Here is a 70,582-nt window from a genome sequence, read left to right on the forward strand (position 1 = left end):
CGGAAGGCTGGAAGTCCAGTGGAGGAGACAGTTGCACAAAATCAATAAGAATGCATGAGTTTATTGCGGTACAAGTGAATGACCAAGGGCCCGAGCAGCCACACACGTGGCAAACCTGAGCCCCGCCCTCAGCAGCCCCCCAGTCCTGGCCCAAGATGTAAACTCGTGGAGGACAGAGAATCATCCAGCTGCCCGTAGAGCCATGCTCCCAGCTCAGGACCCTCCTCTGCCCGTTTCTGCCAACTGTCTGGAGCAAAAGGAAATAATCCAGTTGGGACAGAAATCACAGTTTCCCGAACCTTCTCCCTCAACTACTGGAGCCTGGAAAAAGCTTTTAGATTCTTCTTCAGAGGGTTTTAAAGGCCATTCTAGGCTTCCAATTAAGGGAGGTGGGCACTGAGGGGAGCCGGCTATCTTTGCCCGTGGTTTTGAACCCAGCTTGGAGTCACAGAACCAGTGGAAGCAAAAGACGGCACACCATTTCTAGTGCCTGGAGCCTACTGAACAGGCATGGATGGAACCCTTCTTGCCAGCGGCAGGGGTGAGATACTGAGTTCTGAGTTGCAGCCTGCCAGGGGCACAGAGAGGTCAGGTAGGACCAGAGAGGGTCTGAGTGGGGAAAGGAGCAAGGTCCTGGGCCAGAGGGATGGGGGTGGGGTGAGCTGGCCCTTGCAGGCTGAGTTTTCTAGGACAAGCAGAGGGGTTTTTAGGGAACAAGAATTTTTTGGAAACTTAAACACTAACTTCAAGTAGTCAATTTTGGTGCCTGTATGTAAACCTCACACACTCAGATACGCTCTCTGTCCTGACTTCTACCCCACCACACTCCCCACTACATTTACTGTCCCCGGTGTGTGCTCCTGCCAAGAGGGGTGTCTGCACTCTTGGGGGAGACGGGGGTCAAAGGCTCTTTGTCTGTCCCCTAGGTTCCTGAAGTTCCGGCTCCAGGGCTGTTTTCTGCCCTTGTCCTTCCCTTCCCATGAGCCATAGCCTAACAAGCTGCCCCTTCTCTGCCTTTGCTGAGGAGGCTGCCAGGACCACAGCTTACCGCAAGGCCAGGCTGGTCACACTTCTCTGCAGCAGCAGCAGGAGCCCACTGGGCAGTCCGGGCCAGTGTCCCCAGCAGCCACCTGGAGCTGACTCATTGTTGTGTCTTCCCCACTGTGCTGGGCTTCTTGGAGGCGCCATGTGGGTAGAAGAGTCTGGCCAAACTGGCTGTATGACCTTGGGCTAGTGACTACCCCTCTCTGGACCCTGACATCTCGCTTGTTCAGTTATCACCTGTGTCCTAGGGGCTGTCTGAGGTGAGGTGTGTGAACGTGCTTCCCGAGCTCTTCAGCACAACGCTGGTCTGAGAGGTTGTTTCTTTGAATTTGCTCTGGACCCGATTGTTTGGACAGGAGGCCATCACAGAATCTACTTTTCAAGCATCAGCTTATAGATGGGAACCTCTAACCTGGGTCCAGGGATGGTCTGCAGGAAGCCCTGGTGTCATTTGCGGAACTTTGAGCAGGTGCATTTTTCTAGGAAGAGGGCGGAGTCTTCCCTCAGATCCTGAAGGGAGTCCATGAGTGAACACCTGTTAAGAGGCACTGCCTGATCATTGGAGCTCCCTCCATGGGGTGTCCTCTACCAGAAAATCCCCACCAGGCAGGAGGAGGGGCCTGCAAGTCCTTGGAAGCAGCAGTGACACAGGCTGGGGTGACCCGTGCACACCTATTCACCACAGACACGGCGAAACAGCCGCCAGGGACGTGCTCACTGGCCCAGAGATCTGAGCGGGCCAGCGAGGCAGCGGGGCTCAGCGCACCAAGCTCAAGTCTCAGACGTGACCTCTGGGTATCACTCTCCACGCTGACCTGGCCTTGGTTGGCCGTCCTGCTCCATCTAGACACCATGTTACCGGGAAAATGTGGATAAGTGGAAATGTTTCCAGAGGCCAGCTGTCTCAAGGTCTTGAAACCAGTCTCCGGAGGAATGACCGGAAAAACTGATTTGGCTCAGAGCACAAAATTATAGAGCAGATGGGGACTGGGGGTGGACACTCGATTCTCGAAGTACTGGGAGTGGACTCTGCAGAGAGGCAGACTCAGCAAAAGGAAACACCTTTTTTTATTATATTTTTCCCATCACCATTTATCCCCCTTACGCCCGCCCCACCAGCGATCACCACACCGTTGCCCATGTTCATGAGCCTTTTTTCCTTTTTGTTTGATCCCTCCACCCCTGCCCCCCGCCCCCCGCCGTAAATACTTTCCTGCAGTGAGCCCTGTCCCACACGGAGTGGGAATGGACTGGCACTGCCCAGTGCCCCACATATTTGGTCTTTCAGAGGGAGTAAATTTGGGGTAGGGTCTGAGTTCCGCCATGGAAGGAGATGAAGAAATGACAATGGCCAGACCTCCCTGGGGCTCAGGGAGAGTGGGTGTTGCCTGCAGATGAGAGAAGGGAGGGCTGGTCTCCAGCCCCCTTGGGAGACAAGCTGGGCTGCCCTGGGCTGGCCAGAGGGGGTGGGATGAGAAGATGGCTCATCGGTGAGTCACCCGTGGCCATTGTCTGCTCCTTCTCCCTGTGGGGGAGGGCAGCTGAGGGAGACGAGGCACGTGGCCAGCTGGGCCTGTGAGCACAGGTTGCACACTCCTGTTCTCGCAGCTCTAGGGCCACCGGGGCTTGGCTCCCCGGCCCTGCTTGTCCACTGCCCAGCAAGGCAGGGATGGTGAGCTGGCATCGGGTGGGTGGCGAGGGCCAGGAGGTCCAGCGCCACTCACTCCTTGCTAAGAGCCCAGAGGCCCAGCCTATGGGAGAAGCTGCCCTGCCCTGTCTGGCTCAGCAGAGGAAGCTGGCAGGCGTGCCCCCTATAGTGATCACACCTGGGTCTGAGCGGCACACCCTCCCCACCACACCCTTCCTAAACCTCCTTGCGGACCTGTTCTTACCTAGCAGGCCTGTTGAGCACCCCACCCTTCCTCAGGGCCCCAGGGAGCCTGGGGAGAGTGAGGGTAACTGGAGGTCAGTGCCCGAAAATGCCTCTCCTGCCCCTCCCCGGGGTCTGGTCTGGTCTGAGGGACAGAGTCACCCTCAGACCCCTGTCAAGCCCTAGTCTGTGTTCCCGGTGCCTCTTTGGGCTGCAGCTCCCAGAAGCTCAGGCTGCCAGGGTTGTTGTACATGTGAGGGAACTGAGGTTCATGGAGCAAGACGTGTGCATCAGCGGGCACAATCTGCCCAGGGAGGAGGGCAGGCCCAGGAGGGTGGGCCCCTGGCGGGGGAAAGGCTGCGGCTTGGGGCCCACGTTCAGTTCTGCTGCTGCCTTCCTTGCTTCCTCCTTTCCCGGTGGACCTGAAGGAAGGTGTCCCAGAGCTTAGGGGCGAGGTTAGGAAAGGGGTTGCCCTGTGGGGGCAGCAGCACGGGCTTTGGAGCCCGACAGACACATGTTAGAGCCCTGGTTCCTGGCATGTCCTGCCAGTGGGGCCCTGAGAGGTGCCTGGAACTTGCTGTGCCTCAGTTTCCTCATCTGTAAAATGACAATAATAACTATCTCAGCATGCAAAATGTTTCATGTCTATCATCTCATTTAATTCTCTCAGTAACCCTTTGAGTTAGAAGTTAACTCCATTCTTCAGATGGGAAAATGGAGACCTAGAGAGGCTAGCTACTCGTGAGTGTCTGACTCAAGACCCCTGCCCTGGACCACCTTGCCCTTCTTGCCGCTGCCCCCAAGGAGGACGGCTGGGGAAAATGACGGGGCGAGTGAGATGAATGTACACGGGCGCCTTGCCTGGGCTGGATGTGGAGGAGGGAGCAGGGCTGATGCAGGAGAGGGGCAGAGGGGCTTCGAGGGCAGAGGGTGCTCGTGAGGGTGCAAAGCAGAGGCCACTGGGAGGGCAGCAGAGTCCAGGGACCCACCCAGAGGACTGTCAGCTGCCCCCGGGGCAGTCTGAGTTGGTGGAAGGAGAGGGACTGGAAGCTTCGAAGGCAGATGAGTACAAAGATAGTGCAAGGGAGATTCTGTAGTCCAAGCTGCCCTTGACTGAGGGTGAGTCAGACTGGGGGCAAGTACGTGCCACCCCACGGGGAGCGCTGTCCTCTGGGAGGTGTCTCGGACAACACCTTCACTCTCTGTGCCGCTATATTGCCTGTCTGCATTTCTCACAGCAATTGTGTGTTATCTGAATTTTTTTTTAAAAAAGAATGGCCCTGGTCTGTGGGGCTCAGTTGGTTGGAGTGTTGTCCCGTAACTGGAAGGTTGCAGGTTCAATCCCCCATCTGGGCACAAATGGGAGGCAACCATTCGATGCTTCTCTTTCTCATCCATATTTTCTCTCTTCCTTCCTCTCTCTCTCTCTAAAAAGAAGGAGGAGGAGAACCACTGAAAGGACACATTTTGTTTCGAATGCTGATAACAGGGGAGGAACCACCTGTGATTTGAGTTTCCGTCTTAAATTTTCTGCCACGGGTACTAATGACACTCAGAAAAACTATCTTTAAAGGAGATTACACACGCAACACGTCCGACCGGAAACTCCTGCCTGACGGGAAGTGCCTTGTCTGTGCTGCCCAGTATGGACGACAGTGGCCCCCATGGCCGCCGAGCACCGGGAGTGTGGCCGGTCCAGCCGAGGAGATAAAGTGTTAACCTTATGTGATTTTGACTAATTTATTCAGTTTTTACTTTTCAACTGTAGTTTACATTAAATAATATTCTGTATATCAGGTGTACAGCATAGTGGTTAGGCAATCACATACTTTACAAAGTGGTCCCCTGATAATTCCAGTCCCTACCTGCCCCCCCCACGGGCATCACACTATTACTGACCGTGTTCCCTGTGCTGCGCTTTACATCCCCGTGACTGTCCCGTGACTGCCAGTTAGTGCCTCGTACTCCCCTCACCTGTCCCGTCAGTTCCTCAACTCCCTTTGCCTCTAGCAACTATCAGTCTGTTCTCTGTGTCTTTGACTCAGCTTCAATTTTTTTGTTTATTTAGTTCTTTAAATTTCATATATAAGTGAAATCATATGGTATTTGTCTTTTTCTGGCTGACTTATTTCACTTTGCATAATACCCTCTAGGTCCATCTATGCTGTTGTAAATGTAAGATTTCATTCTTTTTATGAAAAGATATGAATATTCTATATTCACAGAATCATAGTCATAGGATATTCATAGGATAATATTCTATTGCATGTATGTAGCATAACTTTTTATCTGCTCATATACAGACAAGCACTGGGTTGCTTCCATATCTCAGCTATTGTAAATACTGCTGCAGTGAACACACGCTGCATATATTCTTTCAAGTTAGTGTCTTGGATCACTTTGAATATATACCCAGAAGTGGAATCGCTGGGTAATAAGGCAGATCCATTTTTAGTTGTTTTTTTTTTTTTTTTTTGAGAAAACTCCTACTGTTTTCCGCAGTGGCTGTGCCAATCTGCATTCTCACCAAGAGTGCACAAGGGTTCCCTTTCCTCCACATCCTTGCCAACACTTGTTTATTGGTTTATTGATGACGGCCATTCTGACAGGTGTGATATCTCATTGTGGTTCTAATTTGCATTTCTCTGATGATTAGTGAAGTTGAGCATTTTCTAATATGTCAATTGTTCATCTATATGTACTCTTTGAAGAAATGTTTATTCAAATCCTCTGCCCATTTTTAAAAAAATCCAGTCGTTCGTCGTTTAGTTGTATGAATGCCTTATGTATTTTGGATATTAACCCCTTAGTGGATATATCATTAGCAAATATCTTCTTCCACTCAGTAGGTTATTTTTTCACTTATTTTTAGAGTGAGGGGAAGGGAGGGAGAAATAGAGGGAGAGAAACATCAATGTTCAGCAACAAACATCCATCAGCTGCCTCTTGCGTGCCCCCAACCGGGGACCTGGACCACAACTCAGGCACGTGCCCTGACTGGGAATCGAACCACCAACCCTCTGGTCTGCAGGACAACACCCCACTGAGCCACGCCTGTCAGAGCTATTTTTTATCTTGTTGATGGTTTCCTTTGCTGTGCAAAAACTTTTTAGTTTGAGGTAGTCCCAATTGTTCTTTCATTTGTGTCTCTAGCTTAAGTAGATACATCAGAAAAAATATTGTTAAATATCAGAGATAATTTTGACTAATTTAAATTTAATTTTAAATAGCCCTGGTTTGCAAGCGTTCAATAAGACTGACTGTGAATGATGTCGCTGGGCCTTAGGGTGGGCTTTCTGCCCCGTCTCTACCTGAGCCTGTTCTGACAGGCACTTCCCCCACCACCCTCTCTCTCCTCCCTGGCTCCAGAGCTTTCCCTCCTCAGGGCAGAGTCCTGACCCCTCTGCCTCCCCCCATACCCCTTACCTTCCTTTTTTAACCATGTGCCCAGACCACGAGGGTCCCTCAGTTATACCCTGCCCCCCTCCAGGTCTGGTTGTCGTGGTGGCGGCATCTCCTACAGCACCACCTCACTGTGGCGACCTTGGGCAAGTCATCTCCCCTTTTTGGGCCTCAGTTTCCTCATCTGTATAATGGGAGCATTGGCCAGAGATTCCATGAATGCCCCACGGGTCCTCACCTAGCTGCTGAGGTTACAAGGTGACATCACTGGGTGTGGCCAGGTGTCCTGGGCACTGCTGGGCAAGAGAGACGTACGTGAGGTAACAACAAGGACTTTCTGTCTGGAAGGCTCATGAGGCACTGGGATGAAAAATGGGTGGAAAATGGGTGACAAGGGGTGTGTCCTGGAGCGAGGGCAGCGTTGCCGTCCAGACCCCTCCAGCAGTCAGTTGCGCTTCCTCAGATCACATGTGAACAGTTACCAACTTGCACTGTCATTTCCCCATGTTTGTCTCTGTCTCTTAGGATAGATTTCAAGAGGTTTGAAGAGAAAGGGTTTTTCAAGCTGACCTCAGCATCCTCCATGCAGCTCCCAAAACAGATGTTCCTACAGCTTTGATGGACAGGCAAATTGAAGGGCCCAGCCTTGGAAAAAGATAGAAAGTCAATGGAATTTGTGGAAGTGTTATCTTCCCTTTGTGATTCTTGGAAAGTGTGTTCACCTCATGCCCACAAACCCTAACCTTCTCCTCTGGCAGAATAGAGAAAAAGTGTTCAATGGGATCAGCTGATTCATACTAAGATGTGAATGGCTCCAGGTTTACCCCCACTAGGGGCACCTGCAGTTGTGCATTGCAGAAGCAGCAATGTTAACCTAACTGCAGGTATCAGGCTTCACTTCCAGGCAGCAGCATTGTCAGCAAGCTCAGCTTCTTCCCGTTCACCAACTGTGTCTAAGTTTTCCCCATCACTCTGAGACTCAGTTTGCTTGTCTGTAAAAATGGAGTCGAATGTCAACTCTTTAGCCACCCCCTGGTGTGGTTGTGAAGATAAAATAATCGGTATATGCAAAAAGCATTTGCTGGCTGGAAGACCCTGGGTAGGAAAAGGGTTTGATATTGCCACAACTCTTGCCGGGGTAGGGCCTGCCCGCACCTTCAAATCACACAGACAATGGCTGTGTGTGCCACTTCCTTTTTACTCTTCCAGCTGCCGACCAGAGAGGAGAGCCCTGGTGTCTCTTTCATCTTTGGCCTCACCACTGGGGGAAGGTGGGAGGGCGGCCAGGAATGTCCAGAGAACCAGCCTCCCTCCCCTCACACTCCTGGAGGCACTGGTGCTGCCCGTCCCCCCAGTGTCCAGCAGTGGGACCCCCCCCGCCGTTCCTCCCACTTTTCTGCCAGGCGTGTTCTTGCTCACAGACCACATCCGAGTCCCACCCTCCCACCACCACACTGGGAGCTGCAAGCAGAGTCACCTTCCTGGATCTTTCCAGAGACTCACTAGTCTCGCCAATCTCTCCATCCTGAATACCCCATTTGTGTGGAGAAGGGGACGTTGAGGCCCAGGGAGGGTGCCTGGCCTGCCCAGTGCTGTCTGCCACACAGCATGCCTGAGTGCCAGCCATGCTCTCCTTGCCCGCCTCTCTCCGCAGCTCCCCTCAGCCTCCCTTCTGCTCCCAAGCACAAACAGGCCCTCTGAAGCCCCCAAGGCCCAGGAGTTCTGGAGTGAGGGTCTTCTTCCCTCTCTGAAAGATGCCCTCATTCCCACTGCTTCTCCCTGGAGTGGACTTGGAAGCCCCTTCCCCTGAAATGGCCACATATCCCCTTACAGCGTTCTACGCCACCTGCAAAGCCAGGCCCTGACGAACACCATCCCCTACAAGGGGAGACTCTCCCTCCTGGCCTCCTAGCCACTCCCAGTGCTCAGAGAAACCTTCCCAAAGCTCCCCGTCAGAACAAAGTTCTCGCTCCTCGGACCTCCCACCCCGGCTTCTGTCGCAGCATTCATTTCTGCTCGTGTCTGCATCAGAGAGGTGTGTGTGTGTGTGTGTGTGTGTGTGTGTGTGTGTGTGTACCTGCTGCCGTGGTCTCGGTAAAACCATAGACCAGGTCTTGCTTCTCCTTGTGACCCCATTTCCTGGCGCAGAGCAAGTGCTATAAACTGTGTTTCCTGCATTCGTTTTTCTGGGTGGTTTGGGGGTCACACATCTGGACTCTAGGGTCCAACTGTGACAGGAGCTCCAAGACCAGCAGAGCAGGAAACAGAGAACAAGAGACGGGACCCCCGCCTTGACCCCGTCCCTGTCAGCAGCCACGTGGCCATCTCTCAGGTCTCCCGCCCTTGGCCTGGCCCCCCTTGTCTGAGAAGGTGAGGAGGGGCAGGGGTCAGAGACACATGCCAGGTCTGTCTGGGTGGCTTGTCTCTGGCATGAGTTCGTTTAATGCCCAGTTTCACAGGAAATTCTCTCCTCCTCTCCTCCACTCTTACTGGGGGGACTTGGGGCTGACCTCAACTAAAAACATTACAAGGGGACCCAGCCCCTTCTTGCCAGAGAGACTCAGCCTTCCTATAGGAGACCAGAGAAGAGAGCCTTCAACCCAGCCAGGGACTCAGCTCTCTCTAAAGTGTTTACTTTGGTCTTATTATCCACAGTGAGCTGAAAGTGCAAGAACAACCAAAGTAAAAGAACAAGAGAACCTCTAGGCGGGAGGTCGGCAGGCAGCAGAGCTCATGGGATCTTCTCTGGGTGCTTCTGGCAGTAGGGCCAACTGGGTGGGTGGCTGCCTGGAGGTAGTGGTGGAGGTGGAGGTGGCCTGCCCAGCGGAGGTGGCCTGCCCCGCACTTCTGGGCCCAGGATACCTCAACTGGACAGTTAGTTGGCCCTGGAAGGGTAAGGGACTAAAGACAGGGATAGGCTGCTGGGGAGGGAGAGATCTCCTGGGAGGACCCGAGTGTGAGAGCCACCAACCTGGACTGCCCTTCTGGTCGGCTCAGGTCCTGCCGGCAGGTCTGGATGTGCTAAGGCAAGCCCCAGGCTTCCCTCCCTCCCCACCGCTGCCCCAGCGTGCCTGGCAAGGCCAAGCTTGCTTCTTCTATCTCCATCCGGAGCTGGCTACCTCCCTTCAGGCAAGAGCAGGTCAGAACCCTCCCAGGCACCCCAGTCTAGCAGCATCCTGACAGGTATCTCCCCTAGGGAGAGATCTAGGTGTGTTGGCGGGGGCAAGCACCCACATCTGAGATCTCCTCTGAGCCTTAGGAATGGGCTGCCACGTGGGTAGCATGGGTATCATTATCATGTTTCAGATGAGGAAACTGAGCCTCAGGGCCTCACAGCCAGCAAGAGGCTGAGCCTCAGGGGCCCAAACCCAGGCCTCTTAATGCAGGTTGACACACCCACACTGGGGCCCGTGGTCTGGAGGAGGACACCGGGTGCTGACCTGCTCCAGGACCAGCGTGTGGGCAGCCAGGCAGGCCTCAGCAGCCCTCTGTCACACCAGCGCTGACCCCTTGGGACTGGGATGCCTTGCGTCTGAGGCCGAAGGGAAAGGCTCTCAGCTCCCACGGAAGGTGTCTGAGGCCGAGACTCCTGCAGTGACCCTCAGCCTGTGGAGCTCTGCGAGGTCCACCTCAGCCGCCCTTCTGCGAAGGTTCCTCAGTACCTGAAGAGGCTGAGTTCAGGAAGCAGGAGCAGTCGTGACTGCCTCCAGTTAGTCCCTCGTCGGGTTTCAGGCACCAGGCTCAAGTCCTGCAGAATGTCCTTCGAGTCCTGCAGAAGGTCCTCTCCCTTGCCCCCCAAACCTGTGAGGCACATGTCATTTGCTGTCCTATTGGCCGATGAGGTGACTGGTGTGAGAGCAGTTGGACCCTTGTCTGGGGAGAGGGGCAGCGCTGAGAGAACAAGTCTGCCAGCGCCAAAGCCCATGCCCTAAGTACTCTGGAGTCGAGTTTCCCGCTGCGGGGGAAGTTCAGCTGCCGGGAGGATCCTTGCAGTGCCCCGGTGATAGCTCCTCTCTTCTCCCACCCTGTGGCTCCAGATCTCTTCCCCTCCACCTCTCCCCATCCTGGAATCGGCCCGGAATAACCTGGATGGCAGGGTGAAATCGCCTCCCGTTGCCCGTGCTTTTGAGGAATTCAGTGTTTGCTCAGGCTGCACCTGCTGCAGCTCCAGTGTCCACACGGTTGGCAGGGAGTGCCAGCTCTGCACGGGCCCAGTAAATGTGCCAGCTCTTGGCCAGCCACCTGCCCAGGTGCTGCTGCAAAGGCAGAGCATCACGTCCAGGAAGAGGTGACTTCTAGGCTGCCCCCACCCTGGGCAGGTCGAGGCTGCAGGGTGTGCGGGCCTGGCTGAGCCCTCCGAACCCACAGTGTGGGGCCAGGACCAGCAGCCCAGATGCCCTGGGAGGAGCCTGCCTCTGGGCCCTGCAGTCTGAAGGAGGATGGTCCCCCACAGAGACCACCCTGTGAACACCTGGCAGGAGAAGGAGGCAGGTTGAGTGGGGACAACCCACCCCTTTTACAGAGGGTGGAGGCTCCAACACAAACAAGGAAGCATCAGGGGCCATTAGAGGAAAAACCCAACTTCCGATTAGGGGAGGGCTTTACTAGACACCACATTGTCCCGATGCAGCTGACATGGGCCTGTTCGTCCTTTTTGCAGAGATGCCTCTGGAGCTGAAGCTGATCTTAGCTCTCTTCTTGGATTCTTTGCTTTGCAGCCTCAGGATAGGCTGAGAATGACGTCTTCCCTCCCCCCCTCCCTCCTCCCACCTCCCTTTCAGTGTGGACTATGGCTGGCAGTGACATTAAGAGCCGGTGCGGTGAAGGCACCTGACCTTGGGGAAGAATGTAGAAAATGCCTGCAGCGTGGAGCAGCTCACCCCCACCCGGGGCCCAGGAATGTGGGCTTCTGGCCCAGCAGCACCCTCCTCCCAGCCCCTCCCAGGGAGACATGCATGCGGTTGGAAGAGAAGGGGGGTAACACTGTTGGAGGCCCTGTGAGGTCACCTGTAACTCCCCAGTTACAGCAGGCAGAGGCGGCTGTAAGCATTGCCTCCCTCATGGCACCAGCACAGTGCCCTTTCTGGTCTTGTCAGGGCCAGGCACATGACTCCCAGAGTCCCCTTAAGCCTGAGGTCATGGACATGGCTAAACTTTTGACTTCTCAGACCTACGGAACCACAGAATGTCAGAGTCCTTTGAAATTAGCAGCTACTGCATTTGGTCCCACTTTACAGATGTGGAAACTGAGTCTCAGCGAAGAATAGGGAGTTGGCCACAGGTATACACTAATTACAGGCCAGGACTTTGGTGTAGGTGCTTTCCCCACCTGCTCCTGCTTCCATAGTGCTGGAGGCCATCATTGCCTTCTCCCATTAGGGAGATTCAGGTGATCCCCTAAGCTCCCACAGGGTACTTGCTGGACATCCAGTGCCTTCTGTGGGTGCCCTTAATTGCCAAGGAATGGGAGATGCAGCCACATTGGGCCTGGCCTCTACATTCAAGGCAACGCTGTAGCTCCTGGTGATCTATGCTTTGCGCGGACAGCATTGGTAAGGCCAAACTAACTCCAATAGAAGCCACTTGGGGGCTGAACCCTAAGAAAGAATTAAGGACTCTGCTGCCCTCTCGTGGTCACCTCTGGGTATGACTGCTGCCATCCAAGCCTCTGGCATCTTACCTTCTCCAAGCTATGGAAACCTCCCTTCCCTTCCACTCCCTTCCTTCCAGAAAGCACTCCAAGACGGCTGGATGGGGTGAGTGTCATCTCACCTCCCTCTCACCTCGGCCAAAGCCTCGGCTGAACAAAGCAGATGGGAAGGGTAGAACAGCCCTTGTTCGGTGTCAGATCCTAGAGGAGGAAGACCTCAGGCCAGGTGAGATCCAGTTGGTTACCAGGAACACCTGAGTGTGGGGAGAGACGTGTTGTTTCCATGGAGACAGACTAATCATTCAACATGAGACAGGATGGTTGAAAATTCAGAGGATATTTATTTCTGGGGAAGGTCCCCCAACAGCTGGAAGCCACGCCCCTCCCCTGTCCCAGGGGATTTCTCTCTGCTTTTCCTAGAAATCCCCTCTCTTCGTGGAAGTGCTAATGGGGAGGCTGGGATGTGAACAGAAACCATACACAACACTCTAGAGCCTTAAAAAAATAAAGCAATAAACCACCTCTTCCACACAAATACACACATACAAAACAAATAGACATAAAAGAGAAGCTTCGCTCCTCCTATCCTGGCTCAAAGGCTGCTTGGGAGAGGGGACGCATGGCTTTGCCCTACTTCTCCCAGCCAGGATTATCCAGAAGCTGAATGGTAAGCAAGTGCTCGACAGCCCAGAACAAGCCCTGGCTTCAGAGAGAGGAAAGGGGCAGAGCTCTCCCTGCAGCTCAGCAGGGATTAGGTACAACTGAACAAATAAATAAATAAATAGAACCCAAGTGCTCCCAGAGGCCTAAGGCTGAGGCTCAGGGCCCCTGGGCCTGTTTCCCTGAAAAGAGCAGATCCAGTGACAGGCAGAAAGAATAACAGGGAAAACACAAGTCCAAAGCCACACCTACCTGGCCTCCAGAGCCTGCAACCTTTGGCTCCCAAAAGGGCCCAGCCCAGAACCCTGCATCAAACCAGCTCTGGAGGAAGGAGGGGTGGGCTGACTTCCCTCTGGCCCAGAGGATGCCCTCCCCTCTCTCTGGGGCCAGCAGAGCCTCCCATCACCCGCCCTCTTCGTCCTGACCATCTCCTCCGCGGGGAGCTGTGGCTGCCACCAGGTGGGCTCTTTGCTGGGAAAGCTGAGGCACGGCTCTCTCCTGCTCCTATTCTCACTGGCCTTCCCAACTGGCAGCATTCAAGTCAGCGGAGATTTCTTGTGTGACTATAATCAAAACAGTCCATCCTGGTGACCTCTGTTCCATTTGGCCACAAATATCCCCACTGCCTCCAGCCAGGGCTGCCTTCAAAGGCTCCCTTCAGGCCAACAGGTACAAGGTGTCAGACAAAAGCAAGAACAGAGAAGGGTCAGGAGCTGCTGGAATGGACAGTTTGGGCAGGAAGCCAAACCAGACATGTGAAAAATCCAGGGAGTCCCCAGCTGGGGGCCAGGGGAGCACAGTGTGGGGACCCGCTGGCCACTCAGCTGGGCAGCAGCACGTGCTCCAGGAGGTAGGTGAGGGAGTCCCAGTGCTTCCAGAGGAGGAAGAGCATGAGGACCAGGAGGGCGGTGCTGGTGATGCGCAGGCGCGTCTTCATGAGGGGCGTGATAAAGTTGGCAATGGTGGACACGAACACCAGAAGCACAGCCATGAGTGCCAGGATCACATTGATGAACTTGCCCAGCAGCGCCCTGGCGTTGGCGTTCTCCACACCCTCCAGCTGCACCACTTGCTGCTGCTGCTGCTGCAGCTCCAGCTTCGTGACCCGGGTCAGGCAGGACTCCACGGCCTCCTGCGGGGCAGAGGGGTGGGTCGTGGGAGGGGCCGTGCACAGCATGCCCCTGCCAAAGGCCAGGTGGGGATAGGCTGAGCAGCTGCAGCTGGGGGAAGAGCCCTTTACTCACGACTAGTTGGGGAGGCTAGTAGAAAAATGGAGTTCTGATTGCCATGGGAAGAGGAGGAGCCAACCCAACCCAACTTCCTCTGGAAGCACTTGGAAACTCCCACCATTCATTGGCAAGACTGCCATCAAATGTCTGGGTGCACAGCAGCCCTCACCAGTCAGTTCGCCTGTGCACAGGGCACACTCTCTGCCCTAGGCCTGCCTTGCTCCTCTCTCCACCCCACCATCTTCATCCATGGGTCCGTCTGCCCAAGCTGATGGAACTGTCTGCGCCCACCATCCCCCACTTGGTAAACCCTCCCGCTTTGGCTGCTGGCAGCTCTATCGGCACATCAGGGACCTCCCCGGGCTGGGGCCCTGGTTGCACCTGGATGTCCCGGGCCCTCTCGTAGGACTGGTAGGCCACCTTCTCCTCCATGCTGGCCAGCTCCTGCTTCAGGTTGGACATCTCGTTCTGGTGAAGCTCAGTCAAGTCGTTCAGTTGCTCCTCCAGCCGTTCGTGCCTGGCAGAGGGAGAAGGAGTGACACCGGGCCTGGCTCCTGAGCCCCCTCCTCCCCAGGATCAGTTCCGTTGGTTCTCAACAATGACGCCACCAGCCACGCATGTCGGCCCCACCCCAGACATAATACTACGACAGTGGAGAGCTCTGCTTCTGCAGCACGTCGTAGTGGGTGCTACACTGAGCACTCCACCCAGGTAATTTCGCAGGATCATTCCCACGGCCCCACAAGGTGAGCACTAGTCACCCCCATTTTACAGATGAGAAAACAGAGGCACGGAGAGGTTAAGGCATTTGCCCTGAGCTCAGATGCTCTCCCGGCTACCAGGCACACAGGGGTGTACAGTACGGCCCATGCTCTGAGAGCACAAGCATTGAAAGATGATGCTTAGGTGGGGGTGGGTAGTTTTCAGGGAGGGCTTCCCTGCAGTTTTCCAAACCTTCTTCACAGATATAAACGAGAAAAAGCACTAAGGACAGAACCCCTAAGAACTCAGGGAGCAAGTGCCAATGCCACACTAGAGGCATGGAGCAGGAGAGTGGGTGGGCAGAGGGGAGGAGGGACCGGCTGGAGACACACTGGCCATGACAGGTATTTACACCCTTTAGCTTCACAGGTTTGGTCTCATTTAATTCTCAGACGCTTCAGGTGGAGATTCATGTTATTCTCACCTCACAGACAAGGAAACCAGGTGCAGAGTGCACTGAGGACTTTGCTCAAGGTCGGAAGTAGATAGTAGAGCTGGGATTTAAACCCAGGTAGCCTGGCTCCACAGTCAGTGCTCGTAATCAGAGGAGAAGCTATGCAGCTGGTCCCTGCCTCAGTTTCCCCTTCTGCACACTGACTACATAAGCATCAAGTAGGGATGCTCTCAGCCCCTGAGACAGGCAGAGACTTCCTTCCACGGGGCCTGCACACCCAGCGCCCAGCTGCTCGGACCGGTCTGTAGGAAGGCTCCTCAGCGCCTCTCCCTGGTGCCTTCCAGCAGCCCAGGACCCTTCTGCTGCTCTTCCACCTGCCCCCACAGCCCTGCATCTGAAATCTGGCGCTCGTTGCTTGATGTCTGGGCTTACCGGGTGGCGGCAAGGGTGCAAGCAGCACCTACCTGTAGCGCTCCTCCTGCAGGCACTGGGTCATGCAGGTGTAGTCCCTTTGCAGCTGAGCCTTCAGGTCCTCCATCGAGTCCTCCAGGTGGGACTGTGCCTCCTTGATCTCTCGCAGCTCTTCCAGCAAAGCATCCAGGTTTCCAGGAGCCCCATACAGCGTGTTCGACTTGGGGCTCCCCAGCGCCCCAGCGGGCCCGGCCCCGGAGTTGCTGCCAGCCCCGGCGGAGCTGGCACTGGCGCTGGAGCACTCGTCATCGCTGCCGTACTTGGGGCTGGACACGAGCGTGGCACTGCCACTCAGCACCCGGGCTGCCTCCTCAGGGGGCCCATCCTCCAGAGGGTCCTTCAGGTGGGCAATGTTGTCAGCACTGCCAAACTTGTTGCGGATCAGGCTGGCGAACTCCCGGGGCTTGGACACCACGGCGGTGTGGGTGGCCTGCGAGAGGCCGGAGAGGCTGCCCTTGACGCCCTCCACCACACCGCCCCCAAAGCCACTGATGCCTGCACGCATGTTGGCGCCCACGTCCTTCAGCCCCTGCTGCATGTCCCGCAGCACGTCCTTGGGCTGCCGCGAGGGCCCGTTCTGCTCGATCTCCCGCAGGCGCCGGCGGTAATGCTCCAGCTTCTTGTGCAGCTGGGCGATGGTCTGGGCAGACTTCTGGTTCTTCTTCTCGAACACCTGCTTGATGCGCGACACCTGCTGCTTGTCCGCGTTGTTGGCCAGCTTCAGGTACTCTGCCACATTGTCATCCCGTGCCTCCTGCTCGATCTTGATCTGCTCCGTGATCTTCAGAATCTTCTGGTGCAGGTGGTCGATGGCGGCCTTGGTCCGCTGAGGGTCTGGGGTCCCGTCCGGCACATCTAGGCTGATGGGGATGTCAGTGTCACCATGGCCAGGGCCACCGGGGAGGCTCAGGGCCACCAGGTCCCCCTTGTCCACCTAAGGAAGAAGGCAGTAGAGGAAGCCTGGGTAAATCATGAAACCGTTCGAGGAAGCCAGGGTTCACTCAGGGGCCCCTGACACCTCTGGACTTGGTTTTTCTCCTAGGAAATGGAGGCAGATAAATAGAAAACTTCAGAAAGAGTGTTCAAAAGAACAACAACGATTATAACAGTATTCCCTTACAGCTGCCACCTGCCACCTCACTAGTCCCCACACACCCCCGAGAGGCTGTCCAGGCGGCTGTTCCTCCTGCAGGCCAGAGAGTTCAAGCAAGTTGCTCAGGGACACACAGCTGTGAGAGGACCGAACCCCAGCCCAGGTCTCCTGCTGCTCCGCCCCACGGACCAAGCAGGTCTGAGACTTCACCGGAGAGTCATGGAGCCGGTTTCTTAGGGATGAGACGACCTGTCCCTCCAAGCAGCCTCCCCACTGGCTGCTGCCTTGAGCAGGCCTCCCCCTCAGTACCAACCAACACCTGCACTCTGGCCCCAGGGCCGGCACAGAAAGCCCCCTCCATACCCCAGCTCCTCTGATACAACTCTGTGGGTCACCGCCTCTGCTGACACCCCTCGCTGCCCCCCTTACCTTCCAGCTCTCTGGAGTTGTCAGCAACCTCTTCCGCTTCATGATGGTGGGAGCACCCGCCCTGCCCGTCCGTCTCCCAGAACTGGGACAGGCGCACCCCACCCCACCCCGCCCCAATGGCCAGGGCCCTGAGACTCAGGTCCCAGAAGTAGCCTACAGGCTAAGGGCAACAGGCACAGATGTGGGGGCCCTGGGGTACTGGGGTACCAGCTTCCCAGCTGGGAAGGGGGTGAATGCGCAGGAGAGAGACGGCAGTCCCTTTTCCTTGCCGGAAGGCAAGCAGGCTTCCCAAGCGCATCGGGGTGGCAGGAAGAAAAAAGAGAGACTGATAAAGGAGGGGGGTGGGGAAAAGGGGAAGGTGTCAGAAGATGGGAAAGACAGAAAGGCAGGTCAGATGAGAGCAGGTGGGCTGGGAGCCCTGTCCTCCCAGGGCCGTGCCCCGTGGCTGACTGGAGGGTCTCGTTGCACAGCTGAGTCCCCAGTGTCTTATCGCCATGCAACAGCGGAAATGGCAGGAAATGGCTCAACCCCAAGTATTTTTACACACCGCACAGCCCAGTATGGCTGGGTCAGATCATCGCTCTTTGTGTGAGGGGCGTGGGAGCAGGGCAAGTGGCCAGGTCACGCACACCAGGACTGGAAACAGGCAAGGTCAAAGGTATCAGAAAATACTGTTAAGCAACAGCCCTGCCAAACTCCGGGTGGCTCCACGTGGGCTCCCTCGGGGGGGCCCTTGCAGGCCACAGCATCCTCCCCCGTGACACAGGGACAATCACAGCTACTCCCAAGTCCGTGGCAAGGTCGCCGATGAGCCTGAGCAGACCCTGTGCGGCGTGCAGGGCCTGCGGGAGGCACTCCCAGCTGCCTGGATCTAGGCCTCGAAAGTCTTTGTTGGGGGTAAAGTTTATTTGAGACATTACACCCACAAATTCACTCAGTACTGATGTGGTAATATAGATGTTGAACTACACAAAATTAAGTTCTCCGTGCAGCACACGGTTTTCCAATTAAGGAACTTGACCCTTTTTATAAGGCCACCGCGCTGTCCAAAGACTCGACTCTTTCCCTTTCCCCAGGCTCCGAGCGGGGCAAGGACACCAGGAAGATGAGTCTGGGTCAGCGGCATTGCCACCCGGCGCCCGGCACGCCGTCATATGCTCAGCTCCATCAGGCGAGGATGTAAAATGCTGTGGAAAGGGAGTGTGAGACGGCTCTGCACCGGCAGCCAGAAGCTGTCCCCGGGTCTGGAGTCCATCTAGCTTAGAAGCGGAAAAGCGGAGCTACAGCTGGCTGTGAAATCCCCGTGGACGAGAGGCAGACAGACACTAGGAAAACCAGCTGGGGCCCAATGGTGGACTGCAGGGGCCAGGGGCCTCCGCGGCACCCCGCCCGCCCCCTTCTCTGCCCTGGGTCCCGGTTCAAGCCTGGGGATCCTGCAGCAGGACACCAGCCCCTCACCGCCCACCCACTGAGGCCTGCCGTGCCCAAGTCTCGCCAGTCACAGAACACCCCCTTCACTGTCCTAGCCATGGAGGAAGGCAGCACGCAGGAGGGAGGGGTTCGCCCTGCCCTGCCCTCGGCAGGCACCCCCAGCAGCAGTGTTTTCTCAGGACCGCAAGGGGGTGGGGTGGCTGAGGGACAAAGAGCCAAGGAGCAGGCAGGAGACAGGCAGAGGCACTAGAGGGGAAGGGCCGAGGGAGGACAATGAGAACACAACAAGGAGGAGAAAGCCGAGCAGAAGGATGGAGCAAGCCGGGTGTAGAGGAGGAAGCCGAGACCCGCGGTGGCAGCAATGAAGCGCGGCCCCACTCTGGAAACGGAAGGGGCATTGAACCTGCAGTCGACGTGGAATCCTGGCTGTCACTCGCCAGCTGTGTGTCCTTGGACGTCAGTAACTTTTCTGGGGCCCAGTTTTCTCGTCTAGAAAAGGGGTGTGACTCTGCCTGCATCCAAGGGCTGTCCAGAGGGTGAAGCAGGACATGGCGTGTGAGGCAACGAGGACAGCACAACCTCAGGGCACGCAGAGGTGCTCACAACCAAGTAAGAATAAGTTAAGCGGTACTCCATATGCACTAGAATGGCCATCATTCTAAAAAGGAAGGCAACTGTTGGTGAGGCTGTGGAGAATCAGAACCTCATGGTGGGAATGTCAAGTGGAGCAGCCGCTGTGGAAAACAGCCTGGCGATTCCTCAAAAAGTTAAACGCAGAATCACCGCACGACCAGCCGTTCCACGCCCAGGTGCAGACCCGGAGAACTGGGAACAGGTGTTCAAGTCACCGCGCACATACACGTGCTCACAGCAGCAGTTACTCACAAGAGCCAGAGGGCAGACACGACTCAAACGCCCACTAGTGAGTGGGTGGGCGAACAGACCGGGCTGCCCACTCGAAGGGACATCACGGGCCATAAAAGAAGTGCACGCCGCAACATGGCAGGCCCCAGACCACCGCACTGTGTGACAGCACCAGACGCGGAAGGTCACATATTGAGTGACTCCATCTCTATGAAACATCCAGAACAGTTAAATCCACAGACACAGAAGGCAGAGTAGGGGTCGCCGGGGCGGGGGGAGGGAGACAGCAGAGTGACTGCTCAGTGGGCACAGGCTTCCTCTGGGGGTGACAGTGTCCCGGAACCCAAGGCGAGGGCTGCACACCCTGGGTACGGAGGGCCCGACCTGCCAGCCTGGGCCCAGCGTCCTACCATGGACTGGTCTGAGGGATGGCACCTGGCCTTCAACTCAGTCACGTTTTCGCCAGAGCAGAAGTTTTGGTCTAAAAAGTTCTGGGAGACTAACGAGAACAGCAATGCTGATCACTCAAACCCCGGTCACCAGCAGGCAAAACTCCCAGGGTCCCCCAGCCAAAGAGCATGGAAGTGGGTGGGCTGCAGGGGCAGCCCGTTCCCCTCTCAAACTGTCACGGCCCCACAGGGCCCAGCCACCTGGCCTTCCGTCCATGCCCAGCCACCAGCACCACACCTGGAGCTGTGGCCCCAGCACTGTGGCCCCACGCCCCACTCTCCTCCCTGAGAGGGGCTGGACTCTCCACAGGTACCTGGCCCCTGTGTTCAGGCTGGGCAACTTCTAAGAGGAGACTGTGGAGGGAGGGCCATGCCTCTTCCACCAGCCCCTCTCACGCCAGACACGTCACGCTCCCTGTGCAGCGTGCCCACCAGCCAGGGCTGGGATCAGAGACCTTGTTCTAATAGAGACTCAGCTCCAAGCTGATGAACGTTCTGGAAGGGCCAGAACTGGGACACTGTCTTAAGTGCCCAGGGCCCAACTTCCTCTCTTTGTCTCCCTGCCCCGGGGAGACCTGCCACAGCCCAGCGCCCCTCCATGTAGCCTCCCAGGTCCTGGACTCTCCTCCCCACCCTCTTCAGCAACTCAAAGCAAAGCCAGATTAGGCACCCAGCCAGATCAGAGGGCTTCCCCAGCCCTGACTCCCAGGCCTCCCGCCTGAGCTCATGTCTGCGTGTTAACCCCACCCAAGTGCAGGACAGCGCTCTTCCTCTGAACACTAGCCCAGCAGCCTGCATCCCTGAGGCCGGCAGGGCCCATACTGCAGACAGAAAGCGTCCAGGCCCCCACTCCACTGTGGGGAGAGGCCACCACTGTGTGAGAGAGGGAAAGGGCCCTAACTGGAGGTGTGCTCCACACCTGTGCTCCCTGGTGCCTGGGGGACTGTGGGGGGCTCCTAGACAGACGCCCCTCCCTCAGGAACAGGCAGCACCTCCCTGGATTTACACAGCGCTCCTGTTAGGGCTCCCAGAGCTGGCTGACAGACGGGGCCTTCCTGCCCTAGCCATCTGCTCCGGGGTTGCAAAGGCAGCATTAAAGCAGGTCCCCCTTACACATGCAAAAACAAAAGAGCTCTGGGACTCCTATGTCCCCCTTCAGGAGAGCAGGGCAGCCCTGTATTCAGGAACGGGTGGCCCTCAGGTCCCCTCCCAGGGCGGGGAACTAGGGGTCAGGTGACAATCCTGCCTTGCCCAAGGGTCTGGCCGAGCCAATTGAGATGGTCCACGCAGATACTGCCCTGAGCAGGCCGGGGCTTCTGGGGCCTAAAGGCCCAGCAGGTGAGCTGTGCTGAAAGCTGTCAGTCCCAGGTGACAGCACTTTGCTTGTGTCTGCTGACTTCTGGCCTGAGCTTCTAAGCACCCTTCTTAGGTGGAGAGCACCCAGACCCCCTTTTCTGTGAGTTTCAGAGGGAAAGAGGTCAGCCAGGCCAGATGGGGAGGAAAAGCCTCGGCCAGCTAAAATCCTTCTGCACAAAGAGGCAGCTGGGAGGGAGGGAGTCTGACATCTCCCATGCCAACCTGGCACTGCAGCCGGAGTAGGCAGGGAAATCACCCCAGCTCTCCATCCTGGCATCAGGGGCTGCCCACTCTCCCAAACTAGTGGCACAGCTGCTGGGTGGGCTGCTCTCTCTCTTTCTGGTGGAAACACTGGGGCAACACTGCTGACCCAAGCATGGCCGGCCGAGGAAGGTGTGGGGGAGGGCACCAGCCCACCCAGTTGTCCCACCGGTCCTGGGAACCTAAGTGGCTTTCCTGCAGAGGGCTGGGAGGCGAAGGCTTGGATAACAGTGTGCACGTGGGGCAGTGTGTGCAGACTCGGGTCTGCTCACGGGGTGAAGCGGGGTGAAAAACTGCAGGATGCCCTAGGCACCACAAGGGGGATCTGAGGGGCAGGTGCACAAGGTTCCTGGCTCTCCTGAGGCATAACAGGCCTCCAGCGGGTTACTAGCAATCACGCCCTTACCCAGATTTTGAGGCACAGAGTGGAGGGAACACATTCACGCATCCTTTTATGATCTCAGGGAGGCTGGGCACCAGCTGAGGCTTTAATCGGCCTCCCCCTGCAGCCAGCGAGCGTTCCCTCCCACCCTGACCCTGCGGGCTGCTCTTTCTTCTTAGGGAGTGACACTCCTCTCATCTGGCCCTCAGCTTCCAGACCTTCCACCAGAGGTCCACCAGGGGTCCACCCAAGGTTCTACGCAAAACCGCACCCTTCCCCCCGTTGTCTCATTTCTACCCTGCTGAGAACAGCACCCTTTTGTCCACACAAATGGCTTACAGTCCCCTCTGTCTCCTCACACCCACAGATCCCTCATCAAACCCCCAGATCGGCCCCCCAACCTCCTCTGAATTCTCCAAAAGCCCCAAGAACCCTGCACTTTGCTCCTTCTGGACTCTTCTGCTGCCCACCTGGGGTCTGTGTTCACTGGACCATCACACTCCCCTCTCCCTAAAAACTGCTTCTCTGGAGACAGAAACAACCATGACCAGGAACACCTCTTCTTCTGTTTAACATCCTGTCAGCTCCTCTGGCACCAGGTGGCACCAGTCATGGCTACTGGTTTCTGGAAACACCTGTGCCAGGATTCTCTCACCTCTTGCACAAGGCCCCCTTGCCTGACCTCAGAGGCCCTCCCAGCACTAGTCAACCTATGCCTCCTCCCTCCTCCCATCCAGAGTTCTCTACATCAGAGGAGAAAGTGCCACACCCTGAGGCCAGGGAGGGGGGAGCACAGCCCACCGGACACTTTGCAGAAGCAGCTCTCTCCCATCACCCAGGCCACACCTGTGAGCTTCTCTCCTTCCACCCCCAGGGGCCGCACCTGTGTGAGTACCATTTCCCGAAGCTGTCCAGGTGACGAGGTGCCAGGGGCTCTGGGGCCCCAGCTTTCTGCTGACTGTGCCAGGGCCCCAGGGTCACAGTCCCTGGGCAGCACTGGGCTTGCCGAGGGAAGCCGGGATCTGCGAGCGGGGGTGCCAGAGCTGCCAGACTCTGCTGCCGCCATCTCCAGCCTGAGGCCCAGCCTGGGATTAGGGCGGATTGCTCAGAGAGACTCCCTCCCACTCTGGGGCCTGTACTGCTCCTTCCCATCTGGGAGGAGGCAAAAGGGTTCACCAAGCGGATAGAACAAGCTCTGATGAGGTACTGCCCAGCCTGCCTTGCCTGTCCCTGAGTCTAGCTGTGAGTTCAGTGTACAGGAGGACATCCAGGTATGACAGGAAGCAGCTCTAGTACACATGCACCTGCACCATTCACCCTCCCAAACAGGTACTCTGCCTGTCCCCTCCTGGGGTGCAAGCCTAGAGATACCTCCCACCGTCACAGCCCCTCTGACAGAGGCACAGACCCACCACCTCCCTTCTTCAGCCTCTAATGGAACTAGGCCTCCTGGCCAGGCTCCCAGGACTGAGGGCTCTCCAGCGCCCCAAGGGCTGGAGCCTTACATAGCCAGCTCCCCCAGCCAGCTCAGGGGAGTCCTCTGCCTCTCTCCCCGCTGCCTTGCCCACTGGCCTGAGGCGCTGCCCCTCTGGAGGCACGCTCCCTCTGCGCAACCAGACCGCAGCCTGCCCCCTCCCTCTGCCCCGAGAGCCTCTCCTGGAAACCCACCCTTTGCCCTGGACTCCACTGCAGCTACTTCTCCGCGAGCTTCCGCTTCCCGTTCCCTGCCCCACCCCCACCCCACCTCCAGCAGCAGTGCCCTGGAAAAACACCCAAGATAAAGCTCAACTGTGAACTTACAGCAGCCTCTTCTTCCTTGGCCTTCATCTTGACAGTCCCAGCAGGAAATCCTGGGAGTGTCCAGCAGAGGGGGTCAGAGGTTCACAGTTGAGGAGAGCAAGCTGTGAGGAGGGTGGTGGGGAGGCCACAGACCTCAGGGCTCTGCTGAGTCTAAGGGCAGCTTCGCTCGGCAGTCACTAGCAGAAGAAGACATGGATTCTGCACCCACCTAAGCCTGGCGAGGGACTTGGTTAAATACTGAGGGTCAGCACAGATCACGCTGACAGGTGGCCCCAGGCTCAAGGAGGCGTGGGGAGATAAGACGGGCTGGTGCTATCTCGGGCCGGGAGCCAGGCCCTGCAGTCAGAACACGAGGAGTAGGAGTGCCCGCACCCGGGGCCTGTGGGGAACCTTACAAATATTTGTGGCGGTGGATGACTTGGGTCTGTGAGGACAGGAGCCTAGCAGAAGCAAAACACAGGCTCTGGTTTCTGGGCCAACTAACACGTGGGGTCAGGGGCGCTTCTGGCAGCCCCTCCGTCTAAAGAGATGATCTCCCTCAGTTTTCACTCGGGGCTTTGGCACTGGGCACGGGTCCTCTTACACTATGGTTATGTATAAATAGGTCTTGGGTCTCGCTGTTCCTAGGAAGGCGGGGATCAGATCTCAAACACGTCCTGACCCTTCACTGGGCCTAGCATAAGACTGACCCTCCCTCAACATCTGTGTCTGTGAAATGACTGCATGGTCATCTCACTGAGCGGCAACGGGAGACAGTCCCTCTCTGTAGTAGCAATGAGACAGCCAGACCTCTCACACTCATGACCATGCTCCCACCCCGTCCTCTCTGGGTGCCACCAAGCTAGGGGCTGTAACTTTTCCTTACAGCCCAAAAAAGAGAAGAGGGAGAAGGTGGTGGCCGCAGGAGACCGGGTGGGAGGGGCTGAAGGAGCTGAGCCCTGGGGTTCTCTCCCAAGACCTCGTAGGACTCACTCCCTAGGCTGCCGAGGATTCCGAAGGCTCAGAAGCACCCAAAGGAGCTTTCTACAAGACCACGTAGCGCGGCCATAGTCGGCTAAGAGGAAAAGAACAAACAGGAGCCAGCAGGAGAGAGATCCCTTTTCCTCTAAAGTCTGTTCTTGTCTGTGTGCGCAAGAAACGTCCCCAAGTCTGCTTCCTTCTCTGGGGTGGCGGTGGGAGGGGGCAGGAGCCCCAGGCCTCATGAAGGGAAGGTGCTGCCAGCCCAGCGTTCGGGTCCCAGTTCCAGACTTGCTACGGGACCTTGGTCAAGTCAGCACAGGCTCTGATGCTCAGTGCCCACAACAGTGGGAAGGAGTACCTGAGGACGGGGGACTTGGGAAGCCCTGGCTGGAAGTGGGTGTGCAGCAGGAGGACACGTCCTTCCCTGGGTGCTGGCCGATAGTTTCGGTGGCACAGCGGAGGGCAGGGGGTCAGAAGGCTGCTGTCAGTCCCCACCCTGTTACCCACTAGCTACGTAGCTTCATACGAGCTGCTTCTCCATCGCAAGAGGAGGCCTGAAGGAAGAGGCCCCCCAAAGTGAGCCCACGGAATTGGGAGATCGGGAATGAGCTGAGCCCTGGAGATGCTTTCTGTAGCCCAGCCTTGGTTTGCCAGCTGCTTCTGGGCTGTAGTGAAGTTGAAATGGGAACATGACAAGTCACAGGTTTCCCTGAAATAGACGGCTGGTCCTGAGGCCTCCTCACCACCTGTGTACACAGGCGCCGCCCGCCCCCACACCTCAAGCACAGTCATTTTAGAATGTACTGGGAAGACTTTGCCTGCAACAGAAAAAGCCAGAAAAATGGCTGCCCTAGGGAGCACAGTTGAGTGGGGCTGGTGGCCACAGGAAAAGTGGCCGTGGGGTGAGAACCACAGGCTCTGAAAGGGCAGGCACCACAAAGCAGCCGCCCTTTGGCAAAGAGGAGGTGCTGCTCAGTAAGTGCCGTTACGTGTCCTCCCTGGTAAGTCCCAGCCATGCCCTGGCTTCCCTCCCACCCGCTCTGTGGCCCGGCGGAGACACAGGCCCCACCTTGGTCAGGGCGGGCAGTCGCTGCTGATGCACAGGCTCAGGCGGCGGCGCGGTGGCAGGTGTCTCTGGCCTCGCTCTCTCCACTTCTGTGAGTTAGCCTGAGTCCAGGGGCGACAGATGGGCCTCTGTCGTCCTGGAGGGACCCTGGACGGAAGCCCGGTTCTGCACAGGCGGCTGTCCTCTCCTCATGTCCCGCAGCCCCAGCTCTCACTGGGTTCCCTTAGTCTAGCTTTCTTCTCCCCTCCCTTAATTTTCATGCCATACATCTTTCTTTGATACTCTAAATATTAAATTTTTTCTTGTCTCTTCCTTTGCCCTTGTTATTGCTCTTCATTCCCCCACAACTCCCTCTCCTTTTTAAGTCTTCCTACTTACTTTTTTGTCATAAGAAAAAAAAAAACCCATGAGCCACACATGCTGGGTGATGGGAAACCTGAGAAGTCTAGGCTTTAGGAGCAAAGACGAATGCTGAAAAGCAGCTAAATTTAGCAGCTTAGAACACAAGGTGAGGCCTTAAAAAAACCCTCGGGCTCCAAATGCACTGTGAAGATCTCCGTGTCAGGGTCCCCAGTGAAGGGCTCTGTGTCAGGGTCCCCTGTGAAGGGCTCCGCTCTCTCTAAGGCTCACCTGCTGGACTCGGGTTTGGGAGGCAGGCAGTACTCAGAAGTCTCTCCCCTAACACTCATGGACCCAGCCAGCAAGTGCATTTTCTTAGAAACTAATGTCACCAAGGAGCGAGCCCTGCCACCCTCAGGGGAAATGTAGGAGGAAGATTCATCTTCTTTAAGGTAAGCTAGAGAGCCAAGGTGGGCATGTTTCCTGGGAGCACATGGACGGGCCCAGCCGAAGGGGCTGGAGACGCCACAGAAAGGCCCCACAGACAGGCCACAGGGCGGCACCATGAGCACACACCACGCCACCTTTCAGCGGCTCCCAGGGAGGGAGAAGGCCATTGCTGCCACCCACTGGTCCTTTGCCCACCTAATGCCAGAGACACCCATCTGGGGAGTCCTCGGGCACAGTCGTGAGCCAGACGCTGGGCAGTGGAGAGAATCACAAAAGTAGGTCACTTTTTAAAAAATCAAAATTGGTGCCAGGCAGGTAGGAAGGATGATACCAAGACTTCCACAGCCACCCTGTTTTCCTGGAGGAGGGGGTGTGGAGGACAGGTCCCAGGGAAAGGGATCAGGAGAGAAGCCCTATCTTCTTCTGGGGCAATTTTTAGGAAACAGCGTACCCTCCCCTCCACCCCAGTTGCCAAGAATAACTTAGAAGGATTCCCCACTGAACGGAGAGGACTGAGGCGTCCTCCTGTCTCACGGGCGCTGCCGTGGGCTGGCACGAGCGACCACAGGAGAAACCTATAGGAAAGCACTCTGCACACTGCCCATGCTCTCTGGGAAGGCTCAAAGGGATGCGTCCGTGGGGCACGCCCACGATGCTGCTGAGCCCCGGAGGAGTCACAGGACCCAGATAATATTTGGGTGTGAAGCTCCTACCTTCTCAGACAGGGCAGAAACCTTATATAATGAAGTTACCATTACAGAGCACCTGTCTTTCCAGGGCAGGGCTCGCCTTTCCAGCCGCCCTGGGCAGCCTCCCGCCACAGTATCACTTTGGATCCGAGCTAGCTTTTGCTGAGCGTGCTGAATTATTCACTAGCTATGGATGCTGGCCCAAACTCTGGGGTCCTGATGGTGGGGTATCTGGAGAGGTGGGAAAGGATACAGTGATTATTCCGCAAACCCAGACTTGGGCGAAGGTCAAAAAGGACAAAGGAGCAGGGGCATCTGAGTCAGCCTCTGCAGGAGGCAGGAAACGGGCCGGGAGCACCACAGTTACACCAGCTGCTTGCAACACCCCAGCACCTGTTGCTGGGGAAAGAAGGGGTGTCAGAGATGGCTACTGTTCTCAAAACTTCACTCCTTGCCTCTAACCCTCCACTGCAAAGCAGGGGAGCCCTTGGTTCCCTGGGAGCCTGGAAGGAATGCAATAGGTGGTGTGCACTCATCACTGCTTCTATCTCAGAGCCCTCTGCCCCAAGGGATATAAATAGAGAAAGCCCAAACTGTGCCTTTGAAAAGAAAGAAGCAGCAGAAGCAGGGATCAGGTTCATGATACTGTATTTCCATTGCCTCATCTGGCACCAGAGGGAATGAGGCTCACGTTTCACAACTCAGGGATGTGCTGGATCGGGGAGGGATGCGCCTGGTAGGCAGGGAGACTTGTGCCAGCTCCCGTGACCCATGCCCACATCACCAGCGCCGGCTCCTTGCCGTCTGGAACCAGATGACAGAGCTCCTCTCGCTGTGGACTGCTATCAGCTCTGGCATGGGGACTGACACCTGAGCCTCCAGCGCAATCGCCCCTGGGCAGCACTGGGGCATGTGTGTCCAGGGGAGCCCAGGCTGAGGCTGAGGCCCCCGAGGGAGCAGTCTGGGGATCTGACTGGTGCCTCCCACCTGTGTCTGGGGGCCATCATCTCAGCCCCCAGGGGCTGTAGAGAGCCACAGGGTCTCCCCCAGGGTTTGGGCCTGAGTTCAGAGACAAGTAGGTTGAGAATGTAAGACATCAGGTCTCAGACAGGTAATTTGGATGCTATCTAACTGTACCCTGGGGAATTCTGTGCTATCAACAGCCAGCGCTCATCTGGAGAGCACTGGGTACTTCCTATCTAGAACGAAAGTCATGGCCCTGGCTGGTGTGGCTCAGTGGACTGAGTGCTGGCCTGCGAACCAAAGGGTCACTGGTTCCATTCCCAGTCAAGGCACATGCCACATGCCTGGATTGTGGGCCAGGTTCCCAGTTGGGGGCACACTAGAGACAACCACACACTCATATTTCTCACCCTCTCTTTCTCCCTCTCTTCCCCTCTCTGAAAATAAATAAGTAAAATCTTAAAACAACAACAACAACAACAAAGAAAGGCATGGATGTCAGTGGGAAAAAAGATGAATAAAGGCTGACTCTAGGGGCCAGTTATCTGCTGGGCAACTAACCGAGCCCACAACCTGTTCTAGAAGTCAGCAGGCAGATGCCACTTATGCTGTCTGGTGTCAGAGCTTTAGGCAAGGGGCAGAGTCCTCATTTTCTGGCCCCTCTCCTGACTGGGCGGGACCCCTACAAGGCAAGAGCCTTCACCTGAACCTGTGCAATTCAAATCACACTGAAGGGAGAACCGTTTTAAAAACTGAAGTGTAACTGACATACAATATTGCATGAGTTTCAGGTGTATAACATGATGATTCAACATTTATATGCTTCTAAGCGATCACCACGATCAGTGTACCGTTTACCACGCTGCAAAGTTATCATGACCTTGTGGACTGCACTCCCTGGGTTGAGCATTACTTGGCTTCCCAGGCGCCACAAGACAGGCTGCTGTGCAGGGCCTTCAGGAACCTAGGAAATAAGGGCTTTTAATCCCCGGAGCAGGAAGTAAGAGTTCATGGCAAATCACAGAGCTGCCCTGCCTTGGCCTTGGAGGCTCTTCTGAGGCCACTGGGCTGGCTGCCTCTGGCCCCACTCTGCCTGAGGAACCTTTCCACACAGGGAGGAAGAGAGACAGGAAGACAAGCTGAGATGCGTGGAGGAGGAAGGAGAGAAGGCAGCTGCCCTTCCCAGCAACTGGGTGTGAGTTCAGGCTGGCAGACTCAAGCAGACACACGAGTGACTGTGAATGGGTCAGCACTCATAGCTCTAGAGGGTGTGCACTTGGCAGGCCGGCCGAGGCACCCCTGGCCTCCCCGGGCTGCCACAGGGACATGGCTGGAAACCTCTCCCAGCAGAGCTGACCTGTCTGACACTGAACCAAGCAGGCTCCCCGACATAAATAAACCAGAGATCCTGGCGCCTGCCAAGGTCTGTCTTCCTGGTGAGAGCCTAGGGCAGAGGGCAGCCCCTCACGGGCCAGCCCCTCGGAGCACACAGGGGTGCTTATTTGCACCAGGGCAGAGGAGAAATCTTGTTGTGGGATAAATCTGGGGGAGGAGTGTCACAGGCTTCCAGAATGTGCTCTGGTTTACGTGATAAGCTGAATGCAACTGTTTTCCCCACCTGGGGCCTGGAGATAACACTTCCTGGAGGCCACAGGGAAGTGTCCAGTCATGACATCATCCCTCCACCTCCTCCCTGTGCAGCTCCTGGTCCTGTCCCCCACCCAGCCAGCCCTCTGAGCCCTGGGGCAGCAGGCTGCCCTGTGAGGAAAAGCCCTCCTGCCCCTGGGCCTCTCCATGCTGGTCTCCTAAGGCTGCCAGCTCCCACCCCACCGAGACTCCTCATCCTCAGAGGGGACCAAGGACCCTGCACGGCAGGGGAAGGGCGAGCAAGGCCAAGCCAGGGGCTCCTCGCAGAGTGAGCTGTAAACCCAACACCTCTGTGTAATCCCTCTCCGCTGGGTACACCTCCAACAGCCCAGAAGGGGCGGGAGGAGCGTGGTGACAGCTGGGGAGAGGCTTTGAACCAGGCTGACAGGGAAGCCCCGAGCAAGCCAGACTTGGAAGGGGCAGGAGGAAAGGGACACAGGCCGCTGACCCACTCCCAGGTAAGGAAAGCAGGACGGAAGAATGACTCAGATTTCCTGAGGCCACTTTTTCCAGGAAGTGCTGCTCAGCAAAACACAGAACAGAACAGAACAAAAACTAGAGGCTGGGAATCAACTGCCAAGGAACGGGGCGGCCCACATCCACCGTCACTGCACATGTCACCAAGCTTCCTGCCCCGGCTTTCCCGGCAGTTAAGGCCACACACCGATGGAAAGCCCCGAAGTCATGTCACCTGCCTTCTCCCTTCACCTGCCAATGCCCCAGTGTGCCGACAAACGATGACGGTTTTTTTCCACTTTACAGGTATAAGACAGAGAGAGTAGTTACCTTGCTTCCATGTCACATAAATAACAGAAAGCAGAACGGTGAGGCTAAGATGACAACTGTTTTTGTTTTACAGGGAAGTCATTTAAGGTACAACCTCAAAGACAGCTAACTGGGTTTGGAGGGAAGAAATGACCAACAGACTCCACCACCAAGGATGAAGTGCTGCTGGGACCGAGGGCCCCTACCTGGTCCTCCGTTGCCCCCCCCCCCCAGCTTTCCTCAAGCTCCAGGTCTCCTACTTTCTTAGGTTGGGGGCAGGGTAAGCCTCTCCAGGACAGCTCAGGAACTTTACCTGCCTCCAGGGTGTGTTGGTGACTCAACCTCCCCATCACCCCCAGGGCTCTGGTCCGAAAGCCAGCTGGTGCATTCTAAATAATGACAAGGGGTGTGCGTAGTGGGAGAGCCTCATGAATTAAAAATAGATGCTAGCAGTCATCCAGGAGCTTGTGGAGAGCATGTGGGGCTGTGTTTACTAGAGAGAAGAATACCTTCTATTCATGCCCAGAGACCAGGGTGGAACCACCACAGCCTCTCACACCAACCAATGGCCTCTGGGTAAGGGCAAGTCAGCTGACAGAGCAGGCCCCTCCCCTGACCTGGAAGTAGCCCCCTGCTCAGGAACCCCAGGGCCACACCTGTCCCTGGGAGGACAGCCCCCGGTCAAGAAATCTGTGTAACTGAAGGGAAACGGCAGCCAAGAGATTCAGTCGCCCTCCCTGGGCTGAGGCAAACCTGCCCCCTGTAGATCTTGCATAAAATGGTCTCTAGTGGTTTTGGTGGCTTCAAATCTCAGTTCGATCTCGTGGACGCACTAGAAACACGGGGTCTAGTCTTCTCTCTGCCATGAACTAGCTGGGTGCCCTCGGACAAGCAGCCTCTCGATTCCTCCAAGCCTCAGCCTGTACGTCTATAAAATGGAGACCACGCTACCTGCCCTGGCACCTCACAGTGATGTTGTCAGGGTTAACCAGGCAGTCCTGACCCGTGTGGCTCAGGGGGCTGGGTGTCTTCTGGTCACCGGTTTGATTCCCGGTCAGGGCACACGCATGGGTTTCAGGCCAGGTCCCACACTGGGGGCCCGCGAGAAGCATCGGATAGACATTTCTCCAGCATATGGCTGTTTCTCTCCTTCCCTTCCTGTCTCTCTAAAAGTAAATAATAAAATCTTTGGGGGGAAAAAAAAGATGAACCAGGCAGCGCACGTGACAAAGCTTGGAAAGGAGGAGGTTCTAAATAAGAACAGAAAACAATCACGGGAGCGCGTGTTTCCCCCGTCACATCCTGAGCCCAGGGAACCGCCCCCCAGTCAGCCCGCCCGAGTCTCTGGGCCTGGTCTTGACCAGCAGCAGGAGAAACCCTGCCTGCCTTCTGGATGTCTCCAGGGCAGTGCTAAGGCCCATGTCAGCCATGGGAAAGCCTCCGCAGGAGCTCCCCAGCTGCCCGCACCCACCCCGGCCCCTGCCCCGGCATTCCCAGTCGGCAAACATCTACAACCCCTCCCAGCTTTCCGGGGGACCCACTGCCCACCAGTTCCATCTGCTCCAGTGGCCGAGACGACAAGGTTCACATTCTCTCTCTTTGTAAAGTGACTGTAGTACCAGAGACCTTCACTTACCAGGACTGTTCTAGTTTGATTTTTTCAAGTATTTGCTGACTCAGAAGTGAGCGGTGTGGGCCTGGCAGCTTTACGCAGAACGAATGCCCGTACAGGGTCGAAGGCTGTGCCGGACCCTAGGAGTCTCCATCCGCAAGGCCATGTTACCCTTCTGGTGATACACCCAGAGCTCACTCTTGGAACAGACTTCTTCACAGTTGAAACTTTGCTTGCAAATGGTCCGGTGCCATCATTTTAAATACTGTCTATAAACTGACAACTCCCAATGTACACTTCTAGCCTGGATCTCTCCCCAAGACTCCAAATTCATTCATCTGACTGCTTAGCATTTCCACGTGGGTGTTTAATAGTCACCTCAAATGGAACATGTCTCATACCTGCTCCGATTTCTACCCTCATAGCACTCGCCAAATATCTGTTCTACTTGCCCTTTTCCCCCAACTCAGTTAATGGTAGTTTTTCTTCTTTGCAGCTGCTGGGCCAAAAGCGTGTATGCCATCTTTGCCTGCTCCGTCGTGCCCCACATCTGTCAGAATGGAGGTAGCTCGGTCTCTGAAGCAAGTCCAGGATCCAGCCACTTCTTACCTCCAGCACCCCCACCTGCTGCAAGCTGCCACCACCCCGCCCCTGGCACATGCCAACAGCTTTCCAGCTGGGCTCCATGCTCACCCCCTGGCTCACAGCCGTCCTCCCTGCAGCAGCCATAGTGATCTCTTAAAAGGTGTCACTCATCTGCACAAAACCTTCTAAGGACCTCTTGTCTCACTTGAGAAAAAAAACCCAAAGCCCTTCTCCTGGCCCACCAGGCCCTATAGGATCTGCAGCCCTCCCTGTCCGTCTTTTAAACCCACCAAAACCCAAACGGCCTCAGCCCACTATCGCTAACCTCTCTCCTTCCCAGACTAGGTACACAGGCTGCCCCCTCTCCACCACTTCTTCAATGCCCCCAAACTGGTTTCTTGCTGGTTACCAATGACCCCTCCCTTCGCTTGAGACTACTCACCTGCATTTCCAAACCCAGATCTGACTTGTCGCCCCCGTCACACTCGCTGTTGACTGCTTCCTCCTCCTCCAAATTCGCCTTTTGCTTCAGCGACCATTCTCCAGGTTTACTTCTGCATGTAGCTGCTCTGTCCCTTACATGTCAGATCTGTCCTTGGTCTCCTTCTCACTCAACACACGCCCTTCCAGGGTCTCATCCACACCCGTGATTTCAAGCTCAGTGCTGACTTGCAGGTGCTAGCCGCGGCCCAGACCTCGCCCCATGAACCGACGGCTGGCTGGTGCTCTGTAGTCGATGGATAGCAAAACCGAGTTCCTCGCTTTCCTCCCAAATGTGCTCCTTCCCCTGTGTTTCCTCAGCTAGAGAATGCTGCCCTTAAACCCTGGGCTCATCCTCTACTCTTTCCCTTCCTTTGTCTTCCATACCCACTTCTCAACACGTATGATTGATTCTAACCGCCATAAGTCTTCTGAGTTTGTGTCTTCCTCTCCATGTCCCACTGGCCTTAGCCTGTCGGTCCCCCCAAAGCGCTGGACGCTGCAGCCACCATAAACTCCTAGTGGCCCCCAGCACCAGAGCTTACTTGCTTTGGTACGTGCTGCACCGTCCAGCTCTGGTCCCCTCCGCCCAGTTCTTCCCTGGCTAAATTACATTCCTCCAAGATTCAGCGGGATGGCTTCTTCCGGAAGTTCTCTGCTAACTCCCCCTCCCACCTGCATTTCCCTGCAGCTCTCACAGCCTCGTCACCCCACTCTGTCCGCTCGCCCAGCTGTCTCCCCTCTATTCTGTGAGCTCCCCGAGGACAGCACCACTGGCTTGTTCATTCTCACAGCATGTAACAACTATTCAGTAAATACTTGTTACATGAATAAAAGAATGAATATAGAAATTCAGGAAGTACCAAATTAGATTTTCTCCTTAATAAACAATACTTCATGAATTCCTCTCCTATCTTCTTTGGTTGGTGATAATAATAAAAACAATACTGTACCCACTCCATTCCAAGTATTTTACACATATGAAACCGTTCACCAGTAATTCTACAACAAGGCTACTACTAGTGCCCCATATGCAATTGGGGAAACTGAGGCACGAAGCGGTTGAGTGACTGATGCAGCTGCTCCATGGCTGAACCAAGACTGTGCTCTTAACCAGCACACTGACTGCCTCGCAACAGCATGTTTAAGGCAAGTGAGCCCCAAATTGGTATCAGCCTTAACAAAATATAGTTGTGAAAGAAAGAGAAATTAGTCCTTTGGGATCATCTCTTGCTTTGGGCTTAGTCTACCTCTGACTCCTTCAACCAGGCGGACAGTTCGCAGGCAACAGGGTGCTCACACCCACTAGGCAGGGCCCCCAGCTCGGCTCTCCAGGTCCAGAAGCCACCCCTTGCCCCAAGGTGGCACTTGCCTCTGAGCAGCTGCCCACTGGAAGGCCCTCCTCTCGCCCCACCTCACCTTGTCCCCGACGCCCTCAGCCTCCTCGGCCAAGAGGTACACGTTGCCACCATCTGCCAGCAGCAGGGCCGTGTCGGTGGTGGAAGAGGAACGGGGCCGACACTGGTGTTGGTGCAGGATGGCGGCCAGGCTGCTGTCCTGGGGGGCCTTGCGCAGCAGGTGGGGGCTGCCTCGCTGGGGCTCCAGGGAGCCGCTCTTGGCACGCCTGCTGCTCCCGCCGCTGCTGCCCCCACTGCTGCTGTGCAAGCTGGCGCCTCGCTTGATGGAGGGCCGGGAGCGGATCTGTTGCAGCACGCGGTTGAAGGCGGTGGGCCGGGCGGGCAGGTCGTGCAGGGACATGGCATAGGAGACCCGGTGCATCTCGGGGGACCGCTCCTTCTCATCCGGGGAATCATGGTCAGACACACCCTGCTGCTGCTGCTGCTGCTGCTGCTGGGAATCCTGAGACGTCTGGTGCTCCCGCTCTCGTGACCGGCGGCGGCTGTGGAACAGATGCTTCAGACCGTGGCCAAACATGGAGCCCTCTGAGAGCTGCTGGATTTTCTTAAGAGGGAGAGACAAAGAACTCTGGTGAGGGGAACGCTCCTGAATGCCCAGGTGATGGGGACAAAAGAGAGGCTTCTGCTCTTAGGTGACCAGTGTGGCTACTACGGCTGTCTGAATCTGGAAGACCCTATAAATAGCGCATCGCACCTAAAACATCACACCTTGCAGAAAGGTGGTGACCCAGACCCGCTCCTTTCATCCCTAAAAAACGCACCCTGTGGCTCCCCACAGGACGCCCCTAGTCCACACATGGGTTCATGGCTACTGGTCATGGAGTCTTGTGGCTAGTCTGGGGCTCAGAGGCACGCGCAGCCAGCACTTGGCTTGTGAGGTTGTATCTCTCCGGCCCAATTCTCCCCCCACCCCCAGCTCTTCCCTCATTCTGAGTAGGTCCTCCTTCAAGCTGCACATGCTCCTCTAGACCAGTGGTCCCCAACTTTTTTGGCACCGGGGACCGATTTTGTGGAAGATTTTCTACAGAATGGGGCAGAGGAGAGGGTGGGCAGGGATGGCTTTATTGACTGCCACCAGAGTTTCCGCTTAGGAGTCACAGACTGTGGGTTCTCCCCTGGTCCTCGAGTCCTCAGCCCTCCTCCCGCGGCTCTGAAGCTCGGCCTGGCCAGATGAGTCAGCCCCCCGACAGAAGCAGCTTTCTGGAATCACACCACACGTTGCCTCGCCCTGGCCAAGTGGTCCAGCTGCCTCCTGGAGCAGCCCTGGGAACAGCTGGGGAGTCCCAGCAGCAGAGCTGAGAGGGCAGGCCTGGCAGTGAGGGGCCCCAGGGCTGCTTTGGTTTATTTCAATCTGAGGGGAATTGTCACCTGTTACTCACTGATAGGGTTTGATACTAGTCTGACAGCAATTGATTTTTTAAAAATATTTTATCTATTCATCCCCAGAGGGGAAGGGAAGGAGAGAGGGAGAGAAGCATCAATGTGTGGTTGCCTCTCATGCGTCCCCTGCTGGGAACTGGCCTGCAACCCAGGCATGTGCCCTTACTGGGAATCGAACCGCAGTTGTCTGGCTCGCAGGCCCGTGCTCAATCCACTGAGCTACACCAGCCAGGGTAGCAATTGATTATGGTCCCGGTGCAGTCAAACCTCTCTGCTAATGATAATCTGTATTTGCAGCTGCTCCCCAGTGCTAGCATCACCGCCTCAGCTCCACCTCAGATCATCAAGCACTAGATTCTCACAAGGAGTGTGCAACCCAAGTCCCTCACATGTGCAGTTCACAGTGGGGTTTGTGCTCCTACGAGAAGCTAATGCTGGTGCTGTTCCGATAGGAGGCAGAGCATAGACAGCAATGTGAGCAATGGGTAGTGGCTGTAAATACAGATGCAACTTCACTGGCCCACTGCTCACCTCCTGCTGTGCGGCCGGGTTCCTAACAGGCCACGGACCAGTACTGGGTTGGGAAGCCCTGCTCTAGACCACCAGGCATCCATTTCCAAAGAGGCCTCATTGCTACACTGTGGGAAAATCAGAATCACACAATCAGAATCACACAAACTGTCATAGCAGACACTGTTGATTGCCTGCTCAACATCTTTCCATTTTCTTTTTGAACCAAACTGAATAGCCTTCACGTAACTTGCTAAAAATTCTTGCTTCATCAGACTCCCTTGCAGCTAGGAGTTGCCACATGACACAGTTTTGACCAAAGAAAAACAAGGTGAGAGTTTCTATAAAGACTTGCTTTCCTGATAGAGGCCCTGGCCCTTCCTACTGCTTCCCAACTGGAATGCGGAGGAAATGCCTGGACATGTAACAGCCATCTTGCCACATGACAACTGGCATGATATGGAGGCACATGTGTGTGCACATGTGCTCACGCACACACATGAACACATATGTATTCATGTGTAGAGCCCCAAAGGATAAGATGCCTAGGAACTTGATGACCCTACAGTGCCAGCAAACCAGCTGTAAATGCCTAGGCTGGATTCTTGCTGCATGAAGTAAATAAACCTCCCTTTGTCTATAGAACTCTAGCACAATTTTCTTCTACTGGGAGCCAATCTCATTCCTGATATGGTTGGCAATAAAATAAACATCACTGGAGCTCCTGAGTCAGTGAATACATCCACATGCCAGGAGGGTGCGACACACCCCAGTTCTTTGGGATAGAAGCTCCTACACTTTGGACCCTCCAGACCTCACTCTATGTACCTCTTCATTTGGCTGCTCATCTCTGTCCTTTACAACAAACTGTCAAACATAACAAGTAAACTCCTAGGGGCATACCTTTAGTGTAGTCAGTAATGTGACCACTTCTTTGGCACATATATCAAAACCTGCTGTCCGAACGAATGTCCTTCCCCTCAGATTGAAATAAACCAAAGCAGCCCTGGGGCCCCTCACTGCCAGGCCTCAGCCTGCCCTCTCAGCTCTGCTGCTGGGACTCCCCAGCTGTTCCCAGGGCTGCTCCAGGAGGCAGCTGGACCACTTGGCCAGGGCGAGGCAACGTGTGGTGTGATTCCAGAAAGCTGCTTCTGTCGGGGGGCTGACTCATCTGGCCAGGCCGAGCTTCAGAGCCGAGGGAGGAGGGCTGAGGATGCGAGGACCAGGGGAGGGCCCACAGTCTGTGACTCCTGAGCAGAAACTCTGAGCCTGGTCATTGGGGCTCCCTGGGCCACATCTGTGAGGAACAGCCCCTGATCACACGAGGCCACCTCCATCACTTTAAAAAACATCCCGAAGACTTGCACATACTGGATTTTCTTTTTTTCTGGAACCAAACTTACAGAGCAGAAAACTGAGACCATGTAGAAACCCAGAAAACACCATCTTTAGATCCTCTGCGTTGGCTGACCCTCACTCTGAGACCCTCTTCTGTCGTCCTGTTCACCGCCACGCTCGCGCGTGGCCAGCAATAACGACACCATCCTGTTATTTGGGCACAAGTTTCGAATGTTTACCTTTTCCTCACTGAGTCTCACCACAGTCCTCCCAGTGGACGGGCCCTTGTATCGCCCGTTTTACAGACGAGAGAAGTTACACCATCACGACTCACCACAAACGAATGGTGCACTGTTCTTTATGTGCCTTTTCTCCTGCATTATCTCACTTGATCTTCCCAGAAGCTAACAAAAGCGACAACAGTAACATTTCCATTTTTAGATGAGTAAATTAAGGCTACCACCTTTCCTTCTCAGGCATTTAATTCTGAGGCTGCCCAGTGCCGGGTTTTCCCGCGGTGGTCACCATCCCCCAGGGCCAGCCCGCAGCAGGACCCCAAGTCTGCTCTGGGTAGAACCAGGACGCCCAAGGCAGACCGGACTGGGAAGGGGGTTATCAGGGGCTGGAAAGGGCCAGACTCGCCGTCTTCTGACCAGGCACGAGCCAAGACACCTCCCTCTGGTGTCGCGGATGGGGCCAGCTGGCTCTGGCATTTGTCCAGCTGCTTTGCCCAATGGTCACATTATGTATTACAGATTCTCTTTCTGGCGTTCTATTCCAGGTCTCATTCTCCTCTCCCCACCACTCCTAACCTAGCTTCTCCAACACTGAGAGCAAGCTTCTACATCCACTCAGGTGAAAATAGTTCCCTTCAAAAGACCTCACCGGAGATCAGGCGCCGGGAGGCATCTCCGCTGCTCAGCCCCAGGAGACGGGCCGAGGGGCTACGGGCAGCAGCCACCACTGTCTGCCATATTGCCCGGGATCCTAAAATCCTTGGTCAATTTATTTTTAATGTTATACAACAGCATTTTTCAAAGTGCTTTCCAATGTAGGCTGTCATCCCAGCCTGATGGCAGCCTACCCTCAGGAAGGAGGCTGTAACAGATACAGTGGCAGTGTCTCCATTTTGCAGATGAAGAAACTGAGGCTGGCACAGTTATATGGCTCTTCCAAGTCACAAAGACAAACATCTGGCTTCTAACTGACCTTCACTGTTACATACACGGATCCCAACAGTAAAGTAGGTGTGGTAGGTACCCGTACCCCAGAACAGCATCAAAGGCAGCTTCAAAACAAAACCTGGGCCAAAGGGAGTTCTGTCCCCTGAACTGTCACTATGGATCTGCCCATGACACAGGAAGCACTTGGACAAGACCTTTCACCACGGCGGCCTTCAGGTCCCACCTCCCCACCCGTTGGGCAGGTGAAGGAAAGCAGGACCTCTGGTCCAGCGGCACAAGAGTCGTCTGCTAAAGTCTGTGGCAGACATGTGGGAAAGGAATAAAAAAGTCAAAGAATAATGGGGCCGGAGTACTCTCCAAAAGCAACTGTTTTTCCTCACAAGGTGCACAGCAAGACAGCAGGCTGACATTCATCTAAGCAGCCTCAGGTTTTGGAAATGAGGAAAACCATGGTGACTAGCTGAGGGAACTTGGCCACCAACGCAGCAGAAAGCACCACCTGCTCTGACTAACAGGTTCCAGCTACTAAATGTCACTTGCTTTTCCACACTCACTTTCTCTTCTCCCCAACTGCTAGAAACCATTTGGGGTGGCCGAATGAAGCCACGCACCAGGAAAAGAGAGCTGCGGTGTTTCCGAGTTAGAGGTGGGACACAAACACAGCTCTCCCGATCCAGGAGAACAAGCAACAACAGTCCCCAGAGCTGCCCAGAGGCTGCGCTGAGGCAGAAAGAGGGCCTCCGGGGCCAGGTGCCTATACGTGGGGAGATAAATGAGAGAAGGTTGCTGTCCCCTCCCCTGGGACTACCTCTAAGGGGAGGAAGGACCCCCCCTCTTCTTTGGGTGACATCATCCTGTCCAGAAGAAAGGGATGGCACAGTTATATGGCTAGATGGTTTCTGGAAGATCCTTCCTGAGAAGACTGTGGTCTCAGAACGGCTGGGCTTCATCTATTTCCCTCCCTGGGTGGGGGTCCCCCAAAGAGGAAGTTTGCTCCAAAATCTGGAAACAGCTGCATGAGGCCAAAAGCAAATGCTTTGGGGTACGAGAGTCCATGCCACCATCTGATTAAAAATAGCCAAGCAGCTTCTAATTCCTACAGGTTCCTGTGTTCCTGACAACTCCCAGAAAAGCTGAACAGATCTTAAAAAGTCACACTAACCTACAGCTCATTTATCCCACCTGGCAGCTGACTGCATGTCCCTTCCTCCCACCTGGGTTTGAAACCCCCTCTACTCCCCCACCCCCCTAAGATTTGGCTGTGAGGGTTCAGTGGGGTGACTGGGTCACAGTGAGCCTTAGCAAGCCTAAGTCGCCAACGTTCCTCTATTTATAGGGTCTCTATGGAAACGGGGCCAGCATTAGAGAGCTAATCGCTATAAAAGCCCACAGAACCCTGCTCTCTCTCAGGATACAAAGTGGATTGCTGAAGTCTCCACCTGCCCTTCGGAAGCTCTGGGCGGGGTGCCTGGGGCTGGAGCCGGGTGGGAACCGTCCTCGCCCCGGCCTTGGCACTGAGGACCACAAGGAAGAGCGAGCAGGCCTGTTGAGCGTTTCTATTAGAAACACAGTGATGAAAGATTCTTGGAATCACTTTTGCTCCAACATCACAGCTGACACTAAACAACAGACCTCAACTCAGGGCAAATGATTTTCCCATTTCCAATTTTATTTTAATTCCTCATTTCTTTAGTTGCTTACCGAACTCTGCCTAGAGCCAATGGGAGTAGGGAAAGGTGACCTCATCCACCAGGTCTTTAGGCAGAACAGACTCAGCATTCACCAGCTCAGAAGGTTGCGACTCAAGTTACTGGCACGGTGTGCCCTCTCTCTGTCGCCCCTGCCGACCACACCAGTCTGCAGTGAGCTCACCACCCTGCTCTGAACTCCAGAGAGCACATTATCGGCAATCAATCGTGTACTGGCTCATGACAGGGCTTCTCGTGCTCCCCCAGTCTGTCACCCAGTCACCTATGGACAGCCTACGGACGGAACCCTCAATGGGAAAGAATCTGAGGGAACAGAGGACACGACTCATATCATCTGCGTCTTCGGGTCCCTGATGTGCTGGGCAGAGGCCTCAGCACGAACATGGTGAATGCTACTTAATGACTTTCTGAGTAGAAACTACCTAAGTCTGCAAAAGTTATCCTTATACGTACGGTGATTTACTCCTTAGACAACTACTTTTCCAAAGATTTAAAATGCACAGTTGGGCCGTCTTTTCTTGCGTCTAACCCAGGTCCCTCCTACGGCATTTTAAACTTCCTCTCAGTCTACTGACTTAGTAACTGCCGGAACGAGCTGGCCTGGAGTGGGGTGGACACAGCCCCAGGAGCCCCACTGTGTTTACTGTCTCCACACGCAGCTTAGGTAGGGCTCAGGTCCTTAAGCCAGCTCTGCTTTCCAGGGTGAACCTCACTCAGCTAACCTGGCTGAAATAAGGAAGTCTTTAACCATTTTATCTGAAAAGTCAAATACCGCCTTTCTCACACAATCACAACACATGCCTGCTATCCCTCAACAGCTTTGTTCTAACTCCTTGGCATGGAGAGAGGCTTAAGTATTGGGCTGAGAGAGGTGGCCCCTGTCCAGTAAAGCCCTTGTTCTCAGAATGACCCTCCTGGCCTACAAGAATGTCACAGGGAGATGCAGTTAAGTACAGGAGAGATGAAAATGGAGATGAGGTTCAAGTTGGTCTCCAGGACCATCACCAAGAAGTCCACTGAGCTTTTTCCCAGCCTCTGATATCCACCCTTTTTTTAAACCTCAACCTCAAGTTTAGATCCTATTAGATGTTTTCACTTCCTGTTTAGGGAGAGATTCTTGTTAATGGGATTGGCAGTTAAGACACAATTAGAAACACAAAAAAGGACATTCTGTAAATACTGAGCCTGCAAGACAGTTCCTACTGGAACTAGGCAGCTGGGAATTCATCTAGAACCCAGCACGTGGCAGGAGAACAGAGAGCTTCTTTTGCCACATGCTTTCCCATCGGTCGCCAGTTCCTCCCGAGCACACATACAGGGCTGCTCTGAATATTACTGAAGACAGACTGAGTGGGGGTAGGGCAATCCCAGGCCTCAGGATCCCTGCTCCGCTCACTTTAAGTGCATGCGGGATAGAAATAGGTGGCCTCACCACTCTCCAGCACCCTCACTGCCCCTGACCAATTGACAGGACTGAGAAAACAGCTGCCATTCCAGCCAAAAAGGACACTGGCCCTACTCGGGACCTGCCGCTTGCCATTTGGCTTCCCATCTGGAAACCCTGATCCTCTTCTTGGGTAATTAGCACTCCACCCTTACTTTAACATCTTGCTTCATGTCCACCTCCCCCAGGACTTCTGTCCATGTGCCTTTGATGCCATCGTGTCATGCTCAAAGCAACTTTAAACTCGTGTGTCCTTCGATGGATGACTTTCTTGCTATTTCATCATGTCTGACTGGGAGCTCACCTGGAGGCGGAGGCAGCGCCTGTTGCTAAATTAGAGCTAATTTCCCATTTCTTTGTTCTTAGGTCTGCCTCAATTCTGCACCCCTCCCCGCCCCCAGGACCCTATCGTGAAACCTATCCCAGGGGTCCAGCTCCCACTGCAGGAATCTTCGGGCCTGAGCACATCACATCTGAAGTAGAACCAGGAGCCTCAGGGTGCACACGGAGCCACACTCCACCATGAGCACCTCCCTTCAGGGCCGGGAGTGCACACACTCCTTCATCCCACCCACATTCCTGTGAATGGTTTTTTCCCACGGAAAAAGTGGAGAGACTGAGACCTATTGATTTTATCAAAATCCTAGGCCTTGAAAAAAACAACAAATAAACAGCCGAACAGAAAAAGAAGCAGGAGTTTCTTGGGAATGCCAAGGTTCTTTCTTGACTTGGGCAGTAGGGAGATGGGGTGTCTGTTTCGTGCTTGTTATTTAAACTACACGTGTCTTTTCAGACACTTGTACATGCATGACATATTTCACAGGTTAAAGCTGTGCCTTTCCCACTGAAGGCATTTGGTCCCCGGGGACCCATGATCCCTTCTCCAGTGGGCCCAGGAGTCAAGGTACCAGGGCCGTCTGCGGGGCTAAAGCACCTGTGCTCAAAGTACAGGCTGAGGACTCAGCTGTGCCTCTCCCTCAGCTCCGTGGCTCCTTAACTGTTTTTCCTGATCTTCCTGGGGAGGCTGGACAGCCTGCGGAGGGAACACGGAGGGAAGGGAAGCACTCCCACTAGAACCAGATGATCCCTGAGTCAAAAGCACATCGAACCAGGACTGGAAAAATGGGATTTGGATCCGCTCCCTCCCCCCTCTTTTTCTCTGGACGGGGTATGAATACCGCTTGGAAATCCCTGGGGAAATTGTTCGCAGGGGCTTTTGTGAGGGGAAAGAGAACCTGAGGGGAAGTCCAGGAGAAGGCCTCTGACAGGGCCCTGGGACCTTCCCTTTCAGGAAAGGCTCAGTTCCTCCTGCTGCTCCAGAGGGGGTGGGGGAGGGGAGAGGTTGGGGGTTTCCTCCCCGGCTTTGGGGGGGGGGGCGTAGCAAAGGACTGGATGATGATGACCATGGAATCAAGACAAGAGCTCAAGTGGTTAAACAGGGGATTCAAGCCACAGAGAGTAGGGATGTGACTCTGGATTGCTGGGCTTCTATGGCAGCACCGTCTGCAGAGCCCTCGGCCCGGACCTAGCTGCCCGCACAAGCCTTCTGTAGGGCGATGTTCATTGTCAGGTTACCTTTCAGTTCCCCTTTTATGATTGCTCTTCTAAGATTGCTACTTAACTATTTTCCGTTCTTTTCACTGGCCTTCCCCGCTGCACAATCACGGAGCCCAGGCCACCGCAGCAGGACTTCACAGTCCAGAGTGAGATGCTCCACATGGTCCAAGAATGGGAGGGAGATCACAGGAGCCCTGGACACCTCTGGCTGCCACTAGTTAGGGCATCATTCAGATCTCTTTGGCAAAGACTAAAGTTCTCTAAATTTTCTCTTCTCCCTACCCTCCACCTCAATAAAGGTACTTCAGACAAAGCCTCTCCTTTTCTTGCCCCTTTCTCAAGATGATTTCCTCCAATACACTTAAATCCATCCATGCCTGAAGCTGTCACAAGAAAACAGAAGTGGACTAAAGGGCAGAAAGTTCCTATCTCCAAAGTTTAAAATAAAAACAAAAGCAAGCCAGAATTGCGGGTCTCCCTAGGTGGAAGAGAGGTATAAGGTAGGGAGTGTTAAAAATTAAACTCACCCCTTTCTGGTACCACCATTAAATCGAAAACAAGTCAGCTTCTACCCAGTGCTAGAGCCAATGGCGGAATTTCTTCATTGTTGGAAAACTGTGCCGGCATTGGAAAACTTGGACACACTTCAATATTTCTAGTCCCTTTCCCCAGAAAAAGGGCTCAGGAAAGCTGAGTGGTTTGCCTCAGATCACAGAGCAAATCAAATTGCAAGAGACCCCAAGTTCATGTCTGGTTCGGAAGTCCCTACCCTGCGACCACGTGAGAAAGCAGACAGATACATAGCTCCCCTTGTCTCCCCATGCTCCCCCTGAGCAGGCAGCAGCTCTGTTTCCTCCTCCTTGCTGCCAGCCTGGGTCCACATGGCTGGGATCCACCTCAGTGGTGTGTTTTCTTGGGGGTGGGAGTGTATGTGGGGGGTGGGGGGCAGCCAACGCCTGGTCACACCTGGTCTTAATTTTGGCTCAGGGAAGTTCAGCATTTCACATCAAGTATAGAGTTGTTGCTATATCTGCTGCAACCAGCGTGAAGGTGTCACCAGAGAGAGAGATGACATAGGGCAAGGCGGACATGCTTCTGAAAGTAGCTTTTTATCTACAAAGACAGACACTGTAGCCCTCTCACACCACAACCAGCCCATCCTGGGGCAGAAGGGGTGGAGATGAACAGAGCCCACAGTTTCCACTGCTGGCCTAAGCTGGAGCGTGGGGAGTTTCTGAGGCTGCCCCGGCTGGACTCAGAGCGAGGGTCCACCTGATTAAGGAATCAGAGTTTGCTGGCCAGACTCATCTAGATCTGCCCAGAACAAAGCTCAAGTCTGCAGCAGAAGGCTGCCCCCCACCCAACAGCATTAAGGGCGTCCCTGTCCCTTCACCATCATATTTAAAATAGGACCCACACCTCCTGAGCAAACAGGGTGGGCTGAAGCGTGACAGTGGGACCAGGCATCCAGCTTCCTGTGTACAGACTAGCCACTGGAGCTCACCTTTAGGTGTAAGGCTGGCCCCAACCCTCTGAAAACAGGGCAACAGAGGAACCAGAGGCCACATCCGAATAACTACTACAATTTAAAAAAATTACACACAAGGAGCTAGCTGTCCCCTTCTCATCCCTCCCTAAGGAATAAAGACAGGTAACACACACAGGTAAGAACACACTCACCTGCGCTCTGACTTCCTGACTCTGAGTCGCTCAGGCCAAACGAGGAATGTCATTGGCTTATTCGGGCGAGCTCCTTAGTATCTGCTGCTATAGGATACAGGCTTTATTTAACATATCGGAGTCCTTTCACTCCCCTAGTCAAGACCTTGCACCCTGTCTGGAGAAAGTCTCGCCCGAGGCATCAATCTCCAAGGCATCTAAGTTCCTTCCTTGGGCTGACATCTCCTCGCTCAGCCTGGAGGTGAGCTGGCTTGAGAAGCCTGAGCCTGCAGTCCTTGTGGCAGCTCCAGCAAAGGTGCATTATTTATCCCAGCTGCTGTTCTAATTAATATAGAGACATATTCAATACAGCTCCACAATTGTCTCGGCAACCTCAGGCTGGAAAATAAACGACTCCCAGCTGTATGTGATTGGCTTTCTCCGAGTCTGGTTCTAACTGCAGTCTGGTTCTAACTGCCGGCTCAGCGTGTGTGCAACTTGAACCGACGCCCCAAAACAGCCCAAGCCTGGCTCCGCCACCTGTCAGTTCCACCCTGGGGATTGGTTCCCCCAGCGGGCAGGCAGGGATCTCCAAGCACTATCTTAACCTCTGGCTCCACCTAATGGCAAGAAATCCACACTCCCCTTTCACAGATGGATAAACTGAGCTTCATCCAGGAAGGTCCCAAAAGGAGGAAACTAATTCAGCAAAGGAAACTAACGGTCCTCTGCTTGGCTTTCCACGATGTCATTTTCTTCCCCTGCTATCTTACAGGAGGAAAAGTGATGTTAACTTTTGGGTTAACAGCATTTTGGATTTCTCTAGCCCTTTGTCTGAGAATAGCACTTCACACATATCATTCAAACAATATTGTATGGATGAGTCACTAGAACGTCTGCTGAATAATGAGGAAGAAACACAGAAGCCTGAAATGGAGCTGAAAGACCGAGGCACAAACGGTGCCTGAAGTCCAACCCAGGGTTCTGGCCCAGCATCCTCTCTGACCTTTGCCTGGCTTCCCCATAACTTTTAAGCACTTCTGCGTGGGGTGGGGAAAGCTAAGTCGCCGCTGGGCTGGAATGGCCAGGGGAGGGTCTGAGCTCACCTTTAAATCAGGAGGCTTGCTTCGGGGACCCGGGTTGGGCGCCGGAACAGCGCCCACGTCTGAAGTTGGCCCGCCAGCAGAGTTAGCACCCGTGGCCTCCCCAGGCCGGAGGTCTGCGCCCGGCAGGTGGCAAACGGCATCTTCCAGCCCAGCTCCATCCTCCTCTGCCTGCTGTTGCTGCAGTTCGTCCGATTTGCACCGCTTCATGGTGTCTGTGGGTCGGCCAGGGGAATTTGTCCTTCCAGCGAGCCGTCTTGGGGGTAACCGCGCCCCCTCTTACACTCAGAAACGAGGCCTGGGGTCTAAACGATTAGCGAGCAAAGGAGTGGACGGATGACAATTCCTTGAATTAAAAAATAAATCTTTTTAAAGGAGGAAGAGCAAGGGGCGAGAAAGGACAGCCTTGGTTACAGCTTGGAATAGTTCATTACGACCCGGGGAGCGAAGGCAGGGCACAGTCGAGCTGGCCAGCAGGAGTCCTTGGGCGGTCATTGGAGCGGGAGGAGGGCTGCCCCCAGACCCCGAACTTTCTGCTTCAGGGCATGGCCAGGGCGGGGGAGCTGAGCAGCTCAGCGCATGCCTCTGGGTTGGCCCGACTCTGGGCGAGGCAGAGCAGGGGGCAGCCGGGCGGGCAGGTCCTCCGCGACCGCCCTCGGCGGCGGCTGGGGCCCCGGGCCCTGCCGCCGGACCCCGCCCCGCATGGGCTGGTCGCGGAGCCTGCGCCACGCCCGGCCCCCTCGCTCCCCGCTCGCGCCCGGGTCTCTGTGGCCCGCTTCCCGCCGGCGCGCCGCCTGCTGCAAATCCGCGACCGCGACCAGAGCCAACAGCGAGTGCAACCTACCCAGCCCGCCACCTCCGCCCGCGAGGGGAAGGCGAGGCAAGGAGAAAATGACAACGGCGACGGGCCAATGGGAAGCCCTGAGGCCGGAGGGGCGTCGCGCAGCCACGTTTTAGGGTTGGTTGCACTGTGCGAGCCCCCGGGAGAAGTCTGGAGGTCTGTGCCGCTGCGTCTTAGCAATGCGGAGAGCGGCTGCGGAGTAGAGGCGGGGGCCGGCGGGCCACCCGGGACCTGTCTTAGCAGACGCCGGAGGAACCCTCCCAGGAAAGGCTCTCTCGGGATCTCCCCCACCCACTCGTTTTATTTGGTGGGGAGGGCGCGCAGGAGGGGTGCTAGCCATCACTGGTTTTTTAAATCTAACTTTGCACATTATATTATATACATCCCTCCAGTAAGGAATATTCTCATCCCCTTTAGTAAACTTGGTCTGAAACACAAACCTATCTATAGCTACGTTCCGTGCTGCAAATGCTAAAGGACAGAGTGTTCTGTACCTTCGCCCCTTCCCCCACTTTAATCAGTCTTACCTTTATGCCCAGGAATGACAAAGTATTTCATATTTAAACACAATAATGAGTGTGAGAGCAATAATCAGTGTGAGAGCTGCTTGCAAAGCAGCTTTTAATAAAATAGGATATTAATGGCAGGAGATTGGGACATATGGAAGAGAAGGGAAAGATTGCACGCTCTTTTTCCCATAAATCTCAGACAAACTGCGCTGAGTAATCTGAAGGCAGAAGAGAGCAAGTACTGCGGTAACCAAGATATGGAGTCTGGTAATGACGAGGGCATCTGCGTGCCTACTGTATGCTCACCGTGGAGGGGATTGTTGGCCCACCCAACAGACTAGGCCAGTGGTTCTAGGGACCTGCAGTATCTGCATCACCTGAAAACTTGAGAGAAATGCAAATGATTGGACACCAGCCAAACCCACTAAATCAGAAATAGTGGGCCCAGAACTCTGTTTTAACAAGCACTCCAGGTAATTCTGACACAAGCTCACATTTGAGAGCCATTGCCCTAGACTGTTAGTGAAAGGGATGCAGAGTCTGTGTGTCACGCTGATAATCTCTACTGCATTTTACAGTTTAACAATCTTTTTTACACCCACGATGCCATCCTGGCCCTCCTTGAGTCCTACTAGCCTGTAAGTTTCTTGACTGTTTTATTCTTTCCCATTCTAACCACTCATTTTAATGTAGAATATCCTAGGAGAGCCTGAGTTGTTGGGAATTTACTTTCTAACCTCTCCATTTTTACAGGGTGGGAACAGAATGGGCTGGGAATGCAGAACCATCTCCGACATCTGCTGCACAGCATCAGGCACATGTGGAAACACAGTCTGCAGGCCTTCAGCATTTTCAAGGGTGAAGGAAAGGCAGATTGCCATGACCTAGGCAAATTCAGACAGAACCCGTGAGGGCAGATTCCCAGGGTACAAGATGTGAGGCAGAGTCTATCGCCCACTGACTGGCTGGCCCCAGAGAAGTACAGGGACTCCACAGACCCTGGGCCAGCAGTGACCAGCAAATGGCAAGCAGAGCTGAGTCTAAGCTGAAGTAGAGGAAGTTGGCATGAAGCTTTAAGGAAGCAGAGACATTATTATTTTGACTTATGTCTCACTTCTATACTAGGTTGAAGTGGCTTTTATTTTTAAATGGACTTATTTATTTATTTTTAGAGAGAGGGGACAGGAAGGAGAAAGGGTGAGAGAGAAACATCAATGTGTGGTTGCCTGGTTGCCTCTCATGTGTTCCCTACTGGGGACCCGACCTGCAACCCAGGCATATGCCCTGACTGGGAATCGAACCGGCAACCCTTTGCTTCACAGGCCAGCGCTCAATCCACTGAGCTACACCAGCCAGGGCTTGAAGTGACTTTAAGTTTGGTCTTTATATTACCTTACACAGGCAAATTTTCTATTTGTGGCCATATTTTGCAAGGTGTGATGCAACTCAACAAAGTGTCTGTGGTGTGTTTCATAAAGTCAAATAACACTTTACAATCCATTTTGGAAAGGCAGGGTAGTGTGGTAGTTAAGAGCCCGTAGTGTGGTAGTTAAGAGCCCAGACTCTGACCAGATTGTTTGAGGACAAATGCTAGCTCTGCCCTCCACTAAGCATGTGATAGGAGGCAAGATCTCTAACCTCTTAATGCCAAGATTCCTCGTTTTCAAGGGAGGATACTAACAATATCTATCATAGAGGGTGTTGGGTAATGGGGTGGGCAAAAAGTTGTTTGTATGGAAAAAGGCATGTCAGTTACAATGATTACAGTAGCTTCATTAGCTCAAAAGAATGTCACTGACAAATGCAAACCTACAAAGCACTCAGACATTGCCTGGCACAGAGTGAGGGCCGTACCTATAATCGGATGTGTCATTCAGTTTCAAAAGCGTTGCACATTACACCGCAGTGGTTCTATCCTTGGAAGTTCACGTAAATGTCTTACCCATCTCTGATTGTCACCGCATGTCACATTATGGAACAGGGCGTGGGAGTGGGAAGTCTGCATGGAGAGCTGTGTGACCTGCAACCATCAGTGTGAAGCTGACAGCAAATTTTCGTTAACCACAGTAAATTCTGGAGTACTAGAGATAACGAGAAACTGAAAGTATCTTGATTGAAACTTTGTTTAAAGGATTGGAACATTCCATTTTTCCTAGGTTTCTTTGGGAAAATAAAGGCACATTCTATGTTTCGGTGTTCAAGATAAGACAAAAATTTGCAGATTTACAATGCAAGGAATTATATTTGTCACGTGGGAATAGAATTTCCCTTTCTGCTTTGGCACCACCAGTTAATTATGAAGAAATAACGGGATGTAGTGGGAAGAACATTGGTCTGGTGTTAGAAAGTCCCTGCAAGAATTATGCTTCTGTTACTCCCTGTGCGTTCTTGGGCAACCACATCACTCAATTTCTCCCACCCTGGTTTTTCTCAGCTATAAACAGGGGCTAATAACATCTATCCTCACATGGTTATTGTAAGGATTAAACTAGATAATGCGTGTGAAAACGCTTGACACATAGCACGTGCTCAGTAAACCTGAATGAAATGAAAATAATGAACTTGTCTAAGCCTCTTGGCTGTTACATGGACAATACATTGTCCCACTAAGCTCAGTGCCTTTTGTGAAAGGAAGTCCCAGTCCAGTGAGTGAGAGGGGGCTCTCCTTGCGGTATCAGATCTGTTAAACCAGTAAACTGTACAAACCAGATAAAGATCAGGGCTGCGGAATCCTGTTCCCTTGTCAACAGCCAGTTCCTCTAGCTTGATAAACTGAAGAAGTTTGAATTAATTGCAGGGCATAAATAGCTGAGATCAACAGGTAAGCATAGAGTAGGTTTTAGTTTCTGTTTGTAAAATCAATTAAGTCTGAGAAATAAAAGGTTTCTTTTTGCCAATAGCAAGAGGCTTATAGATTACGCAAGAGAATTGTTTCCTATTCTGTAGGAATTCTTAAAAAATGTTTTTTATTAAAATTATTTTATTTTAAAAAGCTTAATTTTAATTGAAAAACATTTGAAACATAAAGTGGGTAGGTAGTTTTCAGAGAGCTATTTTAAGCATACTAAGTGGACTGCTTTGCTTCAAAGGTGAGAGTAGAGGGAGACTAGATATAATCATTTTGATCACTGTATTTTGATACCAACATCATTACAAGTATTCCTTTGTTGATATAATTTCCTTCCCTTTCTTTTAGAGATATCCACTTCCCCCACCCTGTTCTCCTTAAAAGAAATTGGGTTCTGTTGGATTAAGAGAAGAAAACTATGCAAATAATCACCGGGGAGATTGGCTAGATTGTTGATTACATCACCATCCCACCACCTAAACACAGGCTTTTTATTGGCCATTGTAAAAGGCAGACAGGACTGGGAAGGCTCTGCTTCTCTCGTGAATTGTAGAAGGCTCTGTGTTATAAACAAAGTTATCCTGTTTTTCACTTAAAATGTACTCAGAAGCATTTTCCATGTGTCATTACATTTTTCCATGTTACTTAGTAAGTAAACATTTTAAATGAATGCTTACCATTCTATCAAGCGAATATATCAGGTTCTATTAACCACTATCCACCTTATTCTTACATAATTATTTTCACTTTTCACCTTCAGAAATAAAACTGTAATTACTATTTTTATTTAGAAATTGTATGTATTTTTCCTCCATAGAACAGAATTCTAATACCTGCCAATGTTTTAAAGGGCTGGACAAACCAAACAGATTGCCCCCCGTGTGCCGTTTCTCTCCCAGCATCCTGAGACCTGCGTGGGAGGCTCCCGTGTCCAGCTGACCCTGGACCACTGAATCTCCTATCTGTAGTACAAAAAGCTGGAAGTGTCTGTTTCTCATTTCAGGTAGGACACATAGTCTGCATTCTGGGTGCTTGTTGCTCCTCAGTAGCAGGACGAAGTCACAATAATCATGGCTGTGAACAGAGGAGGTTTGTGAGGCATGAACTTAAACCCCGTTTGTACTGCTCCGGGTGAAAGCCTGCAGCTGGCAAAATGGCTGCTTTGTGTCCTTCCCCATCCCTGTAGGGAAACCATGCAGACTCCTGGACAATCTGTTACTTAAAGCTGAAAATGCTAGACCTTAAAAAAAATAAGGAAAAGAGAAAGAAGAAAAGAAAGAGAGAAAAGAAAAGAAAAGACCAGCTTTGCTCAGAAAGAATCAGTTTTTTATTATTTTGCTTCTTAAGATAAATATCTGGGCAGTTCCATCTATTATTCTATGTGGCGCTTTTAGATATAGTAAGAGCAAGGAGCCTCATTTATGGAGGATCACAGGCAGTAAGCATTTGGCTAGGAACTTTGTGAACTCTCTCTTACTCAGTCCCCACAACAGCTCTGCAAAGGCAAGTGTCCTTCCCACACTACAGTAGAGGGAACCGGCCAGGACAGACTACAGGGCGTTCACAGGCCTGAGATCTGCCCTGGGTTCTGCCTGACGCGAACCCGAAAAGCCTAATAGCTCCCCCTTTCACGACTGTAATTCTGAACTACCCTTGTGGTAAGGGGTTTATCAATGAGTACTAGTCTGCATAAATATACCTACTACATTCATTCACATATATTTATGAAACACAAATCATATACAAAAGCTTTACAACATGCCTGTGGAAGGTAGAGAACAAAAAAGTCATTGATCCCTGACTTTTGGCTTAAAAAAAGTCTGGTTGGAGGAATTAGACACAAATGAAATACAAAACAATAACACAAGAAGAAATAGTAATGTCTGTCAACACTCAGAAGGGGAGATAATGAAGAGCCACAGTCCAAAGGGGAGCTCTCTGTGCCGGATTTAAGATGAGTCCAAGAAAGAAGTGCTTACACATATTCACCCATATCATTGGTGTTAAAAGGATAAAATGTTGTTTTAGGATGGTTCAGAAACATTTAAGTCATCTTTAAAAAAATTTATTGATTGAGCCCTGTCTGGTGTGGCTCAGTGGATTGTGCGCCAGCCTGTGAACCAAAGGGTCACCAGTTTGATTCCCAGTCAGGGCACGTGCCTGAGTTGTGGGCTAAGTCCCCAGTAGGGGGCACACAGAGGCAGCCACACATTGATGTTTCTCTCCCTCCCTTCCCCTCTCTAAAAATAAATAAATGAAAATTTTAAAAAATTTTATTGATTGATTTTAGGGACAGAGAAACACTGATTTGTTGATCCACTTATTTATGCATTCATTGGCTGTGTCTCGCATGTGTCCTGAGTAGGGGGCAAACCAGCAACTTGGGTGCATCAGGACGATGCTGTAAGCAAATGAGCCACCCTATATAGCCAGGGCCTATATAAATCATCTTGAATATGTACTCATTCTGTAGTTGAATCTCTTTAACCTAACATCTGCATGCGACGGAGTTTTTAAGGCATATTGATGGGAAAAACACTTTTTTTTCTTTTTATTCTCTGAAACCATAGGGCAGTTTTTCTCAAAGTATGGTTCATGGACTACCAACAACATAAATTATCTTGGAATATAGGTACACATGCAGATTCCCCAAGCTGACAGAAACAGAATTGCTGGGGGTGGGACCTGAAAATCTGTACTTGAAACAAGTATTCTGGGTGGCTCTTATGCACATGGAAGTTTGAGAAACAATATGTAGCAGAAGACTTCGTGAATCACATATATCGATAGATTTTTTTTTGTTAATACTATCTCCTATTTATTGAGCACTTACTGTATGCCTAGCACACACTCACATTTAGTCTGTGAAACAAACTTAGTAGGTGAGTATCATAACCTCCATTTTACAGTTGAAGAAACTGAGGCCCAAAGACAATCAAAATTTGCCAGAGCTCACCTGTTGGCAAGAGCTATGACTTTCTAACCAATTCCAAACTACTTCTGCTTGCCCTCAGTGTCTACACTATTCCCACAGTGCTTACCTCACTGTTGCCTGAGCACTGAGTACCTACTAGGCCATATCATTTCAATCCAAACCTTTGAATACCTTCACATGATACTCTTGCCATGTAAGATAACTAAGATTCATAGATATTAATATATAATCTCAAAATCACCTTCCACCAGTTAGAATACAGCTTTCCTTCTTATTCTAGTATGGCTTTTCCTCGCTTTTACTTTCTCCCGACAGGTCCTAAAACCTTTTTCAACTCTGGCTGCCAGGGCTTCCATTCCTTGGTGTAATTTACCCGACCCTTTCACACCTAGTTTGGAAAGACAAATCATGACTTGAAGTTTAGGTTCCTTCCTAACAGCTACTACAGCTTCTCTGAACAGGAACAAGAGCTAAAGTCTGAATCAAGAGGGAAATATTGACTTCTGCCAAGATGGAGGCATAGGTGGAAACACTGTGCCTTCTCCCACACCAAGTTTAAATACAACAAAGGTTTGGAGAACACAGACACAGCCAAAGAACAGAAAATTGAATTATACGGAAGTCCGACAACTACGAACCATTCGACGGGTACGGTAAGAGAGGCGGAGCCAGCAGCGGAGCAGGGTCAGGCAGGACAGATCCCCAACCTAGGCGCGCAGGCAGCCCGGAACCAGTCGGGGTGCGGGGCAGACTGACCGCGGTTGCACATTCGCGCACAGTGAGACGGACTACGCAGGCCCCAGGGGGCGAACCCAGTGGCACTCCAGTGCAGTGGAACGAAACGCGTGGGCCTGGTGACGGTGGTGGCTGTGGTGCCAGTGGGGGACGCGGCGGCAGGCGACAGACGGGAAGCCATTGTTCCTCTTTGACCCCACCCCCACATACAACGTCACAACCCAGCGACTTAGTTGCCCTGCTTTGGTGAACATTTTAGGGCTCCGATCCTGCTACGGAACAGGCATGAACAGCCCAAAAGATGGCACAAGAAGAACTCAAAGTCCCAGAGCCAATAACTCTAATCGACCAAGAGAATGCCAGCCTCTCAGAAGCACAGTTCAAGACACTGTTTCTCAGGATGCTCACAGAACTGGTTGATTATAGTCACAAATTAGAGGAACATATGAAGGCTAAACTAATTGAAATGAAGGGAGATGTCCAGGAAACCAATAGCGATGGAAAGGAAACTGAGACTCAGATCAATGGAATGGACTTGAAGGAAGAACGAAACATCCAACCAGAAAGGAATGAAGAAATGAGAATTCAAAAAAATGAGGAGAGGCTTAGAACCTCCAAGACATCTTTAAACATTCCAACATCCGGATTATAGGGGTACCAGAAGGGGGAAAGAAACAGCCACAAGTGGAAAACTTATTTGAACAAATAATAAAGGAGAACTTCCCCAGTCTGGCAAAGGAAATACACTTCCAGGAAATCCAGGAAGCTCAGAGAGTCCCAAAGAAGTTGGACCCAAGAAGGAACACACCAAGGCACATCATAATTACATTAGCCAAGACTAAAATGAAGGAGAGAATCCTAGAAGCAGCAAGAGATAAGGGGACAGTCACCTACAAAGGAGTACCCATCAGACTGTCAGCGGATTTCTCAAAAGAGACCTTACAGGCAAGAAGGGGCTGGAAAGAAGTATTCCAAGTCATGAAATCCAAAGACCTACAGCCAAGATTGCTTTATCCAGCAAAACTTTCATTTAGAATGGAAGGACAGATAAAGTGCTTCTCAGATAAGGTGAAGTTCAAGGAGTTCATCATCACCAAGCCCTTATTATATGAAATGCTAAAGGGACTTACATAAGAAAAAGAAGATGAAAAATATGAACAGTGAAAGGACAGCAAACACACAGTTATTAACAACCACACCTAAAACAAAAGCAAACCAAGAGGACAGCTAGATCAGGAGTGGAACCATAGAAATGAAGAACACATGGAGGGTTAGAAACGGGGGTGGGAGGAGGAGAAGGGGGGAGAAGGCACAGAAAATAGCATAGAGGGTAGGTAGAAAATAGATAGTGGGGAGGGCAAGAATAGTGGGGGAAATATAGAATCTAAAGAACTTGAGACACGTGGTTATAAACTAAGGGGGGGAGAATGGTGGGGGAGGGAGTGTGTGGGTGGAGGGAAATGAAGAGGGGGAATAGAACAACTGTAATGGTATAATCAATAAAATATATTTAAAAAAAAGAAGGAAATATTAGTTGCTTAAATTGAAAAACCTACTGATCAACGAAGCCTCTTCCAGGAAGGAGAACCACACTGTGCCACGTGAGATCTCACTCTAAAGTATGCATGCTTGTAAGTCACTTTCAGAGCATCCCGTTTGGCCTGGGGCATATCCAAGCAACTAGAGAGACAAAGGGCTGTTTTCATTGGTGGACCCTCCCAGGCCTGCCTTGCACCTCTCACTGGGTGCTGGTGTAAGAAGATGGAATGCTCTTTCAAGATGCAATGACAGTACAATTCAGTAATGTATAGCTAAAGCCATATAAATATCTGTACCCTTTTTACCAAGTAATATCCTCTGGGCATTATGCTGGGAAAATGATTCAAAAGAAAACAATCAATGGTACAAAACCAAAAAGAAGTTATAACAATGAAAAATCTGAAACAACCTCAATGCCCAAGAATACAGGGCATGAGAAACAATGTTATAACAATACAATGGAATGTTATGTTTCTGTTAAGCGAGATACATATGATAAGTATATCGAAACACAAAAGGACTTTTTTACATAATGTAAAATGAAAGCATTAGAATACAAAATTTGCGCTGAGCTAGAATGAGTGCTTTGGAGTACAAAGAACCTGTGTTATCAGCTACATGGACTTAAGACAAATCACCTAACCTGCATCCCAATTTCCTTGTCTATGTAAAATAGGGATACACTGGCTGGTATAACTGAGTGGATTGAGTTCGGGCTATGAACCAAGGGTTGCCAGTTGCACTCCCAGTCAGAGCACATGCCCGGGTCTCCAGTATGAGCTCATGAGAGACAACCACACATTGATATTTTTTCCCTCCCTTTCTCCTTCTTTTCCTATCTCTCTAAAAAAAAAGAATAAATAATTTTTTTTTAAAAAAAAACAGGGATAAAAATAATCCATCTTGCCCTGGCCAAGTGTCTCAGTTGCTTGGAGTGTCATTTTTTCCTATTATTTCTTTTCTTTTAATATATTTTATTGACTGTGCTATTACAGTTGTCCCATTTCCCTCCTCTTTGTTCCCCTCCGCCCTGCACACCCCCTCCCACCCACATTCCCACCCTTTAGTTCATGTCCGTGGGTCATACATATAAGTTCTTTGGCTTCTACATTTCCTATACTATTCTTACCCTCCCCCTGTCTATTTTCTACCTACCATCTATGCTACTTATTCTCTGTACCTTTTCCCTCTCTCTCTCCATCCCACTCCCCTGCTGATAACCCTCCACATGATCTCAATTTCTGTGATTCTATTCCTGTTCTTGTTGTTTGCTTAGTTTGATTTTGTTTTTGTTTTAGGTGTGGTTGTTAATAACTGTGAGTTTGTTGTCATACTGTTCATATTTTTTATCTTGTTTTTCTTAAATTCCTTTAACATTTCATATAATAAGAGCTTGGTGATGATGAACTCCTTTAACTTGACTTTATCTGGGAAGCACTTTATCTGCCCTTCCATTCTAAATGAAAGCTGCATTGCTGAATAGAGCAATCTTGGATGTAGGTCCTTGCCTTTCATGACTTGGAATACTTCTTTCCAGCCCCTTCTTGCCTGTAAGGTCTCTTTTGAGAAATCAGCTGACAGTCTGATGAGAACTCCTTTGTAGGTGACTCTCCTTTTCTCTTGCTGCTTTTAAGATTTTCTCCTTATCTTTCATCTTGGGTAATGAAATTATGATGGGCCTTGGTGTGTTCCTCCTTGGGTCCAACTTCTTTGGGACTCTCTGAGCTTCCTGGACTTCCTGGAAGTCTATTTCCTTTGCCAGACTGGGGAAGTTCTCCTTTATTATTTGTTCAAATAGATTTTCCACTTGTTGCTCTTCCTCTTCTCCTTCTGGTACCCCTATAATTCAGATGTTGGAATGTTTAAAGATGTCCTGGAGGTTCCTAAGCCTCTCCTCATTGTTTTGAATTCTTGTTTCTTCATTCTCTTCTGGTTGAGTGTTTCTTTCTTCCTTCTGGTCCACACCTTTGATTTGAGTCCCAGTTTCTTTCCCATCACTGTTGGTTCCCTGTTCATTTTCCTTTGTTTCACTTAGTGTAGCCTTCATTTTTTCATCTAATTTGCGACCAAATTCAACCAGTTCTGTGAGCATCCTGATTACCAGTGTTTTGAACTGTGCATCTGATAGGTTGGCTATCTCTTCATTGCTCAGTTGTATTTTTTTCTGGAGCTTTGATCTGTTCTTTCATTTGGGCCATTTTTTTTTTGTCTCAGTGCACCTGTTATGTAGTGAGGGGCGGAGCCTTAGGTATTCACCAGGTCGGGGCAAACCACTCCTCTACGTTGTGACACTGTGTGTGAGGTAGGGGTCCAAGAGGGAACAATGGCACTTGCTCTACTCTTTGCGGGATTTCAGTCACTTCTCCCACTTCCCACAATCAAATTGGGCTCTTCTGGTGCTAATTCCCATATGGGTGGGATTGTCTACGTTCTAGGACCCTGTGGGTCTCTCCAACGAACTCTCCTGTGAGGCTGGGAGTTTCTCCCGGCACCTCAACCCCCACCAGTGTTTTCAATCAGAAGTTTGAGGCTTTATTTCCTGGTGCTGGAGCTGTGGGTTGTGCGGCCTCTCTTACTCCCCAGTGGTCCTCCCGGTTTATCTGCACATGACTGTGGGACTGCCAGCTACACCAGCTGCTGCTTTTTCAGGTCTGCCAGCTGTAGCCTTGCCCACTCCGCTATACAATCTGCTGCCTTACCAGGTCCTCCAGACACCGCCCTGCCGCCAGTCCTCTCCCCCCGGGCTGCCCAACTCCGCCCCTCCCACCGGTCTGTGTGAATACTTCTTCTTTAACGCTTTGGTCATTGGACTTCCATACAGTTCGATTTTCTGTCAGTTCTGGTTGTTGTTTGTTTTTTAATTGTTGTCCTTCTTTTGGTTGTGCGAGGAAGCACAGTATGTCTACCTATGCCTCCATCTTGGCCGGAAGTGCCTGGAGTGTCACTTTGTACACAAAAGGTCACAGGTTTGATTCCCTGGTTGGGGTGCATACGGGAGAAAACCAACTGATGGTGTTTTCTGTCTCACATTAATGTTTCTCTCTTTCTCTTCAAAAAAATCAATAAACATTGATTTTTGGTAAGGATTAAAACATATGTATACAGGGTCTGACAGAATTAAGACCTGCTCAAGTGTGGTTGGTAGGGTAATAATATATGTGCAGTAATTTACAGTTTTAATTTGAATAGTTCACCTAAAATGTCACATGGTGTTCTTGAGTGTCATATTGTTGTTACAGCGTTACAAGCTTATGATTTTATAATGAAAATGGGTATTATTTGTGCTGGACCCATATATGTATGTTGTATTTTTACAACCCTGAGAAAAGGTGTGTGTGTATAAACATGTAAATATACATGTAAATATACATGTTTTATATAAAATAAATATTTATAAAGCCGTATTATATATGTATTATATCTGTTAATGTATTTATTATATACACATTCGTATATTTAATATTACTAAACATATAAATGTAACATTTATAACTATAAATGTATTTTTATATTTTGAATAAATTTATATTTATGAATATATATTTGTATTTAGTGTATATTTATCAATATGTCTACTACATATTTAATATATAACAAATATATATTTATAACATAATATAAACTCTATAGATAAAAGTTGTATAAACCATGATGGAAAGGAAGTGCTATTGAAAATTTTATTTGAAATAAATTTATTTTTATGATATTTAAAGGATTTTTAAGAAGGATTTTCTTTGTTTTTTTAGAGAGAGGGAAAGGGAGGGAGAAAGAGAAACATTGATTTGTGAGGGAAACATCAACCAATTGCCTCTCGCAAGCCCCCAACCGGGGACCTGCCCTGACTGGGAATCGAACCAGCAAACTTTCAGTCCTCAGGCCAGTGCTCAACCCACTGAGCCACAACCCCCAGGGCTATTTTTATAATTTTTAAAAAATTTAATACTTTCCCCATTTATTCCTCCACACCCTTAGAAAAGCTCATACTCCCCAAGCAAGGGCTGTGCGTATGCCATCTAGAAACTTGCTGAAATGTGTCATTAACCCTTTTTTGAGAGGGGTCCTAGATCAGTGCTTCTGAAATCAGCTCTAGGAAACTGACTGAGGCCCCCAACACAGACACGTAGGAAGGTGGCTCAGCCAGGTTCCTGGGCCGATTTTCCACGCACTTAGAGGTTTGTACGAAGCTTGTTAGGTGGCGTTTCCCTCTCCTCCACAGCTGGAAGAGGGCATGTTGTCATGCCTAGGATGACTCCCACCCACCTTTGCTTCAGACCCCTAACCCTCACTTCCATTAAAAAACCTCTCTTCAGAGCTGGATTCATGAGAAAGGGGGGTGGCCAGGGGATGACATAAAAGAAATGTTCTCTTTCAGCTGAAAGATATTAGCATACTTTGTTTCAGGCACTGTGTTTGGCACATATGGATAGAAACATACTAAGCCAGTTGGAATGTTTTAGAACTCAGGCTTCAGAATCTTCCAGAAAACCTCTATCAAGAATGTTGACATAGAAAAGGATATCAGAAGGTTTTCATCTATCCACGTTCGTGTATCCAGAAGCAGCCCAGAGATGTAAAAATACAACCCGTTGCCAGGTTTTATACTGGGCAGGTAAGGAAATTAACCAAAAATGAGTTCCCTTAAAATGTCAGGCAACATAGTGGAGAAAGAATCAAAGTCATTTAGACTTGGAAAAGCAATGCCAATCTCACTGAAGAGAAATAAATTGTGACAAAACTTTGTTCAGGACTTCTGGAAAGATCTAGGTCAGTTACTCTAAAAGATTTCTAGAAACTTTGCTCTACTTGGCAAAGACCACCTCTGTTTGGGGTTGCACCAAGTTCCTTTTAATTGATTGCTTTCTTCCCCATACTGTGCATCCCCACAGCCAGGATGCCACTGATGAAATATTCAGTATTGGAATGATACTTGATGTATAATTAAATAGAATGCATTTCGCAGTTCAGTTTCATAGAACTTCCCTTTAATCTCTAGGAAAGAAAATATTTATTAAGCACTCCTATATGCCAGGCAAGGTACTAATTGCTTTACACATTATGCCATTTAATCTTTACAACCCAGTGAGGTAGGTGTTATTAGCTCTACCATACGGGTGAAGGAACTGAGGCTCCAGGAAGCTAAGTCATTGTCTTAAGATCACAAAGTATATAGCAGCACAACCAGTCCCAGAACTGGGTCAGATGCCCTGACTCTCATGCTTTTTCTCTAAATTTTTAAAAAAGATTTTATGTATTTATCTTTAGAGGGGAAGGGAAGGAGAGAGGGAGAGAAATATCAATGTATGGTTGCCTCTTGTGGGTCCCCTGCTGGGAACTGACCTGCAACCCAGGCATGTGCCCTGACTGGGAATCGAACTGATGATCCTTTGGTTTGCAGGCTCGTGCTCAATCTACTGAGCTACACCAGCCAGGGCTGTGTGGAGCATTTTGAAAAATATTCCACCCCATCTTAATCCTCATAATGACCTTACAAGGCAGGCACTATTATTATCCCATTTGATGGATGAGAAAACTGAGACCCAGAATGGCCAAAATTTGGCTAAGATGATAAAGTAGCAAGTCGGCAGTAGCGCTCAGGTATGTCATAATGATAGTCTCATTAATAAAAGCAGCAGCCATTTAATGAGTGCTTATTATGTGTTAGATACTGCTTTTTAAAAACTGACATAATTTGAGATTTGCAATTGGCATTGCTGTTTTAATGCTCACAGTAAGCCTATGAAGAAGGTACTAATACTTAGAGAAAGTAAGTAATGTCTCCAAGGACATATGAACAGGGAGGGATAGAGGTAGGATTTGAATGCAGGCGTCTTGGACTCCAAGACCTATTTTCTTAACACCAAGGCTTTGCTGACTCCTGTTGCGTCTCCGTGTACCCTTGCTTCCCTAAGTGTGGTCCACGGACCAAGAGCATTGGCATCACCTGGGAGGGGGCATGTTACGAATGTGGAATCCAAGCCCTGCTCCAGACCTAGTGAATCAGAACTGTATTTTATCAAGATGCCCACATGATTCTTGTGCACATTCAAGTTTGAGAAGCACTGAATTGCAACACCATCAGCAGTACACAGAATAAGCAGAGGAGAGAGCAAGATTATCTAGAACAAGGATTCTCCAACATGTTCCTTTGGAAATCAGTTTCCAGCTAGAAGCAGGTATTTTCTGCTGCTAAACTTGATAATGGTGATTTCCCTACAGCCAATTTGTAAGAAAAATAGATAACAAATTATATTATCTCATTTTTTAAACATAATTTTTCCTCTCTTCTTTGGAGTCCAGCTTCACTTGCCCGTTAGTGATAATTTTAGAAGATGACAACAATTGAGTGATAGTAAAATACCTATGGAAAACTCAGAAGTGTTTACTTGTATTTTTTCTCCTTAATTTGTGGGCTTCTTGATTCTTGGATTTGTGATTGTGATTTTGTGTTTCTTTTTTTTTTAAAGTTTATTGATTATACCATTACAGTTGTTCTATTCCCCCTCTTCATTTCCCTCCACCCACACACTCCCTCCCCCACCATTCTCCCCCCCGTTAGTTTATAACCACGTGTCTCAAGTTCTTTAGATTCTATATTTCCNCTCTTGCTCCTTCTAGGATTCTCTCCTTCACTTTCATCTTGGCTAATGAAATTATGATGTGCCTTGGTGTGTTCCTTCTTGGGTGCAACTTCTTTGGGACTCTCTGAGCTTCCTGGATTTCCTGGAAGTCTATTTCCTTTGCTAGACTAGAGAAGTTCTTTATTATTTGTTCAAATAAGTTTTCCACTTGTGGCTGTTTCTTTCCCCCTTCTGGGACCCCTATAATCCGGATGTTGGAACGTTTAAAGATGTCCTGGAGGTTCCTAAGCCTCTCCTCATTTTTTTGAATTCTTATTTCTTCATTCCTTTCTGGTTGGATGTTTTGTTCTTCCTTCTAGTCCATTCCATTGATCTGAGTCCCAGTTTCCTTTCCATCGCTATTGGTTTCCTGGACATCTCCCTTCATTTCAATTAGTTTAGCCTTCATATGTTCCTCTAATTTGTGACTATAATCAACCAGTTCTGTGAGCATCCTGAGAAACAGTGTCTTGAACTGTGCTTCTGAGAGGCTGGCATTCTCTTGGTTGATTAGAGTTATTGGCTCTGGGACTTTGAGTTCTTCTTGTGCCATCTTTTGGGCTGTTCGTGCCTGTTCCGTAGCAGGATCGGAGCCCTAAAATGTTCACCAAAGCAGGGCAACTAAGTCGCTGGGTTGTGACGTTGTATGTGGGGGTGGGGTCAAAGAGGAGCAATGGTGGCCCCCACAGGTGCCGCAGCCACCACTGTCACCAGGCCCACATGTTTCGTCCCACTACACTCGAGTGTGCCACTGCCGTCAGCCCTCCACCACTGGGTTCGCCCCCTGGGGCCTGTGTGGTCCGTCTCACTATGCGCGAATATGCGACTGCGGTCAGTCTGCCTGGACCCACACCCTGACTGGGTCCAGGCCACTTGCGCGCCTGTATCTGGGGATCTTTCCTGCCAGACCCTGCTCCGATGCTGGCTCCGCTCCTCTTACCGTCCCAGTCGAACGGTTAGTTGTTATCGGACTTCCGTATACTTCAATTTTCTGTTCTTTGGCTGTGTCTGTGTTCTCCAAACCTTTGTTGTATTCAAACTTGGTTGTGGGAGAAGGCACAGTGTTTCCACCTATGCCTCCATCTTGGTAGAAGTCTGATTTTGTGTTTCATAATGGAGAACAGTCATACTTTTTATCAGTAAACTTGTCTCTAATTCACACAGCAGAATGAAATGTTAATGTTTTTTGGTGTTCCGCAAAAACACCTGGCTCCACCTTCATGAAAGTGAGGACCAAGGCTGCAGATGATTGCTCTATAGAAATCATCTAATCAAGAGGAACTGGTCATAGAAAAATTAGAAGGATTAATGTATTTCTCACCTGTCCCTCTTCCTCCAATGCGGACCAACATTGATAGATATAAATGTAACCTACTGATTGTTCCTGGGTAGTAGAAACATCAGTGGTCTTTATTTCCTCCCTCTGCCTTCCTGAATACTAAAAAAATGCTGTAGTGAACATTCATTCATTCAACAAATATCTAATGAGCACCAACTAAGGGACAAGCACTGTTCAGGTGCTGAGATACAGCAGTGAAAAAGCCAGACAAAACCTCTTGTTCTGACATCAGGGTCTTTGGGCTTTTCCTCTCTGGCTGGTCAGATCCCCTGAAGAAGACACTTCAAGTTTCCTCTCTGAGGAGGGACTGTCTGGTAGCCAGAGATCTAAAAACTGAATGAAGTAAGAGGGCTGAGAATCTTAGCATCTGATATCCATAAAGTCACTTAATCTCCCTGGTTATAAAGAGATCTCCTATTTAACTCTCTCTGGAAAATAAAGACTATAGTCTTTTGGGAGGAACGGGGACAGTTAAAGAAGGGAGAGGTGACCTGGGGGATGTAACTGCTCTTAAACAGCTTGCAAATCCTTGTTTTAATCCGGGCCAGGGGACAACCTCTTCAGGGAAGCCCTGCTGTCCTGCACCCACACAGCCGGCACCCGGGGTGCCCACAGCCACCAGGCACCAAGACTTCAGGAATTCTGCAGTATTAATTAGGCTGGGTTTCAGTTTTTGGTTTTCGTTTTTCTTTTTAAATTTTTTAAGCAGGAGGAAGACACACCGGTCTCAGCTTTTTCCCACTTAGGGTTTAGGACTCAGGTTTCTCCAGATCGGGTTACTTGTTAGTATGTGTCCGCTTGCTTTCCAGCTTCTACTGGTTTCTGTTGTTTTTGTTGGAGCACTGGCTCCTCTCCTTGTGGGATTATGCTTTCAAAAATCGAGTTACTGTGATTTCAATGCTGTTCTAGGGGAGAACAAAGGTAGACTGTCTTCATCAATTGCTTAACTTTCACCACTTTCTGGACACACTTTTCTATACTGACTTAAATTCTCTCTTCTTATCGCCAAAACCCTTATTCTCCCCACTTGTCCTTAGAATTGGATATCTGAATAAAATATGTATTTTCACTTGTAGTTGGTTGCAATATAGAAAGCATTCATTATCCTTCACATTCTTTAAGATTTTATTTTATTTTTTAGTGTATTTTATTGATTATGCTTTACAGTTGTCCCCTTTCCCCCCTTCACTCCCCTCTACTCTGTACACCCCCTCCCACCCACATTCTCCCACTTTAGTTATTGTACAAGTGTCATAAGTTCTTTAGCTTCTACATTTCCCATACTATTCTTGCCTCCCCCTGTCTATTTTCTACCTACCGTCTATGCTACTTAGTCTCTATACCTTTTTCCCCTCTCCCCTCCTCTCACTCCCCAGTTGCTAACCCTCCATGTGATCTCCATTTCTGTGGTTCTGCTCCTGTTCTAGTTGTTTGCTTAGTTTGCTTTTGTTTTAGGTGAGGTTGTTAATAACTGAGTTTGCTGTCTTTTTACTGGTCATGTTTTTCATCTTCTTCTTCTTAGATAAGTTCCTTAAACATTTCATATAATAAGGGCTTGGTGATGATGAACTCCTTGAACTTGACCTTATCTGGGAAGCACTTTATGTGTCCTTCCATTCTAAATGAAAGCTTTGCTGGATAGAGCAATCTTGGATGTAGGTCTTTGGATTTCATGACTTGGAATACTTCTTTCTAGCCCCTTCTTGCCTGTAAGGTCTCTTTTGAGAAATCAGCTGACAGTCTGATGAGAACTCCTTTGTAGGTGACTGTCCCCTTATCTCTTGCTGCTTCTAGGATTCTCTCCTTCATTTTAATCTTGGCTAATGTAATTATGATGTGCTTTGGTGTGTTCTTCCTTGGGTCCACCTTCTTTGGGACTCTCTGAGCTTCCTGGATTTCCTGGAAGTCTAGTTCCTTTGCCAGATTGGGGAAGTTCTTCTTTATTATTTGCTCAAATAAGTTTTCTACTTGTTGCTCTTCCTCTTCTCCTTCTGGTACCCCTATAATTCAGATGTTGGAACGTTTAAAGATGTCTTGGAGGTTCCTAAGCCTCTCCTTATTGTTTTGAATTCTTGTTTCTTCATTCTTTTCTGATCAAATATTTCTTTCTTCCTTCTGGTCCACACCATTAATTTGAGTCCCAGTTTCCTTCCCATCACTGTTGGTTCCCTCTACATTTTCCTTCATTTCACTTAGTGTAGCCTTCATTTTTTCATCTAATTTGTGACCAAATTCAACCAATTCTGTGAGCATCCTGATTACCAGTGTTTTGAACTGTGCATCTGATAGGTTGGCTATCTCTTCATCGCTCAGTTGTATTTTTTCTGGAGCTTTGATCTGTTCTTTTGTTTGGGCCAGTTTTTTGTCTTGATGTGCCTGTTAGATAGCAAGGGGCGGAGCCTTAGGTGTTAACCAAGGCAGGAACCTGCCCCACTGTGCTGTGACACTGTGTGTGAGGTAGGGGTCCTAGAGGGAACAATGGCACTTACTCTGCTCTCTGCTGGATTTCAGTCACTTCCCCCACTTCCCACAATCAAATTGGGCCCTTCTGGTGCTGATTCCCAGGTGGATCAGTTTGTGTATGTCCTAGGACCCTGTGGGTTTCTCCAATGAACTCTCCTGTGAGGCCGGGAGTCTCTCTTGGCACCTCAACCCCCACAGGTGTTTTTAATCAGAGGTTTGAGGCTTTATTTCCTGGCACCAGCACCCTGGGTTGCAGAGTCTGTCTCACTCCCCAGTTTCGCCTGGTTTATCTTCAGGCAAATGTGGGACCTCTGGGACCTCCAGCCGCTTTGCGTGCTGTGCCCCTCCACAATCTGCTGCCTCGCTGGGTCTGCCCACTGTTGTTTTGAGCACCTGGGGTCTGCCAGCTGCCTTGCCTCGAGCCCCCTCCTTCCCGGCTCCCCACTCCACTCCTCCTACTGGTCTCAATGAACGTTTCCACTTTAATTCTTTGGTTATCAGACTTCCATACAGTTCAGTTTTTTTGTGGCTGTTGGTTGCTTTTTGTTTCTAAATTGTTGTCCTTATTTGGTTGTGCAAGGAGGCACAGTGTGTCTACCTACACCTCCCTCTTGGCCAGAAGTCCGCATTCTTTAAGATTTTAAACAACAGGAAACAAAAGATCACTTTCCTCAGCAGATCACAAATGGGGCTGAGACATACTTGTATATATTAAAATTTACGTATGTAGGCTAGTTACTGCAGCATTGTTTATAACACTGAAGGACTGCAAAACACCTAACAGGCCATCAAAGATGACTTGTTAAATAAATCCAGGTCAATATGATTACACAGTTAGAAAGAATAAGGGTCATGGCCACGTAGCTAAGTTGGTTAGAGTATCTTCCCTAAATACCATGGCAGTGGGTTCAGTCTATGGTCAGGGCACATCCAAGAATCAACCAATGAATGGGTAAATATGTGGAACAACAAATCAATGTCTCTCTTTCTCTCCCTGCTTCTTCTCTCTGTAAAATCAATCAATCATTTAAAAAAAGAATAAGATCTTTATGTTCTGGTGTGGAAGGGTCTAAAAGGACAGAATAGACTCAGTATAGTAGGCTATAATTTGTATGTAAAAATACATATCTAAACTGAAGAGCATTTGCTAAGTGAAATAAGCCAGGCAGTGAAAGAAAATCCATATGATTTCACCGATAAGTGGAACCTAATCAACAAAACAAACAAGTGAGCAAAATATAACTGGAGATACAAAAATAAAGAACAAATTGACAGTAACCAGAGAGGATGGGGGCAGGGGGTAAAGAGGGAGAAAAAGGGAAGGAACATGTATAAAGGACCTATGGACAAAGCCAAAGTGGGGAAGGATTGAGGGTGGGAGGTGGAGATGGCTGGGGTCAGGGGGAGTAGTAAGGGGAAATGGAGACAACTATACATAAACAACAATAAAAATAAAAGAAAAAACATATCTAAGGTCCTGACTGGCTAGCTCAGTTGATCAGAGTATTGTCCCAGTATACCAGGGTTGCAGGTTTGATCACTGGTCAGGGCACACACAAGAAGCAACCACTGAATGCATAAATTAGTGGAGCAACAAATCTTTCTCTCTCTCTCCTTTCTCTTTCTCTCTCCCCCTCCTTCCCCCAAGTCAATGAAAATACATATCTATACAGTATCTATATCTGTAACAGTGGTTACCTCCTGGGAGGGAACTAGATGACTGGGAGATGGGAAGTAGAACAAAGATTACTTTTCTCTTGTATACCATTTGCACCGTTTAAAAAAGTATTAATTTGAGAAAGGGAGAGAGAAACATGGCTTTGTGGTTCCACTTACTTATACATTCATTGATTGTTTCTTGTATCCTGACTGGAGGATCAAACTGGAGGATGAAACCTTGGCATATTGGGGTGACTCTGTACATGACTTATCTAGCCGGCCAGAGCCTATTGTACCATTTGGATTTCACATTGCAGTCTTATTTGTTTTAAAAATAAATATAAAGTACTAAAGACTAGTTTCTAAAAGGATGAGCTCTTTGACCTTTCCTGGACACAGTGCCCTCCCTGATTCCTTCTGCCCATCCAAATTGTCCTTCGACAGGTATTAATTCCCTTTCCCTTCTCTGGGCAATTCCAGCCCAGTGCTCTCACATCTGGTCTCCTTTGCTAGACATTGTCATGTGCGGCAAGTCGTCTCACACTTTGTTACAGGGCTTCTTCGTTTTTTTTCTATTTATGTATTTTTATTTTTTAAATATATTTTATTGATTATACTATTACAGTTGTTCTATTCCCCCCTTCATTCCCCTCCACCCACACACTCCCTCCCCCACCATTCTCCCCCCCTTAGTTTATAACCACGTGTCTCAAGTTCTTTAGATTCTATATTTCCCCCACTATTCTTGCCCTCCCCTTATCTATTTTCTACCTACCGTCTATGCTATTTTCTGTACCTTCTCCCCCCTTCTCCTCCTCCCACTCCCCTGTTGCTAACCCTCCATGTGTTCTTCATATCTATGGTTCCACTCCTGATCTAGCTGTCCTCTTGGTTTGCTTTTGTTTTAGGTGTGGTTGTTAATAACTGTGAGTTTGCTGTCCTTTCACTGTTCATATTTTTCATCTTCTTTTTTTTAAATTTTTATTTATTTATCATTAGAGGGAAGGGAAGGAGAGAAGGAGAGAAATATCAATGTATGGTTGCCTCTCATGAGCCCCCTGCTGGGAACTGGCTGCAACCCAGGCATGTGCCCTGACTGGGAATCGAACCGCGATCGTGTGGTTCGCAGGCCCGCGCTCAAGCCACTGAGCTACGCCAGCCAGGGCTCTTTTTCTTATATAAGTCCCTTTAGCATTTCATATAATAAGGGCTTGGTGATGATGAACTCCTTGAACTTCACCTTATCTGAGAAGCACTTTATGTGTCCTTCCATTCTAAATGAAAGTTTTGCTGGATAAAGCAATCTTGGCTGTAGGTCTTTGGATTTCATGACTTGGAATGCTTCTTTCCAGCCCCTTCTTGCCTGTGAGGTCTCTTTTGAGAAATCCACTGACAGTCTGATGGGTACTCCTTTGTAGGTGACTGTCCCCTTATCTCTTGCTGCTTCTAGGATTCTCTCCTTCATTTTAATCTTGGCTAATGTAATTATGATGTGCCTTGGTGTGTTCCTTCTTGGGTCCAACTTCTTTGGGACTCTCTGAGCTTCCTGGATTTCCTGGAAGTCTATTTCCTTTGCCAGACTGGGGAAGTTCTCCTTTATTATTTGTTCAAATAAGTTTTCCACTTGTGGCTGTTTCTTTCCCCCTTCTGGTACCCCTATAATCCGGATGTTGGAACGTTTAAAGATGTCCTGGAGGTTCCTAAGCCTCTCCTCATTTTTTTGAATTCTTATTTCTTCATTCCTTTCTGGTTGGATGTTTCGTTCTTCCTTCTAGTCCATTCCATTGATCTGAGTCCCAGTTTCCTTTCCATCGCTATTGGTTTCCTGGACATCTCCCTTCATTTCAATTAGTTTAGCCTTCATATGTTCCTCTAATTTGTGACTATAATCAACCAGTTCTGTGAGCATCCTGAGAAACAGTGTCTTGAGGTGAAGAAGCACAGTGTCTTTTGCTTCTGAGAGGCTGGCATTCTCTTGGTTGATTAGAGTTATTGGCTCTGGGACTTTGAGTTCTTCTTGCGCCATCTTTTCGGCTGTTCGTGCCTGTTCCGTAGCAGGATCGGAGCCCTAGGTTTCACCAGAGCAGGGCAACTCAGTCGCTGGGTTGTGACACTGTATGTGGGGGCGGGGTCAAAGAGGAGCAATGGCGTCCTGTCTGCTGCCTCCCGCCCCTGCCCCCACAGGTGCTGCAGCCGCCACCGTCACCAGGGCCTGTGAGTTTCGTCCCACTGCACGCAAGTGTGCCACCGCCGTCAGCCCTCCACCACTGGGTTCGCCCCCTGGGGCCTGCGTGGTCCGCCTCACTGTGCGCGAATGTGCGACTGCGGCCAGTCTGCCCCACACCCTCACTGAGTCTGGGCCACTTGCACGCCTAGGTCTGGGGATCTTTCCTGCCCAACCCTGCTCCGCTGCTGGCTCTGCCCCTCTTACCGTCCAGGTTGAACAATTTGTTGTTGTCGGACTTCCCTATAATTCAATTTTGTTTTCTTTGGCTGTGTCTTTGTTCTCCAAACCTTTCTTGTATTCAAACTTGGTTGTGGGAGAAGGCACAGTGTTTCCACCTATGCCTCCATCTTGGCGGAAGTCCTAGGGCTTCTTCATTTTAAAAAATACTATCAACCATCTTGTATTGAACTTTCCATTGTGTATTTTCATTTTTATTTTACTGAGCCTTTTATGGGTTGCATGGAG

The 70,582-nt window shown here is 51.1% G+C and overlaps 1 protein-coding gene and 1 long non-coding RNA gene across 7 annotated transcripts; one reads left to right on the top strand and one right to left on the bottom strand.

Moving 5' to 3' along the window:
- Positions 1-12,284: 12,284 nt before the first annotated feature.
- On the bottom strand, positions 12,285-47,231 carry TMCC2 (transmembrane and coiled-coil domain family 2). 6 transcript variants are annotated; one of them, XM_037067100.1, is made up of 5 exons: positions 46,409-47,231; positions 34,523-35,065; positions 15,476-16,416; positions 14,237-14,372; positions 12,285-13,758 (listed from the first exon to the last, which is right to left on the bottom strand). In XM_037067100.1, the coding sequence occupies exons 1-5, from the start codon at positions 46,613-46,615 to the stop codon at positions 13,447-13,449; spliced, it is 2,139 nt and encodes a 712-aa protein (XP_036922995.1). In that variant the 5' UTR covers positions 46,616-47,231; the 3' UTR covers positions 12,285-13,446. The 6 variants fall into 6 exon arrangements, with proteins under 6 accessions (XP_036922995.1, XP_036922997.1, XP_036922996.1 ...); XM_037067102.1 differs by lacking the exon at positions 46,409-47,231 and adding an exon at positions 45,324-45,779; XM_037067101.1 differs by lacking the exon at positions 46,409-47,231 and adding an exon at positions 39,742-40,005.
- Positions 41,374-42,738, top strand: LOC119001655 (uncharacterized). The gene is made up of 2 exons (XR_005069613.1): positions 41,374-42,219; positions 42,453-42,738. It is a non-coding gene; the product is annotated as an uncharacterized LOC119001655 (long non-coding RNA).
- Positions 47,232-70,582: the final 23,351 nt, after the last annotated feature.

This window comes from Sturnira hondurensis, unplaced genomic scaffold, assembly GCF_014824575.4.
Source record: "Sturnira hondurensis isolate 20B ecotype Veracruz unplaced genomic scaffold, ASM1482457v3 Scaffold0017082, whole genome shotgun sequence".
Classification (NCBI taxonomy): Eukaryota; Metazoa; Chordata; class Mammalia; order Chiroptera; family Phyllostomidae; genus Sturnira; species Sturnira hondurensis.

Coding starts and splice junctions, on each gene's coding strand:
- TMCC2 (XM_037067100.1), bottom strand. CDS start 46,615: ATGAAGCGGTGCAAATCGGACGAACTGCAGCAACAGCAGGCAGAGGAG. Junction 35,066..46,408: donor GCAAGCCTCCTGATTTAAAG/GTGAGCTCAGAC, acceptor CTCCCTCTTAAG/AAAATCCAGCAGCTCTCAGA. Junction 14,373..15,475: donor CTGCAGGAGGAGCGCTACAG/GTAGGTGCTGCT, acceptor TCCCTCTGCCAG/GCACGAACGGCTGGAGGAGC.